Source organism: Lissotriton vulgaris, chromosome 11, assembly GCF_964263255.1.
Source record: "Lissotriton vulgaris chromosome 11, aLisVul1.2, whole genome shotgun sequence".
NCBI lineage: Eukaryota > Metazoa > Chordata > Amphibia > Caudata > Salamandridae > Lissotriton > Lissotriton vulgaris.
The window spans coordinates 852,931,727-853,003,815 of NC_141699.1; positions in this window are offsets into that span (position 1 = coordinate 852,931,727).

Consider the following 72,089-nt stretch of genomic DNA (forward strand, 5'->3'; position numbering starts at 1 on the left):
TCCTCAACTTGGATATCACGTTCAAGATATTCCGCCTGAGCGGGGTCCAGCGCCGGAAGGGGCACCGACTCTAGATATTCCGCGGTTTCCCGCGGCGAGGAGGGCTCCCCAGCGTACAGCGCCTCATAGAAACTGCAGAAGGTTTCCGCCACCTCCGCATCCCCGGAAACGGCCACCCCGTCCGTACCCAAGAGTTCCTTCACTACGTTACGCTGTTGCGCAACTCGGAGCCTATGAGCCAGGAGCTTGCCGCATCTGTCCCCCCCTGTATAAAAGGCATGCTTCAAACGTAACGCAGCGTATTCCGCCCTGTCCAGGTCCAGCGCCGACAGGAGCTTCCTTGCCGCCTTCAGCTGCCTCCAAACCCTCGGAGCACCCGTTCGGCGGTGGACCTGCTCGAGCTCCCGAACCTGAGTAGTCAGCTCATCCCTCTTCCGTTGCCGCTCCTTATTTTCCGCCGAGGAGATGGAGATGAACTCCCCCCTAAGAACCGCCTTCAATGCATCCCACTGTGTCGCTAGTGAAGTGTCTGAATTACTATTATGTGTCTGGTAGTCCTGTAAGACCTCCTCAATATGTTTCACCACAGTTTTCTTGTGCAGAAGGGTGTCCCTAAGGCGCCACATCCCCCGAGAGGGGGAGGCTGCCGGCCACGCAAACGCACCAATAACCAGCGCATGATCCGACAGAGTCAGGACCCCAACGTCCGCCGCCGTAGCAGCGGCACGCATCGGCCCACTAACCAAAAGATAGTCCAACCGTGCGTAGGTTCGGTGCGCATGCGAATAATAGGAGTAGTCCCTATCTGTAGGATGCATTGAGCGCCAAAGGTCGTGTAAATCCATGTCCGCGATCCGGGCCTTCGCAGCCTGGGAAAGTTCTCCAGTCTGCAGAAACCGCTGCGCCGACCTATCCAATGTTGAATCAAAGACAATATTAAGGTCACCCCCTAGAATAACATGTCGATCGGGAGAGGCAGTGACATCCACTAGTACTGAGTCCAGGAAGCGTTCCTGGTGGTCATTCGGGCTATAGACTGAACCAACCGTAAACGCTATGCCCCCCAGGCGGAGGCGGTATGCCAGAAGCCTCCCCTTCTGTTCAGCATATTTATACAGCACCTCCCCCCTGAAGGAGCTCGCTATGAGAATGGCCACTCCCGCGGTTTTGGTCGCCGCAGAGGAGAAAAACTGGGTGGGGAACTTAGCAGAGCGCAGTCTATGGCAGTCACGGGACAATAAGTGGGTCTCTTGCAAGAGGCAGATGTCAGCCTGCGTCCCCTCAAGCAGAGATAAAATCGCCCTGCGCTTAACAGGATCATTCAGGCCCTTAACATTAAGGGTCGCCACCTTCAGGGATGACATGACTCCCAGGGACCAGGAACGCTATGCTGCGGGTAGGGGACCAGAGGGGGGGGGGGCGCGGGGCAGCAGCGCGGGACAGGCCAGAGTAGGCCAAGCGTGGGCACGGACAACATCGGACGGGTCTTTCCCAACTCTAGAACAACACCCAACCCCACCCCAAACAAACCAATGGCAAACAGTCAAATGCCAACTAGAACAACCCATTGTCTCAGTCAAGCCCCAAAACGGACAAGTCTGTAGTAAGTAGTGAAAGTGGACATCCGGCCACTCACTCCCTCCCGCTCCCCCCCGACCCCCCCCAGCCCCAAACCTGTCATCAAAGAAGCTGTGTTCATCTCCCCCCGGAGTGAATTTAGGCCGTCAAGGCCACGCCGTTGGAGTCGGCTGAGTCCCTGGCCGCTTATCTCAAGGCACTGGCCATGTCCGCCCCGATGGTAGGTGAATCAGGACGCCCAGCGCTCGCCGCCGATCGTCTTCTCGCTGATCTCCGTCGGCTCCCTCTTTCCGAGCGCCTCCAGGTCGGCGTCGCTCCATCCTCCTCTGTAGCCGTGAGCCCCAGGACACCGCAGATGTCTTGCAAGGAGCGAAGCTGATGAAGCACCCCGTTCCAGCGAAAAATCAAGCGGAAGGGATGCCCCCAGGAGTACGGCATCTCATGATCGCGCAGGAAGTCGGTAGCAATCCTGAAGGACCTGCGCTTCTGCAGCGTGATGGCGGACAGGTCCTGGTAGAGTGCCACAGGCCTCTCTCGGAAAGTCAGTGGTTGTTTCCTACGGGCTTCGGACATGATGCGCTCCTTCAGCGGGAAGTCAGGCAGGAAAGCCAAGATGTCCGGCGGGGGCGCCGATGACTGGCGCTGTCGGCCAACTCTGTGGGCTCTATCAATGCGGATAGGAAAGTCCATGGCCTCCCCCAGGATCTCCCGGAACAAGTCCTGCAAATAGCCTACCAGGTCAGCCCCTTCGTCCGCAGACGGTACACCCCGTTCCCGAATGTTATTTCTCCTTGACCTGTTCTCTAGGTCCTCGGAGTGGGCCTGGAGTTCAACGCACTGCTCCCGGAGACGGAGAACGTCCTGTTGCAAGTGGACAATCTCGTCTTCCCGGCGTTGGGCCGCCGTCTCCACCGTCTCAACCCGTTCACCGAGGCCCTCCACCTCTCTGCGGACCTCACGGACTTCACTGGCCACCTCCCGCTTCAGCGTCTGGAAGTCCTCCTTAAGCGAGCTGAACAGCTCTTCCATGAAAGATCTCGTGACAGGGGGTTCTCCCCCGGGCGCGTCAGCCGAGGCCCGGGAAGACCCCGGCGATGGCTGTGCTCTGTCCCGCTGCTGCTGGGCCCTGCCAAGCATGTCCGGCAGGGTGCGGTCCCCCTTCCTCGAACCACCTCTTCCAGACATCCTGGGCGCTCTCAACTGAAGAATGGGCACGGGCTCGACCACTCCGGGGGGTGTCCAACAACTAGCAAGGACCTGCTATGAGGGGCTCCCGGCGAAACCGGGGACCTGCGTCACAGACGACAAAATGGCGGGTCAGTCCAGTCACAATAAGCCGTGGGCGCCCGATCGAGTAGCAGCCGGGACCTGTACTGGGGGGACCCCGGCCAGTGCGCTCCGCCGAAGGGGGGTAGCTGTACAGAGGTGGAGGGTGCAGGAAACTGCCTCCAAGAGACTCCGGAGGAGGCCCACGACACTGTCCCTTCGGAGACAAAATGGCGGTTGGGTGGGGCCAGGCAGATCGCCCGAGCCCGGCGATGCCACTGGGGCCACTCCAGAAGCCAGGCAATCGGGAGAGTTCTACAACCAGGGCCGCCCGGTCATTTAGAAGAGTTGGTAAATCCGGCTCCGGTCTCCAGTCGATCATCCTCCAGCCCCGGGACCGGGGTCCTCGCCATGGGGGAGGCCACCGCCTCAAGTCCAAGCACCACGGCACGCACTCGGGGGCCCCCCTGTAGTGGGCCACCTAGCCGATAGCTTCCCTTCGACCTCCGTCGAGCGCCGGGACAGTCCCCACACCAGGTCGCCAACTTTCAGCACTAGGCCCAGCCGAGGCATATGGACAGCACTCCGATCTGCTCCGCCTCCCGGGCGCTCCGTCGTCTCACGATCCACAATCGGTCTTTGGAGGTGCTTCCACCGGAGCGATCAGGGCCAAAGTAGCGTCAATGCGTGCACCAGGTTCTCCGCCACACTCCTCTCAGCCGCTAAGCATCAGCGGGGGGAGAGAAGCTGAAGAGAAAGGGCTCGAGCCTAGCCGGGCCGGAGGAGCTGCGGGAAGAAGCGTCCGCTCACCCCGCCATCTTGGCCACGCCCTCGAAAATTCCTAATTTTAAGACTTTAGGTATTCACAGAAGGCATTTAGGAGTCCTAAAGTTAGGAGTCCTAGCTTTACTACACCTAAACTGAGAAAAATCCAAACTTTAGGACTTTCGGTATTCACAGAAGGTATTTCGGAGTCCTAAAGTTAGGAGTCCTAACTTTACTACTACTAAATTGAGAAAAATCCTAATTTTAAGACTTTTGGTATTCACAGAAGGCATTTAGGAGTCCTAAAGTTAGGAGTCCTAACTTTACTACTCCTAAACTGAGAAAAATTCTAACTTTAGGACTTTCGGTATTCACAGAAGGCATTTAGGAGTCCTAAAGTTAGGACTCCTAACTTCTGTGAATACCGAAATGAGTAAGTGTCTTCTGTGAATACCAAAATGAGTAAGTGCCTTCTGTGAATACGAAAATGGTAGTAAGTTTAGGATTTTGTCTTAAGTTAGTTCTGTGAATCGGGCCCCTGGTACCTAAGGATATTCCAATGTAATTTATTTACTCTTATATTACAGCCAGTCATCAATTTCTGATAGTGCACAGTTGTAAACAGCTTCCAACGTCGTATTTTAAAAATGTTTATTCTGGTATATTTATATAGCGTAAACTCCACCCGAAGGCACACAAGTCCTTCATATGAGCACTAGCTGTATTATGCAATGATGTTTTTTTTTGGGGGGGGGGGTTGCACAGGGAGATTAAGAGATTTGCCGAGAATTACAGGATGGTGAGCCCTGACGCCGAGACTCACAGCTGATTCCCAGTTTGAAAGTTGGCACTATGATGTAATGCCAGATCCCTTTGGTCTGATTTTTTCATCAAACAGGGAATACGAAGGGATCAACACTCACTACAAAATTTAAAATAATCCACGGTATGACATAATTTCTGTCAGTAATAAGGTTAACACTACCTTCTTTGTTAGAGATCACGTCAGTTTTAATCCTGAATTTTTAAGTCAAAAATAACTCTATTTCAGCAAAGCCATAAAAGTTTGATGAAATACAAGAAATATATAGGTAAAAGAAAAGTGTGACACATTATTACATTTTTAATGTGGAAGTTGTCACAATGCCAAGTATCAATCAACATTGGGACCCACAAACTGTTAAAAATAACATAACATTCAAAAATTGATAACACCAATACCAGTGCATCGCTATCCTAAAATCAATATAAAAGACATAATCATTTTATGACAGTTCTGCTCTTCGCCCACATCCGCCCTAAAATTTTTGTGACTGCACAGGTATACATTAACTGAAGGGTCTGATTTAAATAGCCTCAAAGCAATGCAGTGGCTAGATGTGTTCAATTGTCGGCAAATGGGAGACAGCAGCGCAGAATGTGACTGGATATAAGCTGGGCATGCAAACAGCAAATGTGGCAAAGACTCTTTTTGATCAAGACAGAAAGGGTAATTCAGAGAGACAGATTCCAACCATCTTGCAGTGAATAATTTCAGATGGAGCGTCCCTACTTTACATTGATTGTGTCTAAAGCCCCCATAATTAAATCAGTGTATGGCCTAGAGGAGTACTAGGACTTAAACATAAAAAAATCCCCTGTCAGTGAAGTGCCTGCAACATTTTGCTCTTCCCTCTGCAGCATAAATGACCAATACTGTTTTTTTTGTGTCTCCTAGGAGGGTATTTGGAGTTCAGTAGGGGTTCAGTAGTGTCAAATATCCCTAAAGCCTAACAATACAGACAATGTTTTGGTTCCGGTCAACCAGAGAATGTTTTAAATTCTATCTAACCTAATGATGACTTGTAAGGCAGCAGCATATTGAGCAAGCTCTGGGGTAGCCCATCATCTTCATCAGAATAAAATAGACCAAAGGGAGACATTAAGGGCTACCTTTTTATCTCCCATTTCAAAAAAAGAAGGTACAATGGTGTACTTTGTGGAAGATAAATCAGTGATCTTAAAACAATTCTCCAATTGCTCCACAACCGAGACGTCACCAAAGACCCACAGCTCACCACCATATAGCGCTGAGCCAAGGGCCTTGGCCTCATACTCCTGTGAAGCTGGCACTATTGGCTTAGTGAAAGAAGCCTGGTGTTCTTTCAGGACGGCACCAATAGTCTGTCTGTGCTTCAAGCAAGCACTACTGATATGTGGACACCATGACATATTGGGTGACAATTTGATTGTTAGGTAATTAAACACATCAACCCTCTCTAAGACCCTATCGCCTGGCATCAGCTTTTCCTTACCTTTTTATGGTTGCTAAACAGCATAAATTTAGTTTTGTCTGCGTTGATTTCCAAGCCACAACTTGACAAAAGGCAGCAAATTTGAAGAATGTTCAGGTCACTCAGAGTTTTCAATATTAAAAGAGTGTCAAATACACAGATCTTGGTGTTAGCTATAACAGGGACATCCACTGGGCAGTCAAAAAGATAGTCGCCCAATCCATTTAGATACAAAGTGAAGAGAGTGGGAACTAGTACACACTCTTGCAGAATACCTTTCAGCACTGGGATCTTGTCGATCAGTTGGCCCTGTTACCCCCATCTGACACAGGCGAAGTTATTCTCATGTAGCTTAATCAGTATTGACGGAATATTGTGAGGTATACCCATCGCCTTCAAAACCTGCCACAGCCTCAAGCATAGAACCAGGTCAAAGACACATTTTAGATTGACAGAAGCAACAAATAAGTTGCCCTTGCTGATCAGATCAATCTTCCAAAACAATTAGGATAAACCTAAATTCCTGCTCAATCATAGAGGTTTTGGCTCTGAATCCCACTTGAAGTTGGCTTATAATATCCCAACCTGATATCCACATTTGATTTCATACCAGAACCAAACGAGAATAGACTTTTTTAACACAACAATAAGACTAAAGAACCTATAATTCATATATACTGGTATAACTTCGGCGCCCTGCCAAGATTCTGGAATAGATGTTCATATATAATGATATAATGTTGCCCTTCATATATATTGGTATAACTTAAGGCACCCAGCCAAGATTCCTGAATAGATGTTTCCCAGAGCAATCACATTTGATAAAGCTACTATATTGTCAGCCTAGGCATCAGCATTATGAGCAAACAAATAAAGAGGAATGGCAACTGGGCCTTTAGCCCTTTTCCTTGCAAATGTAGACAGTGAGTCTAGAACTTTCTCTCTAGTGAATGGGGAAGAGGTAACATTATGGAGGCTACTATACAACAGAGTAACTTTGGTGCCAGGAACTACCTTCTCATAGTACAGGGCAGCAAAATGATTAACCTATTCTGAGGGTGGAACATAGTTTTGCGGTTCTTCCCCTCCTGGGATTTGTACCACTGGTAACCAAGTGAAGTGCAAACAGCCTCTGGATTAACATGCTTCCGCTAACTCCTGCTATCCATTATTGTCACACTCCTTCTTTGCATTCAATATGCTAAGTTTGTATTACTTTCTGATGGCTGCAATCATGGATGGCCTTTTCAACTTGATCGCCCTAGCTAGAGTGGGCCTCAGGTGCCCACACTCCCTGTTAGACCATCCATTGTCTCTTATTTGGGGGGCTTCTTCTTAAATCCTAAAATAAAGTGCAATTCGCAAAAAGTATTCTTGCAACACACTAAAGTCTAGGTGGTCTTCTTCCTTTTCCATACTTTTTGCAATGGTACTCCGAGTTGCCTGAACATCTTTGTCGATGTTTGACAAGATTTCTGGCTTCCCATAACCTGATGCCATTTGAGGCGACATCTCTCATATATATGTACAACTATTGTATACTTATCAAAGAAAGCTAGCAGCCTAAGACATAGAGGGTCGTAGACTCTCTCCACTCTTTCCTACTACCTGTACTACCATGTCACCCACTCTGGACCACAATCTTAAGTCGATGAGGATGTAATCAATTCGGATTTTGGACAAATGGTTTTTAAAAGTGTATGCCTCCTTGATATCGGAATTAGTATGACCCCCAATTCAATGGAGAGTGCTATCATCTGAAAAATGGCTTGGGTCCATCTTTTGATTGAGTGAGGCTCCAGCTGGGGGATAGCCCAAGATTCTTACTCCTCAGCAGTGATTTCAATATTATCCATGACTAGGGACTCAAATGAAGAATTAAGTACCCTGCAATGATCAAATATAAACTTCAACAAGACTTAGCCAGATGAGACTCTAGGGCTTGAATTGTCACCGAAGTGTGTCTACCCTTAACCATATGTGCATATATATTGAAGATCATCACACTATGGTCCCTCGCCCTACTTACTTCAATGCCTAGTATGTCAGTACAATCAATTGTTAATCGGAAAATCTTACAATTTGGGAAGGAATTCACCCATATTGTTAGACCACCCATAGGTCTTACAAATTTATTAGGCTTAGCTGAAAAATTGAAAAGACACGTTGTGAGAAGTTGGCCTGGTATATGCTGTCCACTAATTAAAGTGGGCAACTTGCACAAGTCCAAATAACCTTTATGGTGATTTAAGAGGTCAAAGAGGACCTTAGAAAGCTTTCCAAGTAGTAGCTGTTGAGAGCGGCCTTCAGGCTTAGTCTTGAAGGAATGTTAAGTAGCTTATTTTACCAGAATTCAATCTTATAGTATTGGTTAAAGGAAAGGAGAACCACACAGTAGTTATACAAATATGTATTTATTAATCTAACACTATGTATTATGACACAGTATCTCCTACATGGATATAATCACAAAGCACACACTACTTAAGCACAGAAATGACAGTAAATAGCACTAATTCACAGTGGGCCCCAGTGGGGGACCAAACCATATACTAAGTGAGTGGTATAAGAACCACAACTCAAGTCAAGAAAGTGTTGAGAGAACGTAGAATCGCTGGGACCCCAAGGAACCACCCAAGGTGAGTACATAGGGACCCCACTGAGGACGGGTGCAGTGTGGGAACTCTGCACAATTGCACGGGAAAGTCGGGGTGGAAGTTTTAGAGTTTAGGACCCTTCCCACTGGACTTCAAAGAAGCCCAGTGGAAGACAGAAGGCTGTAGAGCCACCCCACCTGTGGATACTGAGATACCCAAGTTACCTATACCAGGGAAGCCGGGTGCATAGGTCTGAAGTGGTGTCGGAAACCGCAGTCAAACCCAATGGAGGACTTGGAAGAAGAGCTGCTGCTGGAAGGAAGAAAAGTGCCAGTTGGAATCCAAAGGTGGATTCTTGTTGAGAAGTACCTGAAAGCAGAGGGGACAGAGTCTGGGTCACTTGTGAGTGACCAGGGGCTTGGTAGATGCATGCTCACCGATGTCGGGTGCTTCAGGTGAGTGGCCTTGACTCTGTAGCTACAGGGATCAGGAGATGTCAAGGACAACCAGGAGCTGGATATGAGCTGTTCCATCAAAGATGTAGAGTGCCTGGGGGTCGGTGTCTGGTAGGAGAACCAACAAGCCTTGGCAACTGCAACCCACGCAGAAGGTCAAGAATGGGTACGGCTCAGACCAGGAGACTCATCACAGCTAGAGGAGTCCTGGCAGGCCTGGAGCAACCATGGGACCCCAAGAAAAGAAAAGTGGACCCTCAAGTGGACCCAAAGGCCCGAGGCACAGGAGTCGCGAGAGGACCTCAAGCGTTTCACCAAACAACAGCCCACAGAGCTTTCGGTGTGAGGAGGTCAAAGCTCTTGGTAGGAAATGGTGCCAGAGGTTGGGGCTACTCAGAGCCCAATATACTTGCAAATGAAGACAGTGCACAGAGGTTCGGGTATTGCAGCCCCCATGAGAGATACTAGCCTCAAAATTGGTAAGAGAGCAGCTTGGTTCTCCAGGGACATAGAAACCCACCTCCTGTATTGCTGGACCCTTCAGAGAACGTAGGAGCTTGGGATCAGCAGACTGGTCAACAGTGATGAGGTGCCTGGGAATGCTGGGGAGGGACTCCTTCACTCCGAGGTAGATATTTTTTGGTTGTCTTTGATGCTCCATGGGTCCTGCATGTGTCCTGTATGGTGCTCGTCATGAGCCACTGCACTCCGGTGCTCATGACAAGCTCAGCTCGTCATGAGCCATGGAACGCTTGCATGCAGGGATAATTCCCCTGCTGTGCTGAGCGTTCCACGGGAACGGGTGTGGCCGTGACGAGCTGAGCTCGTCATGAGCACAGGAGCGCCGTGTCTCATGACGAGCTCAACTCGTCATGAGCATGGGGGTGCCCCCCTCCCCCCCCCCCCAGTACAGCGGGGGATTAACCCCCACAGAAAAGGGGTTAAAATATTTATGATGCAATAAGTATTTATATTTATTCTTTTTGTACAATTTTTAGAGGCTAACTTCATGATGATTTTATTCAGTGTATTGAGGCAGCGAATGCCTATTTTTAAATCATTTTTTGTATTGATTTTTTTATAAATTCTCTTTACCTCCCATACAAGTGAATCACAAATTATGGCTCCTCTTAGTAACTTGTTTTTATCCAGTGGGGTAATAATAAATTATTGTGTGATCACAAGCTATATTTATATATATTTTTGTACATCGCATATTTTTGCACATAATGCATTTAAGCACCAATTTAGGCAAGGGCATTACCGTGTTTATTGCATCTCTGTGGTAGCTGTTCATAAATTGTTTAGCTTCATTATTGTTTAAAGCACAGGTTCAAGTTACTCCATTCTTTTTCTGCTTCAGCATTACTTATGGCTCAATGGCAGATTAAGTATTGATGTGCATCAGTGGTTCAGGGTGAAATATTAACAACTATGTTCTAATCTACATGTTCCCGCTTACTGATGTTTGCCAATTACATGAACAACTGCACTTTATATTTATTCAATGCATCTGTGCTGCCTACCCCACTATGGGGCTTATTATGTTTTGCACAAGCCTGCACTGATAATCATTTTTTTGCACTGTAATTGTTATTTGCACACCCTTGGAGATTAACTTGAAATATTGCTGTTATCAAATTCTATTTACCAATGTAACAAGGTAAATATTGCGACCCCAGTAGTATGTTTTCTATATCCTCAGATTCACTGGTCATGTGGCATTTAGCACTAGCACTTTAAAAGGGTGGCTTGCACTGTGAGCGTCATGTGATAAAGGCCTCTTGTGAGGCCAAAAAGCGTCAAGGCGGTGCATGGTGTCTATGGAAATGGTAAACAGACATAATATCGATTCCAAAATATCGATTGGACAAAATATCGAGTAAAAAATATAGACTGGACAAAATATAGACTAGACAAAATATAGACAACAAAAATATCGAGTAATATCGACTAGAATAGCCAAAATATCGAATCAAAAATATAGACTAGACATAATATAGACTAGATAAAATATAGACAACAAAAATATCGAAAATAAGGTAAGTTATTAATATTTAATAATATTTGTGTAATATAAATCTGTAGCGGGTTGTGGGTTTATAGGGGAATAGGGTGGGTAGTAATTTAATTATAAATAATTAATTATGTAAATTTAATCTAATTGTTGATTAAATAATTGGTAATTAATTAAAATATAATTGTTAATTAATTAAAAATGAATAATTGATAAAAAATTAATTTTTAGTAATTTATTTTCTGTTGCGGGCTGTGTGTTTACAGGGGAATAGGGTGGGAAGTAATTTAATTATAATTAATTAATTATGTAAATTTAATCTAATTGTTAATTAAATAATAATTGGTAATTAATTAAAATATAATTGGTAATTAATTAAAATATAATTGGTAATTAATTAAAAATAAATAATTGATAAATAATTAAATTTTAGTAATTTATATTCTGTAGCGGGTTGTGTGTTTATAGGGGAATAGGGTGGGAAGTAATTTAATTTTAATTAAATAATTATGTAAATTAATTATATTTTTAAATTAATTGGTAAATAATTAAAATATAATTGGTAATTAATTTAAAATAATTAATTGGGAATAGTAATTTTCACCCCTACGCTATCCAACGCTTTCCCTACTGTTGCACCCACTGGAGTTGGAATAGTAATTTTTACCCCTACGCTATCCAATGCTTTCCCTACTGTTGCACCCACTGGAGTGGGAATAGTAATTTTTACCCCTACGCTATCCAACGCTTTCCCTACTGTAGTACCCACTGGAGTGGGAATAGTAATTTTTACCCCTACGCTATCCAACGCTTTCCCTACTGTAGCACCCACTGGAGTGGGAATAGTAATTTTTACCCCTACGCTATCCAACGCTTTCCCTACTGTTGCACCCATTGGAGTGGGAATAGTAATTTTTACCTCTACGCTATCCAAAGCTTTCCCTACTGTAGCACCCACTGGAGTGGGAATAGTAATTTTTACCCCTACGCTATCCAACGCTTTCCCTACTGTTGCACCCACTGGAGTGGGAATAGTAATTTTTACCCCTACGCTATCCAACGCTTTCCATACTGTAGCACCCACTGGAGTGGAAATAGTAATTTTTACCCCTACGCTATCCAACGCTTTCCCTACTGTAGCACCCACTGGAGTGGGAATAGTAATTTTTACCCCTACGCTATCCAGCGCTTTCCCTACTGTTGCACTCTTTGGAGTGGGAATAGTAATTTTTACCCCTACGCTATCCAACGCTTTCCCTACTGTTGCACCCACTGGAGTGGGAATAGTAAATTTTACCCCTACGCTATCCAACGCTTTCCCTACTCTTGTACCCACTGAAGTGGGAATAGTAATTTTTACCCCTACGCTATCCAACGATCTCTTTAATGTAGCACCCACTGGAGTGGTTACATTAAATTTAAACCTTTTGCTATGCTACGGTAAATATATTCTATATGTTTTATTAATAACATGTATTTAAATATATATATGTATTATTATTATTAAATTATTATTATTTTTTTAATTTTTGGAAGACCTTTATTGATAGAAATTCGCAAATACAGCTCAGCAAAGAGCCCGAGGGCTCACAGATACAGTACATTTCAACATAATAAAGCGCAAAGGATCTGTTACAGAAATACTGAGGTCTAATTTTTAAAAGTTTTTTCTGAAGGATAGACAGGAGCAGGATATCACAGCACAATGAGTTAGTTCCGGCCTCGTAGGATCAGGATAGACAAATACACAATGTAATAAAATGCCAGAATCGCTGCGTATCGCCCAGAAGATAAACGTCTAAACCCAGAAAAGAAGGAAAAAGAAAAAGAATAGAAGGCCCATAGAACCAAAAAATAAAAACAAACCCCCCCCCATCCACCCCCCACCCTGCACCCCTGCAGCTGGCTACGGCCAACCCCCCTAGCAGTGTGCCTGTCGCCCAATAAAAGGAGTCCCGAAATAGAGAGAGTAAGAAAAGGGTCCTAATCTAAAACTCTCATTAAATAAAGAAAGGCGGGGAGGAGCCCACCACCCGTCCCCCGGCTCCACCCTCCCGTAAGGCCAGTAACAGCACAAAGTATGATGTCCGGTGATGGTAAGTATTACAATCAAAAGAAGTTGGAAGCACAAAAGCAGCACACAGCGTAGTCAAAGGTAGCAATACATAACCCACATGTCCAGGGCAGCAACAAGGAAACCGCCAAACCATGAGCACAAGCGCACACCCCTGACCCATTCTCTCTTCCCCACCACTGCGAACTATGGAAATCCAAAGGGAAGCCGTCCCTCGGCTGCACCCTCCCGCAAGTACAACATGAACACAAGGTAGGTAGTCCGGTGACAAGCAGTTCGTAGCAAAACAGTGTAAAGCACGAAGTCAACACACCGCACCATCAGAGATAACAGCACGCCACCCATTTGCCACGGTCAATAACGAGGAATCTGCCAGTCCGTAGGAAGAAGCGTTTATCCCTGTCCCGTTTTCTCCTTACCGCCGCTGCACACCAATGCAACCGAGGAAGACGTGTTCGGTAGTCCAAAAGTGTCACTGTGGTATAAACACCCAGACGTGTCAAGCACAAGTAAATCCAGTGATCCCAGGCAGGGTACAAAGTACACCATCTTCACTTTGTGGAGCATAACCGGGTCAGGGACAAAGGTCTCAATGTCTAGCTCCTTCTGAGGCGGATCTCGGGGAACAGCGAGCACGACGCAGGGAGAAAACTCCCGGCGCGATAAAAACCCTGGAGGCACACATCGTCCCGGGAGATCACCATCCGCAGCGGGAATCGTTACGAGGCTCGGGATTCCAAAGCCGCCACTGTCGCATAAGGCAGCCATCTTGTCACAGGCAGTCGTGGAGCGAGGAGAAACGCTGCGACCCTGCGAGTCAGCCATTTTCATGTGACCCGATACACTCAGTATGTCGTCTATCTTGCTGACCAGGGTGCAAACAGAGTGTACCATATCGTGGTGAAGGGAAAGAACAGCAGCCAGTAAAGCACCATAGCCCTGAGCATTATCACGTACCCTTCCAGACATGTCTCCCCGCTCATCACGTCCGTGAACACAAGTTGTACCCGACTCCTCAAGATGCATTATGTTGTGCCTTTCACAGTATCAGGCAGAGACACTCCGAATCGGATCGGGCTGCGCACCATAGGGCATCAGGTTTCCGCGTCGCAGGGAACGGCTGACAGAGCCAGGACGTGGCCATAAGCATAGTCCACCCAAGACATCGTCCTGTTAGATGTCGAATGCTCGGTAAATACGGGAGCTCCCCGCCGTTAGCGAGAAAGTGCGCGGGCAGAACTTTGGCAAACAACAGTCCGGGTTCCTACGGTCGCATAATTTCCGCAATCAGGTCGCCAGGCTCGCTTGTCTCTGTGTCAGTGATACAGTGGGGCATAGGTTGCAAGTTCGGCCGCCCCTCGGTAAAGTCCCGACCGATACCCCTCAGTCGCCAAAGCCCGATGTTGTGAGCCTGGCGGCCGGCCTCGACGTCCACTCGAGGTCCCGATCTCAGTGCTGCTGCGGGCCGTCAGCTGCGCTCGAGCGTTTCTCCCACTTGCAGGGAAGCGAAAGCCCCAGGATTTCGCAGCAAGTCGTCGGAGCACATCCGCTGTCACAATCTGCCGCTTCGGTGCAGGATCTCCGGCAGGATAGTCTCAGAGGAGGAGATGGTCCTCGGAGCCGAGGGACTACACGTCCGACCTGGACGCCATCTTGGCTCCTCCCCTATTATCAATTTTTAAAGTTACATTCATTATATAATAATGTTACATTTATTTAATAATTTTAACAATGTTTATATTAAATATATTTAATATTATAATAGTTTTAACTTATTTTAAAGACATAAAAAAAATCGATATTTTGACAGTCTATATTTTTAACACTCGATATTTTAAACTCAATATTTTTGTACTTACCTTAGTGAAGATAGAAAGTCGATATTATGTCCCTCGATATTTTTTCATCGATATTATGGGAACTCGATATTTTGGTAGTAGATATTATTTCAGTGATCCTATGGAAATAAATAATTTCATGCACTTAACTTCCTGGGTCCGTGTTTGACTTTGCCTCGAGATTTGGTGCTTTGAAGACGGAGTTCTGCTCATATATGTATGTGTGTGTGTGTGTGTGTGTGTGTGTGTGTGTCTGTGTGTGTGTGTCTGTGTGTGGAATACTAACCCCTGCTCCTCATATCTCTGCCACTTTTGACTAGCATTGCTGCCATGTTTCCCTGATCAATGCATGATGTGCTGTTCTAGCCAGGTTTTTCTTTTAATTCTCAGATTTGAAGTTCAGTTTTGTAATGGAATAAACAGGACTACAAGTCCCAGAATTTTAAAAACAAATCTGGACTGGGGACATGGGAAACTTGGCAGGGCTCCTCCAGTCCATTCATCTACCACGTCAGCCCCAATTTATAATATCCTTTAGCCATTTTTACGACATCCAACACCGGTTAAAAGAAAAGTCTTCAAGTGCCACAATGTGGATCTGTCCCTGTAGCATCTTTAACCCTTTCGCCGCGGGCGCGATTTTGCCGATGTGCGGTAAACAAAAGAACAGGGCGGGGCCCATCAGCACACGCCCACCGCAGGGCGTGACGGATGGGGGCCGTCACCAGCACACAGCGGGTTAAAGATTTGAATACGTTTTATTATTAAAAAGCCAAAATGTTCTCTTTCTCCTTTGTTTTACACGTAGTGCAGTTTAGTTCAAACAGTCAGAGGTCAAGGCAAGATAGACAAACATTTAAGCACTTTAATGGTACCCTTTCTTAGCGTCCCCGTAAACAGAGCGACTGGGGCAACAGCTTTGCTTGGAACGCTGCTGCTTCTGCCAGCTAAAGCCGAGGTTCGCCTCTCCTGAGGTGGGCAGGGCTGCTGTGCGCCAGCCCAAGATGTCCAATAGGCAGGACCTCGAAGTCTTCCGAAGAGCAGGGGATACACGATCCCAAGAGGAGATCAAATATTACACAGCACCTGTTTCTTTCTGCTGGTGCTCCGGTATCTCTGAGTCAGAGACTTGTTTGCTTTCAGTACATTGAGGTTCCAGTGTCATGTAGCAGGGTGATTGTGATCCTGCAGCGGTTCAATCACCAAAAGATGCATGAGCCATCAAACCCCTCCCCGTTCCCAAAAGAGATACCATTGAGTTTTTTCCATATCACAGTAGCCAGTGTGCCTGCCTCAAGCACAGATTGCGGCTGAGGTGATCACAGAGTCACCAGATACACTTGCAACACATGCAGTGTACTAAGAATCATCAGTGTGCTTACAACTGGCAGACTATCTGCAGGAGAGGTGACGGGCCTAGTCAGCATGCTTTCCTTCCGAGCAGGATATAGTACGCAAAAGAGTGCTGGAATGGTAGGACGACTCAGCATCTTATCCTTCCAACCTTGATGTAGTACGCATGGGAGTGATGGCACGAAGGGCCTAATCAGCATCTTACCGTTCCTAGCTCAATTGAGTGTGCATCAGAGTGCTGGCACGAGGAACCTAATTAGCATCTTCTTATCCTTCTAAACTCTACATAGTACGCATCAGAGTGCTGGCACGAGTAGCCTAGTCAGTATCTTAACCTTTGGAGCTGGATATAGTATACATTAGAGTGCTGGTACGTCGGTCCTAGTCAGCCCTCTGGCTTTCCAAGGTCGATACAGTGTGCTTCAGAGTTCTGACACGATGGGCATAGTCAGCAACTTATCCTTCCCTGCTGGATATAGTGTGCATCAGAATGCTAGCACAAGGGGCATGGTCGGCATCATATCCTTCCGACCTTGGTATAGTACGCATGAGAGTGATGGTTGGAGGGACCTAATCAGCATCCTATTCTCCCGAGCGTGATAGAGTGTACACCAGAGTGCTGGCACAAGGGGCCTAATCAGCATCCTATTCTCCCGAGCGTGATAGAGTGTACACCAGAGTGCTGGCACAAGGGGCCTAATCAGCATCTTATCCTTCCGAGCTCGATATAGTAAGCATCAGAGCGCTGGCGCGAGTGGCCTAGTCTGCATCTTATTCTTTGGAGCTGGATATAGTATACATCAGAGTGCTGGTACTACGAACCTTGTCAGCCCTCTGTCCTTCCAAGGTCGATAGTGTGCTTCAGATTGCTGGGACGAGGGTCCTAGTCAGCATATTATCCTTCTGAGCTTAATGTAGTATGCATCAAAGTGCTGACAAGAGGGGTCTAGTCATCATCTTGTCCTTCCGAGTTGGATATACTACACATCACAGTGCTAGCACGAGGGGCCTAGTCAGCATCTTGTCCTTCAGAGCTGGATATAGTATACAGCGGAGTGCTGGTACGATGGGTCCAGTAAGCCCTCCATCCTTCCAAGGTAGATGTGCTTCAGATTGCTGGGACAAGGGGCCTAGTCAGCATTTTATCCTTCCAAGCTTAATAGAGTATGCATCAGACTGCTGACACAAGGAGTTTGATCAGCATCCAAGGTCGATATAGTGCGCTTCAGATTGCTGGGACGACGGGGCCTAGTCAGCATATTATCCTTCTTCGCTGAATGTAGTATACATCAGAGTGCTGGCACGAGGCGCCTAGTCAGCATCTTATCCTTCCCAGCTGGATATTTTACGCATCAGATTGCTGGCACGAGGGAAATCCTCAGCATCTTATCCTTCCGAGCTTGCTATAGTATGCATGGGAGTGCTGGCACAAGGGGCCTAATCAGAATCTTATCATTCTGAGCTGGATATACTATGCATCAGAGTGATGGCACAATGGCCTAATCAGAATCTTAACCTTCCAAGCTGGATATAGTACACATCATCAGAGTGCTGGCACGAGGGGCCTAATCAGCAAATTATCCCTCCGAGTTGGATCTAGTACGGATCAAAGTGCTGGTACGAGGGGCCTAATTGGCATCTTATACTTCCGAGCTGTTTATAGTATGCATCAGAATGCTGGCACAAGGGCCTAATCAGCCTCTTATCCTTCTGAGCTGTATATAGTACGCATCAGAGTGCTGACCAGTCAGCTCTCCGTCCTTCCAGTGTGCTTCGGAATGCTGAGACGAGGGTCATAGTCAGGATCTTATCCTTCAGAGCTGAATGAAGTACGCATCAGGGTGCAGGCACAAGGGGCCTAGTCAGCATCTTATCCTTCCGAGTTGAATGTAGTACACATCTGAGTGCTGGCACGAGGGGCCTAGTTAGCATCTTATCCTTCCCAGCTGAATATAGTATGCATCGAAGAGCTGACATGAGGGGAATTTTCAGAATCCTATCTTTCTGAGCTCAATAGAGTGTGCATCGGAGTGCTGGCATGAGGGGCCTAGTCAAAATCTTATCCTTCCGAGTTGGATTAGGTATGCATCAGAGTGCTGGCACAAGGTGCCTAATCAGCATCTTATCCTTATGAGCTGGATATAGTACACATTAGAGTTCTGGTTCGAGGGCCTAATCAGCATCTTATCATTCTGAGCTGAATATAGTACGCATCAGAGTGCTGGCATGAAGGGCCTAGTGAGCATTTTATCATTCTGAGCGGAATTTAGTATGCCTCAGAGTGCGGGCACAAAGGGCCTGGTCAGCCCTCCGTCCTTCCAACAGTGTGTTTCAGAGTACTAGGATGAGGGGGCTAGTCAGCATCTTATCCTTCTGAGTTCGACAGAGTGTAGATCAGAGTGCTGGCATGAGGGGCCTAGTCAGCAACTTATCCTTCTGAGCTCAATAGAGTGTGCATCGGAGTGCTGGCATGAGGGGCCTAGTCAAAATCTTATCCTTCTGAGCTGGATTAGGTATGCATCAGAGTGCTGGCACGAGGTGCCTAATCAGCATCTTATCCTTCTGAGCTGGATATAGTACACATTAGAGTTCTGGTTCGAGGGCCTAATCAGCATCTTATCATTCTGAGCTGAATATAGTACGCATCAGAGTGCTGGCATGAAGGGCCTAGTGAGCATTTTATCATTCTGAGCGGAATTTAGTATGCCTAAGAGTGCGGGCACAAAGGGCCTAGTCAGCCCTCAGTCCTTCCAACAGTGTGTTTCAGAGTGCTAGGATGAGGGGCCTAGTCAGCATCTTATCCTTCTGAGCTGAATGTAGTATGCATCAGATTGCTAGTATGAGGGGCCTCGTCAGCATCTTATCCTTCTGAGTTCAATAGAGTGTAGATCAGAGTGCTGGCATGAAGGGCCTAGTCAGCAACGTATCCTTCTGAGCTCGATTGAGTGTGCATCAGAGTATTGGCATGAGGGGCCTAGTCAGCATCTTATCCTTCCGAGCTTGATATAGTATACATCAGAGTTCTGGCATGAGGAACCTAGTCAGCATCTTATCCTTTGGAGTTGGATATAGTATACATCAGAGTGCTGGTACGACAGGCCTAGTCAGCCCTCTGTCCTTTCAAGGTCAATAGTGTGCTTCAGATATGCTGAATAGGACCCTCTTCCCAGCAATTATCCTTCTGAGCTTAATGTAGTATGCATCAGAGTGCTGGCAAGAGGGGTCTAGTCATCATCTTGTCCTTCCGAGCTGGATATAGTACACATCACAGTTGCTGGCACAAGGGGCCTTGTCAGCATCTTATCCTTCGGAGCTGGATATAGTATACAGCGGAGTGCTGGTACGATGGGCCCAGTAAGCCCTCCATCCTTCCAAGGTCGATGTGCTTCAGTTATTTGGACGAGGGGCCTAGTCAACATTGTATCCTTCCAAGCTCAATAGGGTGTGCATAAGACTGCTGACACGAGGGGCTTGATCAGCATCGTATCCTTCTGAGCTGGATACAGTACACATCAGAGTGCTGACACAAGGGGCCTAGTCATCATCTTATCCTTCCAAGCTTGATAGAATATGGATTAGAGTGCTGTCATGAGGGGCCTAATCAGCATCTAATCCTTTGGAGCTGGATATAGTATGCATCAGAGGGCCTGCAACAGAGGCCGGACCAGCATCTTATGCTTCCAAGCTGGATATAGTATGCATCAGAGTGCAGGCACGAGGGGTCTTATTAGCATCTTAGCCTTCCGAGCTTGATATAATATATAGCAGAGTGCTGGCACGAGGTGCCTAGTCAGCATCTTATCCTTCTGATCTGGATATAGTACGCATCAGAGTGCTGTCACGATGGGCCTAGTCAGCCCTTTGTCCTTCCAAGGTTGATACAATTGGCATCAGTGTGCTGGCATGAGGGGCCTAGTCAGCATCTTAACCTTCTGAGCTCAATAGAGTGTGCATCAGAGTGCTGGCACGATGGGCATAGTCAGCCTTCCACCATTCCAAGGTTGATACAGTTTGCATCAGAGTGGTGGCACGAGGGTCCTAGTCAGAATCTTATCCTTCTCAGCTCAATAGAGTGTGCATCAGAGTGGTGGCACGAGGGGTTTGGTAAGCATTTTATCCTTCCAAGCTTGATATAGTACGCATTAGATTGCTGGTACAAGGGGCCTAGTCAATCAAATCAATCAATCAAATTAAGCTTTATTTCAATTTAAGTTGCAAATCATAAAAGCATACAATAAACAGTTATATGCAATAAAAAAGAAAATGTACATTGTGATAAAAAACAGAATATTTACAAGTTAAAAATATGAGACCAACCTCGTGGGTTTTAGACCAGTGATTTGATAACATTCAATTTAAAAACGAAGAATAAAACCTTTTCCATTGCAACTTATTATCGCTTAATTAAGACGATTTAACAGCATACAAAAGGAAATAAGTTAAAAACTTTCCATATTTATATTATTATAAGTAACAAACTGGCTTTTGTGCAATATTCAGTCTAGATTCATTCAATGACGGACAATAAACTTCAGAAGACTAACTATTATGAGGACCATCAGTTCTCCCTCCAACAGCTACAAAAAAAGTAATGCCGGGCGACATTGTCTATAGCCAATTAGCCGTAGTAGTGGAACAAGCCATTTTTTCCTACAGTCCTTGTAGAATTTACAGAAAAGAAAGGTGTGCAGAGTAGATTGCAAAGAGGTGTCGTCTCAAGGACAAAACGGAAGATCTTTAGCCCAGTTGTTTCGAGTAGGGAATGCAACCAGCCGGTGGAAAAGATTCATCCTAAACCTTACCAAAAGATAACGCTCATAACTCGTGATGTTATATGTAAGGTACGGCTGTATAGTGGCAACCGTTTGTATCATCAGGCTGTGCGTAACGGATGGTTTCATAGCATCATTCATCAGTCTCAGTTCTTCGAGATGAGCAAGACATTTCGCCTTTAGTGCCTTCCTCGGTACCTCACGAATTGAGGAGGGATTATAGTAATATTTGTCCCAACCCAAATCATGAAAGAACCTTCTAATATACCACAACCACCTAGATTTGTGAACGTTATCCATGGCCAGGCAATCGGAAAGAGTGGACTGTGCAAGAGTTGCTTTGTCCGATGTCCAAATTCTGCGCCATAATAAGAGGGGTTCTACTTTTGCTAAGTCCGTCCCATATGAAAGTCCCAGCTCTGTGTGACAGGCAAAGGTACTCGTACTCCTAGGAACCGCAAGAAGGTTCCCCAGAAAGAAGTTTTCCACCCTCTGTATGCTGTCCGTGGCCACAAAACCACAGAGACTCGCCCCGTACAGGGCCACAGAGAGGCATTTAGCTTTATAGATCATGATAATTTCAGGGGGAGCTCTCTTACCCAACTTCCTGGAAAAGTTAACAAGGGCTGTAGTAGTTCTTATAAAGAGGAGTTTTCTAGTTTCTACTACCGGTTTCCAGGATAATTTGTGATCTATCATTATGCCCAAATACTGGTATTTCTGTGTGGTCGCTAGTTTTTCCTGCTTCCGATAGATGACCCTCATTTTACATTTATGACCGGTACCTGCCCTCATGACAAAGGTTTTACTGATATTAATATTTAGGTCAAGGCCTGCCATAAATGTGGAATATCTATTCAAACTCTTTTGGAGTTCAAGGGGGGTACGGGCTAGTATAACGGTGTCGTCTGCGTAGAGTAACGCGGGTATCGGGCGGTTATTCACCACTGAAAGGTCCTGGCACCCTTTAATCATCTCTGTTTCCAGTCCATTAGTATATAATGTAAAGAGGAAGGGGGCCAGTACACAACCTTGCCTAACCCCTTTTTCTACTGCGAACTCCGCCGTTAACTCTCCTCCCACCCTGTAGCGGACCCTTGCTGTAGCATTTGAATAGAGTTCCCTCAGAAACTTGACCAGGTTCGATGGTGTCCCCATATCCACCAGTAGTGTCCAAAGTTTGGAATGGGAGACACAATCGAACGCAGATGATAAGTCCACATAAACCATATACAGGTCTCCTCTTTTGATGTGAACGTACTTATCTATCAAGAGTCACAGGTTTAAAGCATGATCAATGGTCCCCAATCCCTGTCGAAACCCGTACTGGAGATCTGAAATAATCCTACCGCCCAGTCTTGCAATTGCTCGAGAATGACTCGACCCGCCACCTTTCCAAGGGAGTCTAAAAGAAAGATTGGGCGATAGCAGGTTACCGACCCCGATCCCCTTTTTTAAAAATGGGAACTAGTACGGATTTGGACCATGATTTCATAAGGCCTATAGTACATTTTGCATTCAGGACTCTGGTTAAAAGAGGGGTCCTGAGGTCCACCTGGGCCTGAAAAAAATCAATGGAAATACCATCTGGACCCGGTGTCTTCCCGTTCTTACTTGCTCTCAGAGCCAGAGCAACTTTCTCCAGTGAAAACTCTAGGTCAATGGGGTAGGGGCTATCTGAGTTGTCTCGGGGATTGGGGTGCTGAGGGTTGGGGTCCTGAGGGTTGACAGCCTCTGGACCAAGCACAAAAATCCTGGAGAAGTGGTGGACCCAATCCTTTTCCTCTATTGCTACCTCTAGTTTTGGATGGTCAGTGTTATCAACTAGGAAGAGGGACTTGACCACTTGCCAGAAAGCGACAGAGTTTTTATGGGTACAGCTTTCATGGAGTTGGGCCCAGAGTTGATTCTTTCACTCTTCTTTCCTGCTCTTTAATGCGGAATTATATATTTTCCTAAGACTTGTTATCTTGTGTGGAATCCTGACTGATTTATTTAGAGCAGTTTTTAGTTTTGAATAAGCAGCCGTGCACTCATAAATCAAAGAAGAGGAAGGGATGGTTTAATCATGTTTAATGTTATAAACGAAGCTCAGTGGATAGAAATCAATGATCGTGTTAAAATTAGAAATAACTTCCATTTCTGTCGTATCTGGGGCAAGGCATTTCATAATGGAGGGGAAGGCCTTTACTATCACTGACTTTGTTGTTGCTATAGGATCTACTTTCCCCCATTTCAACGCATATCCATTTAGCCTGTTCAGTGTCATGTTATTTTGTGCCAAAATAGAGCCAAGACTACTTTTCGGGTTATAGAACAGTGGGAAAGAGATTCTGAGTGGATAGTGGTCACTTAAAGCAATTGTGTGTCTAGTAAATACTGTGTCTATAATCCTCTCCCCATTTGAGAACAGGATGTAATCAATGGTAATGGTAATGTAATGTAGTTTCTTATATAGCTCACGTATCACCACAAAGGGTATCTCGGCGCTTGCTTTGGGAACCCGTCCTGTTTTTTCCCTGTGGGATAGCCCAGCTGGGCACCCCCAAGGTGAAAGCCAGGCATCCCGCTGCCGGGGCCGTAGTGGAGATTGAGCAAGCTATTGCCCAGAGTTGCAGAGCGTGAACCCCTGATTCAAGTAGGCACCGAAGCGAGAATTATCAAGCCCGTGGACATTTGGGCTCCAAACCCTGCCGCGTCGGGAATTGAACCCTGGTCCCGGGCCGACCTCTGCTTCTGGGTTTGCCTCCTCTAACCGGTGAGCCACACTTCTCCAATAGTTGTTTGATGTCCTCTCCCATGAAATGTGGGAGCCATTGGTGACTCTTCATTATCCAGTTTGTTTGCTTGTACCAAAGCTAACTCAAACAAGGTTTCATTTAGGTGACTACCTAGGGTTGAATCTCTAAAATGTGAGATAGGGTTATCACTCTCATCTAGGATGCCACAGATGTTATAGTTACCAACTGGGCTTGGTCCCAGATTAAAATCACCCCCCCCAAATGATTACCACATCATAGGCTGTCTTCCATGTTTTGGATAATAATATAGAACGGATCAAGGATATCACATTCACTGCATCAACATCGGGGAGATTATTATAGAAATTTACTATGAGGAAATTATTCCTTTTATTTAAAGATAAACTAAGAATCTGAAAGTTAGGCTCCAGTTTTATTGGGACTACTTCCTTTGTATTGAGGAGGTTTGAGATGTAAATAGTTAAACCTCCTTTCGCTCTACCCGATGCCGATGGTTGAGCGGATGTAAAATAGGTTTTAAACCCTTCTATATGAATCGCATCAAGTGACCAAGTCTCCTGAAGCGCTATAATATCAAACTTGGGAATAAAGGCCTTCCATTTATCGTTTATCACCTTAGAACGTTGCCCCGCTATGTTCCAGAATAAGGCAGAAATACAAGGTTTATTTCCATTCCCATTGCAACCCGCGGTACCTATTGTCGTTTTGGTTGCAGGTTTAAGATTTAGGTCCTGTTCAGAGGCAAGAACAGAATAAACCTGGTTTGACCCGGTGGAATTAACCAACATGGCTATGGCTATAACCTGATTCTGTATGTGTTTTAGCTGGGGCTCAGGGGTATTGAAATAACTGTCTGGCTCAATTCTTATGGATAACACTCTTTGTGGACTGTCGACAATGTCCTTCTCTGTGCTCAGGAGATGAAGTCAGTCCACTCCTTCCATCCCCGGAAAGACCGCATAGCGGTTATAAACAGGTATAAAACGATCTTCCTGATATCAGGATGGGGCCCTGAGATTAGTTATGGATGCCATTAACGGTCTTGGATAAAAGTAGGTCACTTCACGAGCTGTAATGCCATTGCTACCATTTTCTGGAAACCGATTTGTAATATATCTAACTGCTCTATGGTCTCAAAAATTTATAACAATGATATCCCCCGATATATCTTTTGTTCTGTGGCCCAGCCAAGGGAGACGCCGCACATGTAAAATTTCGCCGTTTATGTTTGGGGGAAGTGGTCGGGTCTGTCGGAGCCAATATATAACTTTGTTTTTTAGCTGGAAGTAATCTTCTCTCTTCCCATCCTCTAGTGCTGGAACTCCCGTAAGAACCACCAGGTGGAACCGCTTCCAGTGGCAATTCTACTTGGTGCCTCTTTGGCTTCATTACCCCAGCTGGACATTCATGGCCATTTTGGTTTTGAACGTTTCCTAGAAGGTGAGATTTCCCTCCCATCTGAGCCTCTTTATCCCTATTTTTATCATTTTCATTTTGCCGTAGTAACTTGGGAGATGTTGGTCTAAGAGGTTTTGAATTCATTGGTTTATTAGTTTTTACTTCCTTTTGAGCAGTGGAATTTACGGATGATACAATAGTTGAGGGTGCAAGAGTAGGCTTTGGTAAGTCCTTAATTAGTCCTGTGTTTTTTTCGATTACTTGTTCCAAGGTCCCCAACTGGTGTGCCATTCTTTTTTGTCTCTCTATTAGAGGCAATAAGAGGGATCTAATAAAATGTTCGATACTTCCCATTAAATCGGTACTAGATGTTTCTTTTATTGGATAGTGTGGTGGAGTAACTAAATCAGGTGTCATAGGTCCATTAGGTAAAGGACCTTTAGAAGATTTGCCAAAACCAATTTGTTTAGTCTTACTTTTCTGCGGTCCGCTCCCCCTCTTCCTTCTTTTTTTTGGAGGTGGTCCTTGAACTCGAGTGTACTTAGGATTATTAATCTTTTTTTGGGCAATCTCTACTATTGGTGGATGTGTATCTGCTAAAACTTCTACCTCTGGTATCGAGTTACAAAAGGAAGCTGAGGCGGTTATGTTCAGTTCACTATTTATATCGAGTAAAGAAGTTCTATCTTGCAGGAGTAGTGGAATGCTGTCATTGCTAGATAGATTGAGCCCCTCACTTTCTGTGTGATTACTGGTGTGTGGCGGAGTGGCTAACAGTATCGGACCCAAGGATGAGCGCTTGTTTTTAAATAAGCTCAACAGAGCGGCGTCGCTCGGCCCGTCGCTCAGCGAGTGCGATCTCTCTTTCAATTTCTTAAGTGGCCCTGGTGACATAGTTATCTAACGTTCCTCTGTTTACCCCTCCTGACAATGAGGATTTTCCTTTGGAAACACGCGGAGTCATGGTGCGTGCTAAAGGTAATGGGGTACTAGTTAAACCACACTAAACCGCTAAATTAGTGTCAAACAATTAGGTGCTCAGACCGTATTTACTAAAAGCATTTGACAAAAGTTGGAAAATGGCAGCTTACTTAAATATTGATCGAGCAGTCCTGGCCGTGAAATAAGGGGATCGGCCCAGCCCGGCCTTGTTTGGCCCCGGACGGCCACAGACGGCCCGCCCTTTGCCCGGGCTTAGCCCGGCGTCGCCTGCGCGCGGTCCCGCGACGCTGGAGATGGTGCAGTAATTTATGCGCCGCTTGGCGAGATGCTCCCCAGGTGCGGCTCCGACTGCTAAGGCTGCCGGTAGTTGTGGTCTCCTTGCAGCAGGGGCCCCCCCCTCCACTCAGCGGCCACTCAGTGGTGTTAGTCGATTGTGGCTGCGGGAGGCGTGTAGCGGGCGTTCAGAGCAGGAAGGAAAAAATCCAATGATGACAGGAGCAGGCAGACTCAAGTACCGGGCACTACAAACAAAGGTGAAGAGATGTTCCCCGCTCCACCGAAGGTGGTGCGGTAATTTATGCGCCGCTTGGCGAGATGCTCCCCAGGTGCGGCTCCGGCCGCTAAGGCTGCCGGTAGTTGTGGTCTCCTTGCAGCAGGGCCACCCCTCCACTCGGCGGCCACTCAGTGGTGTTAGTCGATTGTGGCAGCGGGAGGGGGGAGGTGTGCAGTGGGCGTTCAGAGCAGGCAGGAAAAAATCCAATGATGACAGGAGCAAGCAGACTCAAGTAACGGGCACTACAAACAAAGGTGAAGATTTGTTCCCCGCTCCACCGAAGGTGGTGCGGTAATTTATGCGCCGCTTGGCGCGATGCTCTCCAGGTACGGCTCCGGCCGCTAAGGTTGCCGGTAGTTGTGGTCTCCTTGCAGCAGGGGCCCCCCTCCACTCTGCGGCCACTCAGTGGTGTTAGTCGATCGTGGCAGCGGGAGGCGGGAGGCGTGAAGCGGGCGTTCAGAGCAGGCAGGAAAAAATCCAATGATGACAGGAGCAGGCAGACTCAAGTACCGGGCACTACAAACAAAGGCGAAGAGATGTTCCCCACTCCACCAAAGGTGGTGCGGTAATGTATGCGCCGCTTGGCGCGATGCTCCCCAGGTGCGTCTCTGGCCGCTAAGGCTGCCGGTAGTTGTGGTCTCCTTGCAGCAGGGACCCCCCCTCCAATCAGCGGCCACTCAGTGGTGTTAGTCGATTGTGGCAGCGGGAGGCGTGAGGCGTGCAGCGGGCGTTCAGAGCAGGCAGGAAAAAATCCAATGATGGCAGGAGCAGGCAGACTCAAGTACCGGGCACCCCTTTCTCCGCCTGGTCTAAGATCTAAACATCCTAGTCAACATCTTACCTTACAAGCTGGATATAGTATGCATCAGAGTGCTGGCATGAGGTGCGTAATAAGCATCTTACCCTTCCAAGCTGGATATAGTATGCATCAGAGTGCTGGCAAGCAGGCCCGGACTGGCCATAGTGGGAACCGGGCAATCCTCCGGTATGCCGCACGGGTGGGGGCCGGTTTTGGGCCCCTAGGGGCCATTTTTGTTACAGGGCCGTTTTCGCAGCACAGCTGCAAAATCGGCCCAGTACCAAAATCGGCCTAAAACCGGCCCGGCAAAGAGCTCGGCGGGGAAAGGGGGGGCTGGCCGAGCACTTTGCCAGGGCTGGTTGTGGTTCCCAGTCTGGCCCTGCTGGCAAGAGGGACTTACTCAGCAACTTATCCTTTTGAGCTCAATAGAGTGTGCATCAGAGTGCTGGCACAATGGGCTTAATCAGCATCTTATACTTCTGAGCTCGATAGAGTGTGCATCAGAGTGCTGGCACAATGGGCTTAATCAGCATCTTATACTTCTGAGCTCGATAGAGTGTGCATCGGAGTGGTGGTACAAGGGGCCTAATCAGCATCTTATCATTCTGAGCTCGATAGAGTTTGCTTCAGAGTGCTGGCACGACAGGCCTAGTCAGCCCTCCGTCCTTCCAAGGTTGATAGAGTATGCATCAGAGTGCTGGTAAAAAGGGCCTAGTCAGCATCTTAACATTCTGAGCTCGATAGAGTGTGCATCAGTGTGCTGGCACAAGGGCTAGTCAGACCACCTTCATTCCAAGGTACAGTGTGCATGGGTGTTCTGGAAATCTTCTGCATGCTGACAACAGCCAGATTGTCTGCAGACTAGCTAGCCTCCCATCCTTCCGAGCTTTATACATTGTGCCTCTAAGTACCGGCACGATGGGCCTGGTGAGTCTCCTATCCTTCTGAGCTCGATACGGTGGTCTGTGCTGTGATGACTAGATAGTTAGACAAATAGATAGATAGATATATAGATAGATAGATAGATAGATAGATAGATAGATAGATAGATAGATAGATAGATAGATAGATAGATAGATAGATAGATAGATAGATAGATAGACAGATACACACTGCACACCTTAGACACACCACCCTAGTTTTTTAAAATCTTCACAACTTTGTAAAGGAACAATGGTTCTAAAGTACTGGCAGCATTTTGACTTGCTGTCTTCAAATAAACATCAGGGACGTGGTTCTTCATGGATTTGGAATGTTCTCTTCCTTGAGAATCCCTTACCCCATAGTCTACCTGCGTCTCATGAAAGAGCTCGACCTTTGGACTGCTTATTTTGTACATGCCAGGCGCGCAGTGCCCATAGGACTGAAAGGGCTTCAGCCCTTCCCGTCATGTGTCCCAGCCCGTGCTGCTGCAGCTCGAGCTGCTGTAGGCTAGGCAGTGTCTGGAGTGTCGGGCAAGCCTGAGTTTTTCATAGGTCTTTAAAGACCATTTGCATATATACATACCTTTGTCAACTGGTCACCGACGCTACGTTTATTTTCTGGTTTCACTACCCCCTGGGCCCCCTTACATTTGTATATTACATTTACTGTCGTAGTGTAAGAATGCATTTAATGAAAAGGAATGCAATGTAGGGTTGCCGAAAGAAAAATGCCAGCCATGTGTTGTTTAAAGAGCCTGCAAAGACATTGTCTTGACCCTAAATAGGGTTATAAATAAAAAAGTATGTATTCATTTGTACTGTTAAATCTATAACAAAGGAGGGAGGGAGAGGAAAAGTGGATTCGGTCTCCCCTAACAATATATATAAACAAAATGGAATCCACTCAGGTAGTGGTAGTGGTCCCCACTGCAGTGGGGAGCACACAGTGTTTTTTAGAATACCCCTCACACACCAACAGGCCCCTTGGTGTCATGCTTCATCATTGGGGTCTTCGCACCCCTCTACGGGATGCGGCGTGCTACGACTCACAACTATGTAGGAGCACTTGAAGTGCACTATGTGTTGGTGTGTGTGAGGGAAATAAATGTGAGTGGTGAGGTGGTGAAAGAGTGGGCTCATCCGGGGCGTCCAATAGACAGGACCTCCGGAGGTTGCAGAAGGCCAGGGATACCCGATCCCAAGGGGATACCTGATATTACACAACACCGGCAATTCTATAACAGGACCGGAGGCTTCGAATTATGCCTTTCTTTCTTTAATATGCTACACACAGCAGCCAATGAAATTTAAGTTGTACCAAAACAAACTACATTTCCCATGATGCTAAAGACACATCACTTCCTGCAATAGTCCATAAAATCTGGTCAATCCCGGATATCCTCCTCTTTGTTTGCTGCTCACACAGCCAGTTAAGTGCCTTACTCTATTTTCTAAATAGTGCTTCTAGTGCGATTATATTGTGATCATTGTTTCAGTGACTTTGTATCTCGGCACGATTGCCTCTAGGTTTACTTCCTGTGCTCGCGCTGCGGCGCGCTACATTGGTGCCTTTATTGTATTTCTCTGCACGCCCCAATTGTCAGCGTCTGCCGGGTGCGATCGCGACTTTCTTCCCTGCGGGGGGGGGGGGGGGGGGGGGTGGTCGCGCGTGCACCGGGACGCCACGTGTGTGTTTGTTGTGATCGTGCTTACTTGCCACTTGAGTTTCAGTATTTTATTTGAAGTCTGGGCACAGTACTGAGTCGCCGACAGTGAGGTTTTCTATTATTAAGAGCACGTGGCCCCCCTCATTGGCCTTAGACGCTCGGAGCCTTTAGGTAGTTTCGGTTTCGATAGTTTCGACGTGCGTAACCCAATTGGGCTTGTTTTTGGTAGGATTGGGCTACGCACGTCGCTACTGCCCGTTTTTTGGTTAGTTTTAGGGATTTTGGTGATGTCTTCCACCGGAGGAGCATCATTGACGCTTAGCTGGCTGAATTAACTGCTGGGCCTAGAGGGTGCACACCTCTTTGAACTTTATCACTCGGTCATAGAGACTTTGGCTCCATTTTACGCCTGTGGGCTGCAATAACTTCATACAGCCTTTGGCTGAGGAGCTAGGTACCTGGTTTGCCCACATATTTATATATATATATATAGTTTCTTGTGCTGTGGGTTGGCTCCCTCCTCTTTACTCCTCTGATATTGCTCTTGTTGGAACTATGAGCAAGTCCATGTACAAATTTGGTGCCACTATGGAGGACTGGGTGACTTTTGAAGAGGATGATGTCTATGGAGAGGAGATGGTTACCCCTTCTGTTGAGGAAAAGATTGTTGAGGCCCTGGATGCTTCTGTCCAGGATTCCGTCAACAAGGACCTGGAGAAGGCAGTTCCGGGAACTGTTCAGCAGGCTTTGGCTAGTGCTTTGAAGCCAATCACTAAACAACTGGAGAAGTTTGCGAAAAAGCATGGCTTTACTTCATCTGATAATACAAAGAAGGGCGCAGCTGCTTCTCAGGCGCCTTCAGAGGCTTGGCCTAACTCCTACACTATGTCCTCTCTGCCTGCTCCAGATTCTGATAAGAAACCAGTGCCGGACACCGATACCGACACGGATACTACTAATGATACTGATACTTCTGATGAATCACCCCCAAAAAAGCGGGTAAAAAAGTCCAAGAATGTGGAATCTACACAGTGTCTGTCCACACCCTTCACCTTCGACCCAGCAGAAATTGTCCATCCCCGGTCTTCTGACTGGTTCCCAGCGCTGGAGGTCACAGCCTATATTCACGACAATCTCCGCAAGAGCTTAGAAAAAGAGGTCAGGAATAGACTCCGCTCGGAATGTCCGCGCCCGGACATCACCGACAAGGTGGCGGAGACTCCCGACATTGATCCCAGCATGCTGACCTTCCTTAAGAAATTCGCGAAGGACCCCAAGAAGGGTACTGATCGCACATGGATGTGGTCGGCCCCTTGGCCAAAATTTTGGAGATGGCATTGGAGGCCCAGAAATCCAATTCGGCGATGGATCCACATGTTTTGGCGGGCTGGACCCAAAGGGCTATCTGCCTCTTGGGCAACGCAAACTGCGATTTCCACTGAACGACGTAAGTCCCTCCTCATGAGGATGGACGCCAACCGCACAGAGCTTGCCACCGCGGAGCCAGGCCCCCTGGCAGATGGCAACTTGTTTGGCCACCGTTTTGTCAAGAATGTAGCAAAATATGTGGGTACTTTCACCACTTTGGATAAGGCTCAAGCAGGTATCAAGCGTGCCCTGCAAGCTGGTGTTTTTCACAGGGCCGGACGAGGCCGGGGATGCTCGTTTGGCCGTCAGCAATTCCAAGGTCCCTATAGAGGCGATTTTGGACGTGGTAGAGGAGAGTGGGATTCCACCAGAGGGGGGAACATTCTACCCTACCAGGCAGCGATTCAATAAATGACGCTTCAACGAAGGATCTTACCGTGGTGGTTTCCAGGCCTCAGAATCAGGAGGTGAGTGCTCCGGATCTTTACCCATTACCTTTGGGGGGTTGTACTTGTCACTTCTTTCACAATTGGGTTCACTTGTCTCAGGACGCTTGTGTCCTGGAGACTGTTCAGGGTTTTCATCTGCATTTCTTTCAGGTTTCCGTGCAGGACAGGTATCCCAAACAGCTGTTTTTTTCCCAAACAGAGTGCGTTTTTATCGATTCAGAAATAGGAGAATTGCTGCGGAAACATGCGATAGCACGCTGCGACATGGGCCCTCGCGGTTTCTGCAGCAATATTTTTCTAGTACAGAAGAGAGGTGGAGGTTACAGGTTGGTCCTCAATTTAAAGACCTTCGAACAATACATGGTTTACAAGCATTTCAAGATGTAAGGAATCTATCTTTTGACGGATCTGTTGAAACAGGGAGACTGGATGGTCCGTTTGGACCTGAAGGACGCCTATCTGTCTATTCCGATTTTTCCACCACATCGGAGATTTCTACAGTTTCAGTGGAGAGACCAATGGTACAAATATTTGGTCCTTCCTTTTGGTCTCTCATTAGCTCCATGGTGCTTCACCAAGCTGTTGAAACCGGTGATTGCGTACCTCAGGGAGCAGGGGCTACGTATGATAGTGTACCTAGACGACATCCTGATCATGGCACAAGCGCAGGATGTGGCATCCCAACATCTGCGCTTGACCATTGCTACGCTACAAGATCTAGGCTTTGTCATCAATGAGACGAAATCAGTTCTACGTCCAACCCAGAGGATAGACTTTCTGGGGTTTGTCATAGACTCACAGAAGGCTCAGTTGAGCCTCCCGCGGTCAAAATTGCGCGACATTCAGAAGGAATTGCGTGTCCTGTTGTCTAGACAGAGTGTGACGTTAAGAGCTATTGCCAGGGTGGTGGGTCTCCTGGCATCCTCTATGCAGGCAATATTTCCGGGACCCCTTCATTATCGAGCCCTTCAGAGATTGAAGATCGGACATCTGCAGGAGGGTCTCTCGTACACAGATCTGGTTCCTCTGTCTTCGGAGGTTCGACAGGAACTCCAGTGGTGGTTAGGTCACGTGGAGGCTTGGAACGGTCGGGCCGTCTTCGGCTCTGCTCCGGAGGTCATAATAGAGTCTGACGCCAGCCGGTGGGGCTGGGGAGCGCGTTGTGGAAGTATCTCCACCGGAGGCAGGTGGTCTCTGCAGGAGCTAGAGCTGCACATAAATTGTCTCGAGCTACTCGCCGGTTCGTTCGCGGTCAGAACTCTGGCACCCAAGAAGATGTCCTGTTGCATCCTCCTCAGGATGGACATTGTCTCGGCGGTGCGCTATATTAAACTGGGGGGCACAAGATCCTCCATGTTAGTAGAGATAGCGAAGGACTTTTGTCATTACTACCTGACCCATCAAATTTCCGTCATGGCCGAGTATATCCCGGGTCAGTAGAATGTGGTGGCGGATTGGCATTCTCACCACCTGAAGGACTACAGCGATTGGCAACTCGACCCTCAGGTGGTTCAATGGTTGCAGAAGATTTGGGGGTATGCCAAATCGATCTGTTCGCATCCCGACTGAATCGTCAGATGCCTCTGTTCTTCAGTTGGAGGCGGGATCCGTTGGCTCTAGCGACGGATGCCTTTTCTCAGGACTGGTCACAGTCACTGAATTATGCGTTTTCCCCCTTCATCCTGATTTCCCGAGTGTATTCTCAGGTACTGCGTCAGAAGGCGGAGTTGATTTTAGTGACTCCCCTTTGGAAGTCGCAGCCGTGATTCCCGAGCCTCTTGGAACTGTGCTGCGACCTTCCCAGGAGGATCCCGGATTCTCCGACGATGCTCCAGGGCCCTCAGGGAGAGATGCGTCCAATGGTACTGTCAGGGCAACTAAGGCTGATGGCCTGGAGACTTTCTGGCAACGTTGGCAAAGGCCAGAGTTTTCTGAACTAGCTGCAGCCTTCATTGATCAGGCCTGGGCTCCCTCCACCAGGAAACGTTATTCTTCCGCCTGGAAGGGTTGGGTTCGTTGGTGCATGGAACAGCACATGGATCCTGTGGGGGCAGGACTACCCTGCATTATAAATTTCCTTTCTTCGAAAGCGTCAGAGGGGTTGGCTCATCGTTCTGTTAACAACTTCCGCTCCGCGATTTCGGCGGGTCATTCCCAGATCGATGGTAAGCCGGTAGGTATGCATCCTATGGTATGTAAACTCTTATAGGGGATTCGGGTTGCGTATCCACCTAAGCCAAAATATACATCCTTGTGGGATGTTTCTAAGGTACTCGATTTTCTCGCGAAGTGGCCAAGCAATGATCTGTTGTCCAGGAAACAACTTTCAGCCAAGCTCGCCATGTTACTGTGTCTGTCAGCTTGCCGACGCTCCTCGGACGTGAAGGCTCTGGATATTACGGGTAGAGTATTCACCCCTGAAGGGGTTTCCTTTAATATAACGGCCAGACCAAAAACTATGTCTGGATCTGTTGATTATTATGCATTTCCCAGCAATGCCAATCTTTGTGTGGTTCAATGTCTTAAAGCATATGAAGCGTGTACAAAGGAGGTCAGACCTCAGGGTGTTAAGCAATTATTGATTGCCTTACAGAAGCCATTCAGACCTGTTACTGCGGCTACTATAGCCAGATGGTTGAGATACATTATGCAGGAAGCGGGTATTGATACCCAGGTGTTTGGGGCACATTCTGTAAGGGGCACCATGGCGTCTAAAAGTTTTATGTTGGGGTGTACTATTAAAGATATAATGCATTCAGATGATTGGTCTTCTGTATCCACTTTCAAACAGTTTTACTATAAGCCGGTGGGTGATATTTCCTCTGTGGTGTTTCAAGAGCGTTAAACTAGCATAATACGAAGCCTCCGGTCCTGTAATAGAATAAAAAATTAGCTAGCTATCGCGCCAAGAATTTTCAATTCTATTAAGGACACGGAGGCGAGGATTATCCCACCTGGTTTTATTACATGCATTGTAATATTTGCCCACTCATGTTTATAGTCTGTTCATGCAGAGTTTACGGGCATTATTTGTCTCATTCTTCCAGGTTCTGAGAAGAAGATGGAATGAATACGTCTCTGGTTGAGGAATTCTTTCCTGTTGGCTGTTCTTCCATGTTGGAGGCTGTTATGTTGGACTTCAGTTATTTATGGACTTATGTTCAAAGCAAAGAAAGAGGAGGATATCCGGGAGTGACCAGGTCTTATGGACTATTGCAGGAAGTGATGTGTGTTTAGCATCATGGGAAATGTAGTTTGTTTTGGTACAACTTAAATTTCATTGGCTGCTGTGTGTAGCATATTAAAGAAAGAAAAGCATAATTCTCGCATCCGTGTCCTTAATAGAATTGAAAATTCTTGGCGCGATAGCTAGCAAATTTTTTACTCTGGCTTGAAGAGCTGAGGACCGGAACCTAATTAGGTTGAAACGCTGGGTGAGATCTCCAATTGAAGTAGGTGAATTCTACCGCACTGACACTCGGCGGCTCTCTTGCCGCAAGTAGGGTTTCCATCCGCCCATGGTCACCTTACTAGAGTCTCTTTTGTGCAAATCGCCAAAAAATAGATTATAACCTTTTCTTTATACACACCCCCAGGACCACCCACATTTTCATACCGGTCCTGTGTGAAAAGGTCAACTTCCCCGAATTGGGTAAAGTATCATTAAACAAGGCAGTGTGCATGAGATATATGAATGAATTACTGTTAACATCCACAATGGTTTTTATCGTTTGGAACAATAGTAGATGGTATTATGAGAATTGGTGCAATTGAGATCATTTTCACTTGATGCATGCTGTTTTTAACAAATCAGACTATCACGTAGAAAGTGTTAGGATGCGATTAAATTCGCCACGTGTACATAACGTCAGTCACATATCCAAAATGTTACAGTGGAATGAATCTGAGAGGCACAATGAGGGGAAGATAATCTCTACATAATGAAATGAAATGAAATGAAAATAAATGTGTTAAGCGCGGTTGCTGCCCAGGGGCGTCCAAGCGCTGAGGTGAGACAGAGACATGACAGAGCACAGGAGTTAGAGCTCGGAGGATTTGGCAAATAATAGTGTCTTCAGCTTTTTCCGGAATGAGAGCAGGTCTGGGTTGGAACGGAGTGAGAGGGGAAGGGTATTCCAAAGCTTAGCGGTGTTCAGCGAGAACAGCCTACCCCCAGACCTGGCTCTCTTCACTCTGGGAACAACTGCCAGGAAAGCCTCAGTGGAGCGAAGGTTCCTGTTTGGGTGGTAGGGGATGACAAGGTTGTTGTTGATTGCGGGTCCCGGCTTCCAGAAGGCCCGGTGCGCAATACACAGCACCTTAAATGCCACTCTGTGCTTCACTGGCAGCCAGTGAAGACTTTTCAGTCCCGTTCTAGCTGACTGGGTTCGTGGAATCTGCAGCAGGGTGCGTGCGGCGCAGTTTTGCACCACCTGCAGCTTCCGGAGAGTCATCTCAGGAGCCCCTACATATAGGGCATTATTTGAGTCCAGGCGGGACTGGATGAGGCCTTGTACTGCCACCTTCCTGGCTTCTAGAGGCAGAAGTGGGAGGACTTTCCTCACGGTTCTAAGTATGCCAAAGCATGTGGCGGACAGCTTGGTGGCCTGGGTGGAGAAGGAGAGCTTCTTGTCCAGCCACACTCCTAGGCTCTTTACACTTTCCTTGGGAGTGGGGGGAGCGCCCAGAACTCGGGGCCACAGGGAAGTGAAAGGTACTGGCGAGGCTGGGCCTAGAAGCATGAGCTCTGTTTTTTCTACGTTCAACTTGAGGGAGGAGTTGGTCATCCACTCCTTAACGTCCTCTAGGCATTTCAGCAGACCTCCCGGGGATTGCCTGATGTTCTCTTGGGCCAGTGAAACCACTAACTGAGTGTCGTCGGCGTACGACACGATTTTAATGCCGTACGGTTCGACGATCCCAGCCAGTGGTTTCATGTAGACATGAAATAGTACAGGGCTCAAAGAAGAGCCCTGTGGTACTCCGCAACTTAGAGGTTTGCTGGTTGACAGTGTGTCAGCGTCGAAGATCTGAAAAGATCTATCGGACAGGAAAGAGTTGAACCACCTTAAAGCGTCGCCTGAGACTCCGATGTCCTGGAGACGGTTCATAAAGGCATGCACTTCAGTTTAGGCATGCTCACCTACATGGTATTGGATTTAAACCACCTGGGTACTAGGAGCAGCGGCAACTCTGTTTGCGAGATTTATGTTACATGTTGTTTGTCCCTGTTTTTCTTTTCAGATGGAGTCTGGCAGATGACATACACCACATTTTACACTCCACGAGGAGCAGCTACTCTGACCTTGCTTCACTGATAGGATAGGGACCTCTCATCCTTCAATTTCCCTCACATAGGGCGCCAGTCTTGCCCTGAAAAAAGTCCTGGACCTTTATTTCAGCTTTGAACTGAAACATGTCGGTACTAGGGTCTTAGGACCATAATATTCCAAAAAAGACCAATTTTTAGATTTTTTTTAATTACCCAGACAGACCTAAGAATAAAGGGAAACCGGGGATATGCCTGAGGTATTTTATCTTTAAACCCCCTTCTCTCTTGTCTATCTAAAGAGCTCCCAACACTGTGGTTGAGCCCACCCCGACTTTTAGGGGTCAGGGTGACCCGATGATGAAGCATGACACCACTAGGTAGTGAGGTAGTGTGGCTCACTGGTTAGAGGCGGCAGACCCGAGAGCAGAGGACGGCCCGGGACCAGGGTTCGATTCCCGGCGTGGCAGGTTTCTGGACCAGGATCAGCAGACTCGATAATTCTCTCGCCTCGGTGCCCAATCTGATCAGCGATCACACTCGGCAACTCTGGGCATTAGCTTGCCTCATCTTCACTAACGGCCCCACCAGACCGCCGGGGATGCCTGGTCTCACCCTGGAGATACCCATTAAGGGACCATCTCTCAGGGAAGCCAGGAAGGGTTTCGCAGCGGTCGAAGCGTGGAGATACTCCCCCGGGAGTGATTCTAGCGCTATATAAACACGCAAATTAAATTAAATTAAATTAAACTAGGGTGTGTGAGGGTAATATAAACAAAATATTTTTTTTCCCTACATTCATGGTTGGGTTAGGTACAACCTTTTACTAGAGAGTTTTCTTTACCCCCTCTACCTCTGTCCTCTACCTTGGGCACAGTTTACTTACTAGCACAACTGACCACTGCGTGGTCAATTGGAGTATTTGTTTGGGATTAGAATACTACTTAGGGAGGATATACTCCGGTTATATTTGCCTCTCAAACCCTCTAGGCACCGGGATTCTTCCCAGCACCTGTACGTGTTAATATATAGAGGGTAGGACAGTCATGGATGGAGTGCCGAAGCACTTCGCATTGACCGTCGCAAATATCTTACCCCAGGTCTCACAATCAGGTACCTCAGGTATTAAGTCTTTCTACAAACTAATGGTCAGAATCCTGTGTTTTTCAACAGGAGTCCCGTTAGGAAACACTGCTTCCAGTTGGTCAAATTTCTCAGCAAGCCAAAAAGGCATATCATCCTTATCTTGGGGGTGCTTGCCCATGACCGAACTCAGCATGATGGGATTCATTTTCATCCTGGCCGGTCCAACTGGTTGCGCCGCAGCACTAGGTGCCCCCACCTGGATGTTGCTTGAAACATACTGCACTAAAGCCCGGTGCACACCAACTAAGGAGGTGTAGAGCACAAGTAACTCAGCTATGGTGACTTGCTGATAACGCGGATGCAGTGTGTAACTGGCAAAAACCGGGCACGTGGCCCCGGTAATAGACAAAGGGCCCAACCGAACCCCCATTAACGATTGGGGAAGAGCGCCATCAAACCAAACTCGATGCTGCCAGGCAGTGATAGGAATATCCAGTGTCCTATATGGATTGTAGGCTAAAGGCTCGGCCGTGGGACTATAAATGTGAAACGTATTAGTAGCCGCATTAACTGTTGGAAAGGTAACACATGAGTAGAAGAGCTCAAATGGGTATGCAGCTTTAGCACTTACAACAAAAACAACCGCCAGGCCTTCCAAGAGGACGCCATACATCTGCAAGTGATTGCGGCCGGCCACCCTACTATGAGTTGGGATATCAATGTCAGCCATAAGGGCACAGTAGAAAAAGAGTACAGCTAAATTATAATGTAGCACTAATAGGTAGTAACTCAAAGTACGAACCTTTTTAAATTTTCAAGCTTGAACAAACCTATGTATAAATAGGAAGGTTAATCTGTCACCACCATCAACTGGAAACAATAGTGAGGGCGTGGTGAACTGATATAAGCACTACTTAAGAGTCTCAAAATAAGACCACATCGTTAGGTGCGCCATGTTGCGGGAATTCTGCTCATACACAGAACTGAGCACGGAGACCCAGGACCTCAGTGAATTGTGGTGGACCAAAAAACTCACCTCAGTACCTAGAACCTCTAACCGACTAGCATCAGTGTCTCATTAGCTCTTCATCCTATAGCAAAGGTACTAATAATTAGACAACCCAGAACATGTGACTTAGGTTACTCTCAGGAATGGTGGGAATCAAGAACACTTTCATTTGTTATTCTCATACCAGTCCACAATGTGAGTAGATAGAGACACGAAACGATGTGCTCTAAGATGCAGTGTTTTTGCTAACATAAGATGGCATATGATTAATAATAATACGATCAGCATTGTTACAATTCCATAAAACACAAAGGGAGAAATCATATTATAATGATAGTGGAAACAGGTCCTATAGTGCCTCGTGTACCACCCTCCCTTGCTAAGGACTAGGATTTATAATAATAGAAGGTCTCTTAGGCTTGAATGGGGAGCCCCCATACCTCCAAGATCAGTAGAGATGAATCACATCAGGATCTGCAGAAGCTCTCTTTTTCTGGAAACAGATTTTCTCCAAGTGTCTTAATCATGCATGCAGTGCAATATTAAAGGCGCCAGAATTTCAGTTAGCTGCAGCTGCGTGATGTTGTGTCTAGAGCGTGGACCGATCAGCCCGAATAACATCTAACATTATTATGATAACCTTGGAAGCTTCTGCACTCACTGTGCAGACTAAGGTCGAGATGTAAGTCTAGGAATGTTGAAAACAAGCCATTCTCATGTGAAGACATTTACGCAGTCAAACTTACACAACAGTTACATGCAGTGTTGTGCGCAAAAGCGGCAAAAAGGTAAAATGGTGTTTAAACTTCTAATAAGCCTATGCTAAGAGCAATGTGCGCAAGCAGGGCCCTGCCCTCACCACAATGTGGATGGTAATGACTGTGTGGGGAAGGAGGTAGTAGCATCCATCCCCAACATATGGCCTGTCCCTGCCTGGTTCAGCCGTCTTCATCATGCCCTGGAAAACCTCCCAATCTCCTCAGAACGACTCTGCAACATTCACCTGAACCCCGACATTGACTGCCATATCTGCTGTGGTCACCAATGACACAGCAATCGGCTGCAGAATTAACTGTTCATTCCCTCAAGGACTCTGGTTGGCCCACCATGGGGCAACCATGTGATGTGGGCCCAGCATGGCCATGTACTGTTCCTGCTTCAACACCCCACAGAATGTGAATCAAACATACAAAATCACACAGTTGCGTCATGTCTATGTTCACTCAAGTATGACAGTATGGATGTATGTATGTAGGGACATTGATTGCAACAAAAGGTACACCCTGGTAAATTGCATCAAGGCACATGGCCAATTAGATGACGGTGAAGGTGTGAACTAGCTGTGGCCTCATTGCACATGAACAACAATATTGCACCCCCAACATAGCCCCACGTCGATGTATTAATTAATGCTGTGTGTAGAAATGTCAAATTCATCAGCAGGCCTGAAGTAGTGTCCCCAATCACAAGTGGCAACAGAACATCTCTTCACATTACCTACTCAAACACATCTGTGTGGACAAAGCCTGTTGTGAAGGATCACGTTGATCCACATGGCAAGAACTTGGGCACCATACTCACATTGCTGAAGACACATAAGAGCACAGGTGTACCAGCAACTATCCCAACCACAATGTCTGGCTCACAGTGGTGTAGCTGCCAATAGGGACTCACCCTCAATGTACATGCAGCAGTCTGTCCCTCCCTGTGTATGGACAATGCACATTGAGGCACACAATTTGCCATACTAATCGACACTCATCGCAGTTGTACACTGGTGCAGTTGCGTAGACTTTATTAGCATGTGCGTGTCAGGATGGGCAAGGGCCACAACATTTTGACAAATGCTTAAGTCACTTACAGGCAGCATGCGAACATGTTGAGGTGCAAGAAATGGGGAGGCAAAAATAAACACAAATCATTACAGATGGCAACCGACTCAGCCAACCTTGCCTTGCTGGATGAGTCATGTGATGTTTGGCGTCTGCTCATTGCCCAGTGTCAGGGGACACGACTCACAGCCCATGGGATCTGCATAGTGCTGTACCACCGGACTGCGCTGACTGTGCTCTGATGACAGTGAGAAGGTGAAAGGGTCCGACAAGGTCACATGTCGTGCTACATTGCCATGTGTATACTTTCCCTACAGCAGTATGTGTGATTTGGGAACGTTGCCATACAACTGTGTGCAGCTCTGCCCATGGGACTGCCTCACCTTGCACAGGTGTGTTACAACACGTGTAGGTGAACACACATGCTTTCTGAGGCCTGGCGAATGCATACATGTCCACTGTTGTGGTGGGATATGTGCCTATTCCTCCAAGATGCAACAAGGTGTTGGGACCTGTGCTCTGGGTGTCAATCAGTTAGGGCTGCAGGAACATAGTTACTCGTCCATGAATGTGAGCACAGCTTCATGGGCAATCAGTTCCAGAAGTATGTCGTTCTCAAGTTCAACGAACACGAGGGAGAGCCAATCCATCAACTGGTCCGGACACATGTGCTCCGTCCACGCAGTTTCACCAATCCGCAACACAGCCCAATAGGGGAGTGCCTCGATGTGGTCACTGCACACGATTACTTGTGCAATTTCCCATCCACTGCTGCCGGCACAGACACAACATATCAAGGCATCCCATGCCCGGGTATCCCGGTTGCACTCCTGTTCGTGGGCCAACAGGGGGCGCACAGACATGTCATTATCTAGTTCAGCTACAGTTGTGTTGGATAGGCAGACCTCCATGGGCCACTCGAATGTGCATGTTCGACAGTGGAACCAGGGTTGAATGCATGTGACGTACGCAAGCCGGAAACTCCGATGGTAACTGATTCGCAACACTGCCCGTGGAACTGATCCCAACAGATGCAGCATTTGTGCAAGGTACAGTTCCACGTAACAGGCATTGTTCATGTGCCTGGGGTGGCTTACCATTGCGTTTGTTGGTCTCGTAGCACCACCACTCCTTAGATCGGCAGCAGTTCTGTGGACGATATGCCACAGCTCGGAGCAATGAGTTGTATGTGTGTGCAATGTTTGGATGAATGGGTTTTTCTTTGCGAATGTGTCAGGCCAGGGAATCCAATGCAGGTGTATCTCAAGCAGGGACAAGTGAGTGTGGGTCTTTCATTAGTGCAGTTCGTGGTGTGGGAGTCGTCAGGGGCTGGCATGGTATCTCACTCAAAGGGTGCAGGTCGCATTGAAGACCAAGGTCGGAGGTTCTGCTGTCCTTCTGCCTTGTGTATTGAGACAAAGGAGCTTTCATACCTAATTTTAGTCTGACTACTGCATGCATTTCTGAGATGTGATGTGGCCTTCATGCAGAACTTGATGCCAGGCCTTAGATCTGGGTGCACCAATTGCGAAACACACGCAACTGTTGGCATGTATGAGCCAGGGGCCCGATTGACCTTGCGCTCCTTTTTGAGTCTCTCTCTCTCTTCCTCTCTCTTTCTTTCTCTCTCTCTCTCTCAGGCAGTACACTTTGAGGCCAAGATGAGGGCACTTGAGAAGCGTACTCCTTTCAAAGCATCTAGGGTCACATTCCGACGCTGGAATAAGGTAAAGGGTAAGGACTTAGAAGCTGCTATCAATCACTCTCCCCCAACATTAGACAGTGACAACGAGGTGACAACCTCCCAGTTTAATGATTGGATTCAGGGGGCAACCGACTGTGTTGCCCCTGAACAAACGGGCATGGCTAAAAGGCGCCCGTCGACAGCACCTTGGTATGACCCTGAACTTAAACTTTTACAGGTGGATTGTAGCGGTTTGAGCGCCTTTGGAGAGTAGATTATAGTAAAGAGAGCAAACATGCATACAACAGAGCTTTGCAACATTACATGGAGGCTATTCTTGAAACAAAACAGGCATATTTTACGGCAAAGATTCAAAAGGCAGGAAACTCAGCCAAAGAACATTTCAAATCAGACACATTTCTAGCTAAACCACAGCAGGCCAATATGTTTAAACCAGATCAGGCATTTTGTAATCAGCTTGCAATTTTTTTTTAGAATAAGGTAAAATTGATATACAACAATCTTGCCAACTCGTCAAACATTATGGTCAATTGCAACCAATCACCGTCTGAGGCAGAGATAGTGCAGTGCAGGTTAACATGTTTTAAACCACTCATGGCAGACAAAGTAATTAAACTTCTTCAATTGATAAAATCTGGGTCACCTAACGACCCATGCCCCCCGTTGTCATGCACCTGGCTGACGATAAGATCAGCGAGGTGCTTAACCCCCTGATCAATCAAGTTCTGGCATCCGGGATCTACCATGTGGCCTGGAAGAGAGCTTGTATTAGGCAAATCCTGAAGAAGTCAACGTTAGACCCCACTGAATGTAAAAACTATCGCCCAATTTTGTGCCTACCTTTTGCAGTCAAGATCCTAGAAAAATCGGTTAGTAAGACTCTGACCAATTATTTAGATACTAACAGGCTGCTGGACCCTACGCAGCATGGTTTTTGACCACGACATTCTACTGAGTCTGCTTTGATTGTTGCCACAGAGGGGATCCGGAGAGTGGTGGATGGGCGGGGGGGGGGCGGGAGGGGCAGGGCGTTCTCATTCTCCTGGACCTGCCTGCCGCATTTGACACCGTGAACCACACAGTGGTGGTGCGGCGGCTGCGGGATGTAGGAATTGGGGAGTCGCCCCTGGCCCTCCTCTTCTCTTTTCTAGAGAACAGGAAACAGAGCTTCAGCTGGGACGGTTTACAATCTCTACCTTCCCTGTGGAGTCCCAAAGGGATCGCCTCCGTCCCCGACATTATTCAACATCTATGTGACGCCAGTGGCTAGTCTCGTCAGGAAATATGGTTTCACGTTTGTATCTTATGCTGATGACTCGCAATTTGGAATATCTATGTCGGACAAGGCGGAGACCACAGCTGCTAGGTTTTACACCTGTCTAACGGATATTATGAATTGGATGAGCCTAACTTTCTTGAAGAACAACACAGAAAAAATCAAAGTGATTGAGTTTGGCAATGGGAAGTCCTTGTGGAACAATTCCTGGTGGCCGTCAGAGGCGGGTGAATGTCCCCGCCCTGTCTCGAAGGTCAGGAATCTTGGAGTCATATTTGATGACTAGCTTAATTTCTCAGCGCAGGAAAATAGTCGAACGTCTACCAGTTTCTTCCTACTAAAGACCTTACGGAAGATCTTTCTTTTTATTCCTCTCAAACTACAGAAGACGGTAATAGCTGCCCTCTTTTTGTCCAAATTGGACTATTGCAACGTGCTGTTCTTGGGTATCGAGAAAGTCTGGATAAAAAAACTGCAATCGCTACAGAATGCTCCAGCATGATCACTCTTGAACCTTCCCAAGGGCCATCCAATGTCGCAGGGTATAAGGCTGTTACACTGGCTCCCTATACACCAGCGAGTGGAATTTAAGGCTCTCTGCCTGGTGCACAAGGCACATTATGGAGGGGGCTCAGATGACATTCAGGAAATGTTCACACTTTACAACCCCTCCCGAAACCTCCGATCAGCCAGTCTTGGCTTGATCTGCACCCCCAAGACTCGAAGAGCAAGATGGGGTGGTAGGTGTGAGAAGTTGGCCTGGCATATGATGTCCACTATTCTAGTGGGCACATTGCAGCATTCCAAATGACCCTTATTGATGGTAGGTTTAGAAAAAATTTATAGAAAGCTATCCTAGTGGTAGCTGTGGAGAGCAACCTACAGGCTAATACTTGAAGGAATGTAAAGCAGCTTGTTTTACCAGTCTATAATCTTTGAATGATCAAATGAAAGAGCACCACACCAGGTATATATATAAAATATATGTATTTATTCTAAAACACCCCTCTAGTCTCTTTATGAGGCTAGAGGCAAAAGTACAATACAAGAAATTAAATAGCACACAGTAAATTAGCACAGTATACGTTTTGCCCTAGGAGCCTCACAATCATATACTAAGAAAGTGGTATAAGTACCACTGTAGAGATAGAGACAAGGTCTAGGGCTTGTAGAACCACTGGGGCAACCAGGAACCACCCATGGTAGGGACGCAGGAGACACACGGGGGACGCGTGCAGTGTCTAAACACAGCTGCGAATCCCCATTGACTTCTATGGAGAAAGTTTAGGTTATAGTTTTAAAGTTTAAGGACACTTAAGAGTTGACTACGGTAAAACTCTTTCAGTACTGGACACTTTGAGAGTCAAGACCCATGGGAGCACGAAGTACTCGTGTTACATCACCCAGGGAAGCCTGGTGCATAGGTGTCTTTTCGTGTCGGGTTTCGTCGTCGATTCCTTGGGAGAGCTGCAAAGAAGTGCTGCAGGCGACCGGTAGAAAAGTGTCCGGATGAATCCAAGTATGGATCGAGGATCTGAAGAACCTGAAAGCAGCAGGGACAGAGTATGGGTCACTAGCCAGTGACCAGGATGGTGTCAAGAAGATGCCAGCCGATGTCGGGTGCTTTCAGGTGATGCAGGTAAAGCTTGACTCTTCTGCCACAAGGTCCAGGAGGCATCAACGACAACCAGGAGCTGGATTCGAGCTGTCCCCCGTCAGATGTCGAGTGCTGCAGTGTCGGTATCTGGATTGGACCCAACAAGCCTAGGCAACAGCAACCCATGCAAGATGACAAGATTAGCTTCGGTGCAGACCAGCAAGGTCTGAGGGACACACCCTTTGTAGGGGAGTCAGGGCACGTCTGGAGCAACCAGGGAAGCCCTAGAAAGAAAGGATTGTCCTTCATGGGGACCCACCAGTCGATGGACTAGGGATCGTGAAGGCGCCTTGAGCTGGAATCCTGAAAGCGGGCCAACTGAACACTTGTGAAGTGTAGGCCCACAATCTCCGAGGCAAAAGGTGATCAGGGTTTGGACTACAAGTAGCCCAATGCACAACTTCGGGAAGGCTCGGGAAGTTGATGCAGTAGCAAATGTGCAGGATGTCCAGGAGTTCTGGTCCCCCATCTCGCGTGATAGCTACAGGTTTCAGCTTTGCTGGGGACTCGTGTCAGCCTCGGAGAGTCTAAAAGTCCGTGTCCTGTGTAGCAGATTCCTCCGGGTCCGTCGGAAGCCTGGAAACTGCAGACCGGCAAGATGCTCTTTTGGTACCTGTTTGAACAGGGGAGTCACTCCTTGACCCCAAGGGAGATTTCTTTCATCTTCCAGTCGATGTGGAATATCGAAGGTTCAAGATTTCTGTATCAGAGTTTCGTCCATGGTAATCTATGGGAGGACCTGGGGAGGGGGTGGTTACACTCCTTCCCCTTTGTCCAGTTTCACGCCAGAGCTGGGGCTGAGTGCCCCAGCAACCAGTTTGAACTGGGAAATGCATGGGACACCTTGTGTGCCCCAGGCATTGTCTGAAAAGCATTAAGTGAATACAACCCACCCTGCCCCAATACACTAAAGCCTGTCTTAGGAGGTGCTGGCACCTCCCTGTGATGTAAGCAAGCCTCAGCTAGGCCTGCCAGCGCAAGGGGTTCGCCCTTCTCTGCACAAAGTCCTCAGACCATAGGAAGAAGTTGGCACAGAAACTGGAAAATACAAAAACATAGTTTATTAAACCTTTAAAGGTGGTAGTACAGTCCACACAACACCCTTCAGTATTGCATAGAGTAGCACACCGAACTAAACCACATGGCCCCTTTTATACACAATGAGGGGCTCAAAAGAAGGCGGTACAAAATACAAGAGCAAGTTTTATGTGCATATAAGGACATATTGGAAGGCACAATCGATGAGTGGGCGGAGTTAACAGTTTTCAGAAACTAGTAAACACATTACTATCTGGAACTAATTAGTAACAGCTGCAGACCCTACTGGGCATGCCTCGGCATGCTAAAAGTGGGGGATGCTAAATATAGCCTGTTGGGCAGATTTCAGGCGCAGTTAACAAGGAGGTAGGACAAAGCACATGATGAGCACATAGCAACATGTGGCAGACAAAATGGCTGCCACAAATACAAAATGGAGTCTGCACGATGTTACAATAGTTGCTGAATACAGCCTATCTTCTGCTAATGCTTAATCTAGTCGCTGCCAAATTACAACAGACGACCCTTTCAGCATTAGCTGAAGACATTCGGCTTTCTGGGATAGTCTAAGTATTCATCCTGTATATTTATTTTCCTCATTTCAGCTACCTCTTTGTCTAGAATCTTTTGGACTTTCATCTCTGCAATATCTTTCTTGGCTGGTATACAAGCAGTAAGACACATAGAACATAACATTGGACCACAGTGAATACACACACAACATGTAAAGATTATTGCAATTATTATACATAGAATGGTCAGTACTTTCCAACCCCAGGCAGAAATTAGAGTCCAAAACCCTCCTGCAAGAGTCCAAGTGCCATTCTCTGTATGTAAGTCTGGAGCGATCTTATGAAGTTTAATAATCGCTTTATACACAGATGGAGTGTGGTCAGGAATGAACACACAACAACTACTTCCGATAATGCGACATGCACCAACTCTGTCTGCTAACATAACATCTAGAACCATTCGGTTCTGCAAAGCAACAATTCTAGCAATTTGCAATTCTTCTGTGAGGTTTCCCAGAGCTACAGCAGCTTGATTTGTGACAGCTTCCACAACCCTAGTTAATTGTCGCACCTTTCTACTATTTAATGCAGCACCTACAAAGAAGAACAATCCTAAATTGAAATCTACATATTGTTGCAGACTAGTATCTGTTTGATCTACATCATCGGTGGACAAATCCTCTTAAAACGATTTACAGTGACATTATTAAGCAATTTAAGATCTCGGTGATAGGATGCAGGTGCCAAGAATACAGGAGGCAACAAAAATGAGACATAAACTCCTGACCATCCAGCTGGTAGTCGGTAATATCCTCTATTCCCGCATATAAAATATGTATTATGGGAAGCTAAAAAGGTACTGTTGTTAAGTCCATCTATATTCAAAACAGTAATACGATCACTGACTCTGACAGGAATATGTCCAATACTCTGTACACATACATCTGCTTGTGCCTGAGCGACAGAGATTACAAAATGTTCACTTTCAATAGTGTCTCTTGTATTCGTAAAGATATAAGGCGTTGAAATATTGTCTGGTCGATATTCCTCCCACCCCCATTTAGTTCCATTCGATTGGGGATATCCATCTTTATCTTGGTGACATTCTATATTCAAATGGAAAAGCAGTCTGCCTACTGTAGGCTTCCTAGTTGCAAAAAGCAAAGTATTCCAAGCTCGACAAGAGCCATTATGCGAAAAAGGGAGAGGTATGAATGGTGTTCCCCCTTTCTTTTGATGAGCAGGCATCATCCCACATATCCAATATTCGTGGCATTTGTAGCAGTGTGGGTGTGATGTAGCATCTGAATGAAAGTGTTATTTAGGTAGGACTGCCGGTGCTTCAATTCCTGATAAGGAAGGGTGAAAAATGAATGGTCCTCAGGTACCGGCGTAGTAACAACAAACAACTCCCTAGCAGGAGTTGTCTCCTCAACATACCATGTGATTGTCGCCACAATCACCAAGGCAACAATGAACCCTAGAGCACAAAAAATCTTTGTAACAAGGAGGGCGAAGGGTTGCCGCCGCACCCTGGAGCCAGGGCGATGCTTTAAGCTGCAACCCCCCTCTTCTTTCCACAGCCACCGAGGCCCCCTGTTTGGAACATGTTTGAGGAACGGTACACTTGTGATGAAGAAGATGGTATCAGGCCCTTTAATTGGACCGGCGGGAGCATGGAGGAGGAGGGGTCAGGTCCCACCTTAAAAGACGTCAGAGAGAGAGCACAGCTGTGTCTTTACACCGGAGGAGTGGACATCGAGTGGAGAGGAGGAGCTGTGTGGAGCAGTAGAGAAGACGAGAGTGGAGTCGGGAGAACGGAGAAGGAGGAGACGCGAGGAACACTGGAGGAGAAAGTGACGCGTGGAACAATGGAGGCGGAGGAGCCGTGAAGAACAGCGGAAGCGGAGGACGGACGGGACCCGGTAGAGAAGCAGGAGCCAGGAGGCCAACGGCACTACGCTTCGCCCAGCCACACGCCAGGAGGGGTGTGGCTAACCGAGGTGCGTAACCGTATTGTGGGCTGGGTTGGAAGGAAGGGTAGAGGCATCCCTTGAGCATTCCCACGACCCCCGGCATCCACCACCCTCACATCCCGAATACCCCGAGCACTGTGGTTTCCTTCACTCCCCTCCCTCTGATTGAGCTTTGGAGTAGAGCGTATATACTGATACCTCCCTCTCTTGTGTTTCACCCACCTGCGGAGCCTGAGTCACAACGGAGCCCGAGGAAGGAAGAAGGAGGAGGAGCCCGACTTGCCGAAGGGAAGAAGGAATCCTGAGGAAGTCACGAAGGGAGAGGAGTAGATCCCCGAGGAGGGCCGTACCTCGAAAAACTTGCACTGATTTATTGTTCCACCAAATAAAGCCTACTCGCACAAAGACCCGTCTCCTGCCTTTCCCTACCCCGCAGGTTACAGTGGTGGAGAATGCGGGCATCTCTTCCATCTGCTTAATAAAGATGGACGACGTTGTGCAGCTTTTGGTGAAGGGCCAGGAAAGACTGGAATGGGTGGTGGAGCAGCAGATCCGGTCGGCAGATGCAGACAGGGAGATCATGAAGGCGGACATGACTGCCCGTGCCCTCGACCCTCCCGTAGTGAGTGGAACAGTGACTGTAGGAGGGACACCACAGAGCATCAGCGGGGTCTCCCTCCAGAAGTATCAGCCTGAGGAGGACCCCGATGCATTTTTACTGAATTTTGAGAGGGCCGCCAGGGAGTGCGGATGGCCCGTGTCCAAGTGGCAATTCTTCTTCGCCCCCTTGCTTATAGGTGAAGCCCAAGCCGCTTATCAGGTGGGGAACCCGACGGGTGACACCTCATACGCCGACATTAGGCGGATCATTTTGGATAATTTGGGACTTGATCAGGAGGCATACCGCCTCAGATTCTGAAAAGAAAGAGGAGTACCAGGAGAGACCCCCAAAACTCTATTTGTACGGCTGAAAATGGCGGCTGAAAAGTGGCTAGCCCCCAACACCTGTACAAAAGAGGAGATAATGGACCGGGTCTACCTAGAACAGTTCTTGGAGGCCCTTCCATTTGCGACCCAGAGGTGGTTAAAACAGCACCATAACCTCACCACCTCCCAGGCTGTAGAAATGGCAAACACGTTCTCCCGTGTCCGGCCAAGACCCCCCCTCTTTGGGAGACGGAGAGACAAATGGCCGCCAACAAAAATTAGAAGAGACCATTGAAAGTCCCAGAACCGGTAAAACCTAAGCCATGGAGACCCGAATCCCCATCCCACAACGGACCACAATGTTTTGAAAGCGGTACCTGGGGCCACATAGCCCGTATGTGCCCCCGAAGGAAACCGGCCGAAGAACCAATGGAGGTCGGCTACCTTCCAAAGACTGGGTTGTATTCAGTAGAGATGGGGCATACTTTCAGAGTGAGTATAGAGGTAAATGGTACCCCGTCCAAGCCCTCTTAGATTCAGGATGTCGACAATCGGTGGTACAAACCCAGCACGTGAGGCCCCACCAAGTTCTCCCCAGGAACGAGTGAATATCAGGTGTGTATATGGGGATGTGAGACAATACCAGGTGGCTGTACTTCCCATAGCCCCCTTGAAGGGAACCCCCCATACGATCAGGGTAGGCGTGCTGTCTTCTCTCCCTGAAGACCTCATAATAGGGACCGATAATCCGGCATTTCTAGAAATATTTAGCCAGAGTCTGGGGCCCCGCAAACCACTAACTAGGGATGCTATGAACAACCGACCTATACCAACTTTTGTGTCCCCTGAGCCGTGGGTACTGGACCGTAGTTTCCGCTTCGCACAGGCGAACGACGCTACTCTGTTCAACGCCTGGGAAAACGCACATCAGAATCAGGGACAAATACCCCTGGTATACCCCCGTTTTTAGTGAAAAATGACCTGCTTTATAGACAGGTACAGAAGGACGATCCTGAACAGCTTCTCGTCCCCGCGACGTTTCGGGAACAAGTGCTCTTCTACTCCCACGCCCACTTGGTAGCTGGCCACACTGGAGCAGAAAAAACAACCCAAAATATTCTGCTGCACTTTTACTGGCCAGGAATTTATAAAGATACAATGTCATTTTGTCAGGAATGCGAGGTATGCCAGAAGCGGAACATGACCAGCTAGGGAAGAGACCTGGCGTACACCAATCTGGAAAGGAGCCAAGTGAAGCAAAAATCCATATACGACAAAGGAAAGAAATGGAGAAGACTACAGAAGGACGATTGGGCGGTAGTTCTACTGCCCTCCTCTACTCAGAAATTCAAGGCTGAATGGGGAGGCCCCTATCGGATAGTATCAAGGATAGGTGATACCAGTTATAAATTGAAAATCAATCCCGAAAGACCCAAGTCTATCATATCAACATGTTAAAAAAGTGGCTGGGTCCTCTGCCCTTAGGAGTACATCTTGCAAATGCCAATCCCCCAGAGTCAACGAACACCATGGACCGACTTGTGATCAATGAGGACCTGAGGGAGGAGGAGAAACAAGAGCTGATGGAAACCCTACAGGGACACCCCACCGTGTTCTCGGACCAACCAGGAAGAACCACTCTCGCGGAACACCAGATACAGACACAACCGGGGAAGATAGTCAAAATATGACCGAATAGAATACCAGAATCCAGGCGTGGGGGAATCCGACAGGAAGTCAACGACATGCTGAAGCTCGGCGTCATACGACCCTCACGCAGCAACTGGTCAAGCCCCATAGTAATGATTCCGAAGCCTGATGGGACCCGCAGATTCTGCATGGATTTTCTGGCCCTCAATGAAATCTCATCATTTGACGCATACCCTATCCCCAGGATAGATGAACTGATCGAGAAACTAGGGGAAGCCAGATACATAAGCACAATAGACCTAACAAAAGGATATTGGCAAGTACCCCTCAGGGAAGAAGACCGACACAAGACCGCCTTTTCCACTGAAGACGGGCATTTTGAATTCACAGTGTTGCCGTTTGGGCTGCATGGGGCCCCGGCCACGTTTCAAAGACTTATGAACCACGTGCTGAAAGAGCTGACAACCTTCACGTCCGCATATTTGGACGATATCGTCGTCTTCAGCCCCGACTGGAAGACGCATATGACCCATCTTCATCAGGTCCTGGATACTCTTGAGAGGGCTGGTCTGAAAATCAAAGCAAAAAAATCCAGCATGGCATTTCAAAAGGTGAAATATTAGGGATATGTCCTCGGACATGGCCTTATCGAGCCACAAATCGAAAAGGTCCGAGCCATAGCTGAGACGCGGTTCCCCAGCACGAAAAAGGAGATGCAAGCGTTCTTAGGGCTCATTGGCTACTACAGATGCTTCATCCCACAGTTCACCCAGGTAGCAGCCCCCCTTACGGAGACCCTGAAAACCCGGGTCAAACAAACATACCTCTTGTCCCCTACCCCAGAGATGCAGGAAGCCTTCGCTGCCCTAAAACGCATGATTACTTCCACCCCCATTCTTTCCTCTCCTGACTTCTCACGTCCCTTCTCCCTTCACACGGATGCCTACAATTATGGAATAGGGGCGGTGTTATCCCAGACGGGTTAGATCATCTTATCCTCTACATCAGCAGGAAGCTGTTCCCCTGGGAGCTCAGGTACCCCACGGTTGAGAAAGAGTGTTTAGCAATAAGGTGGGCGGTGGATAAACTAGCGTACTATTTGGAGGGGCGACCATTTACCCTCTATACTGGCCATGCTCCCCTCCAATGGATGGCCCGCAACAGGTTGAACAATGCCAGGGTGATGCGCTGGTTCTTGGCTCTGCAGCCGTATGCGTTTACAGTCTGTCACAAGAAGGGAATTGACAATACTGGGGATGATTATCTCTCCAGAAATCCACTTCCCGAACGGAAGTGTCCAGGGGGGATGGTGTGTAACAAGGAGGGCAAAGGGTTGCCGCCGCACCCTGAACCCCGGGGCGAGCCTTTAACCTGTAACCCCCCTCTTGTTTCCACAGCCACCGATGCCCCCTGTCGGGAACATGTTTGAGGAACGGTACAGTTGTGATGAAGAAGATGGTATTGGGCCCTTTAATTGGACCGGCGGGAGCATGGAGGAGGAGGGGTCAGGTCCCACCTTAAAAGACGTCAGAGAGAGAGCACAGGTGTGTCGTTACACCTGAGGAGTGGACAGAGAGTGGAGAGGAGGAGCGGCGTGGAGCAGTAGAGAAGACGAGAGCGGAGTCGGGAGAACGGAGAAGGAGGAGACGCGAGGAACAACGGAGGAGAAAGTGACTAAGCATGGGCGAATTTTGCGAATTCGCAATTCGCGAATTTGCGAATTCGCGATCCGCAAAATCCGCAAATTTGTGGATTCAAGGATTTTGCGGATTGTGTGGGTTATGGCCGGGCGGGAAAATGGTGCACATCGCTAGTGTGAGGGGCAGGGCCAAACGGGCGAGGCTTATATGCGAGTTCACATGCCTCTTGTGTGCATAAAAGGACAGGCACGGATCAGAGAAGCTCGTGGTCAAAGTACCTGCACAGGGATTGAGCTTGTGAAAGTCAATATGCAAAGGCCTCCATCAAGCATCATAGCTATTTTTCGACGATAGATATGGGGAGAACGCACACCTGCCCAGCCTCGACAAAACTCAAATTTTGGGGGGGCTGATTAACTTTGCCATCACACCAAAGAGCGCCGGGGTCCCTCGAGTGAGCTGTCCATCAAGTGTGTAAAGGGCGCGAAGACGGTGCACACACCACTAGTGTGTGGGGAGGGGCCAAACGGACGGGGCTTATATGCGAGTTCACATGCCTCTTGTGTGTATAAAAGGACAGGCACGGATCAGAGAAGCTCGTGGTCACAGGAACTGCACAGGGATTGAGCTCGTGAAAGTCAATTATGCAAAGGCCTCCATCAAGCATCATAGCTAATTTTCGACGATAGATATGGGGAGAGCGCACACCTACCCAGCCTCGACAAAACACACATTTTTGGGGGGGGGCTGATTAACTTTGCCATCACACCAAAGAGTGCCGGGGTCCCTCGAGTAAGCTGTCCATCAAGTGGGTAAAGGGCGCGAAGACGGTGCACACACCACTAGTGTGTGGGGAGGGGCCAAACAGACGGGGCTTATATGCGAGTTCACATACCTCTTGTGTGTATAAAAGGACAGGCACGGATCAGAGAAGCTTGTGGTCACAGGAACTGCACAGGGATTGAGCTCGTGAAAGTCAATTATGCAAAGGCCTCCATCAAGCATCATAGCTAATTTTCGACAATAGATATGGGGAGAACGCACACCTACCCAGCCTCGACAAAACAAACATCATCCTGTAACCATTTTAGGATGGCGCCGGCAAGCTGCCAGCGCCATCCTAAAATAGTTACTAAATTAGCTTCATCAGGCCACTAATAGATAAAATAAAGCAGGTGCTTGAGCACCTGCTTTATTTTATCTATTAGTGCTTCCTGTTGAAGCTAACTTAGTAACTATTTTAGGATGGCGCTGGCAGCTTGCCGGCGCCATCCTAAAATAGTTAAAAGTTCAACAGGCTTGAACATTTGCCCCCAAATCCGCCGGTCGCGGATCTTGCGGATTTTCAGTAAATTTGCGGGAGTTCGCGGATCGCGGATTTACCGAAAATCTGCGAAATCCGCGAGCGGAACGGATTTTCCAGTCACACTTAAAAGTGACGCATGGAACAAAGGAGACGGAGGAGCCACGAAGAACAGCGGAAGCGGAGGTGGGACGGGACCCGGTACAGAAGCAGGAGCCAGGAGGCCAACAGCACTACGCTTCGCCCAGCCGCACACCAGGAGGGGTGTGGCTTACCGAGGTGCATAACCGTATCGTGGGCTGGGTTGGAAGGAAGGGTAGAGGCATCCCTTGAGCATTCCCATGACCCCCGGTATCCACCGCCCTCACAATGGAGCCCGAGGAAGGAAGAAGAAGGAGGAGGAGCTCGACTCGCTGAAGGGAAGAAGGAATCCTGAGGAAGTCACGAAGGGAGAGGAGTAAATCCCCGAGGAGGGCCGTACCTCGAAAGACTTGCACTGATTTATTGTTCCACCAAATAAAGCCTACTCGCACAAAGACCCATCTCCTGCCTTTCCCTACCCCGCAGGTTACAATCTTCTTCTCCATTTTAGCGAAAACACAGAACAATTCTTCCTGAAACTAAGGTAGTTGTCAGAGCTCTTCCCCCTGGGCAGCCGTTGATTTCTTCACCACGGGCCAAGACGGGTGTCACTACTCTAATGCAGGGCTGATCCCCCCCCCCCTTGCCACATCGGCTCTCCGTTTCACTAACCCAGGGGCTGCTCAGACAACTTTCACAAAACTGCAGGCTCTTTTCCTGGCCTCAAATTATATCTAGTCGCTCCAGAAATCGTTGGGTCCAGGAAGAACTCCTCAGATTCATCAGGTACCACAACACAGCCTTTCTCCGCAGTCACAATCTCTCGATGATCAGTCAACACAGCTGCCTCCACCAAAGCAGGATGCACTCTTCGGCAGTGCACACCATGGATCCAATTTTTCCGATTGGTAACTCGAACCGCTGTCCTCATAGCAAGGAGCACCTGCTCAGGTCTGCACCACCTCGGTTCCAGACTGCTTGACCTCTCAAAGGATTTCCGCAGGACGAAGTCCCCAGGTCGGAGATCATTGCCATCACCTGTAGATCTGTCAGGGAGTGCTTCTCGAACCTGTTGATGAATAGAAACCAAGTTATCAGTTAATTGTACCAAATAGTCATTCATTAAGACACAAGGTACATCATACAGAGAACTCGGTTTAGGAATTCCCCAGATATTCATGGGCCTCCCAAACAGGATCTCATAAGGGGTGAGACCTGTCCGAGAATGAGGCACTGACCTAATAGACAACAATGCCAATGACAAAGCATCTGGCCAAGTCAGTGAAGTAGAGGTCTGTATCTTAGCTAATCTCAGCTTCAGAGTAGCATTGTATCTCTCCACTAGTCCTGCTGATTGTGGGTGGAACACTGCATGGAACTTTTGTTTGATCCCTAATCCTTTCAGGACATACTTGATAACATTCCCTATGAAATGAGGTCCGATATCACTCCACAAAAGTCTGCAAACACCATAATGAGGAAAGAATTCCTTCAAAAGCACCTTTGCCGTAGTAATTGCAGTATTGTCCTTCGCAGGGTACGCCTCAATCCATTTACTGAAGGCACATACCACCACCAAGACACATTTCAGATTATTGCAGCGTTCAAGCTGAATATAATCCATCTGCAAAACTTCAAAAAGTGCAGTTGGTGTAGCAAACCCTCCTGCTGGAGTTCGTGTCCCTTTTCCAGGATTGAATTGCAGGCAAACCATGCAGGACTGTACTACTCTCTTAGCTGTGCTAGCAATTTCTGGATGCTCCCAAACTTGCGTAAGCAATTTCACTATTGCTGAAGCTCCAACATGTGCTAGCCCACGTGCCATCTGAATCATAGGTTGTACAAAGGCTATAGGTAACTTCCATTTGTCCATCTGTTTATTTCGCCAACAACCTTCATCATCCAACTCTCCATCCTTGGACCATTGCTCCCGTTCTTTGTCAGAAGAGGTCCTCTGTATCTCTCATACTTCTTTCCTATCATCATGCCACCGCTCAGCTTGTGACTTCACTACATACATAGAAGTAGTGTCAGGTTGCATCGCAGTCTCGCGTGCCACTCGATCTACAAAAGCATTTCCTTGTCCCACCTTATCAGTCACTTTCTTGTGCGCACTACATTTCAGTATAGCTATTTTCTTTGGATATGTTAATGCAGTCAAAAGATTATGCACTAGTTTTCTGTGCATTATCTGCATCCCGTGGGATGTCAGAAAACCTCTTTCCTTCCAGAGCAGGCCAAAATCATGCGCCACTCCAAAAGCATAGCGGTTATCTGTAAAAATGTTCACACGCAAACCTGTACTAAGCTCACATGCTAGTGTCAAAGCTATTAGTTCTGCTGCTTGAGCTGACTTCTGTGGTATGCAAGCTGTCTCCACTATTGTGTGAAGCGTAGTAATTGCATATGCGGCTGAAGTTGTACCATCCGGCAACTTCAGACAAGACCCATCAACCCACAATTCTCCATCTACATCTGGAAGGGGCGTATTTTGCAAATCAATACGACCCTTTGTCTGTTCCTCAGTCACGAAAATACAATCATGTGTTTCTTGCCCCTCAGGCTGAGTCGCCGGAAATGGCAACAACGTGGCTGGGTTTAGTGTTGCACATCTCTTCATTGTAATGTGAGGAGCTAACAGCGTCAACTCATATCCTGTCAGAAGAGCGCTAGTTAAATGCTTCGTCTTTGTTTGATTCAAAAGGGCATTAACAGCATGGGGTACCAGCACCAACAGCTTATGTGATAAGACTATCCCTTCACTCTGACGTATTGACACAGCTGTTGCTGCAACCAAGCGAAAACATCCAGTCAACGCTCGAGCAACAGGATCAAGTACTGCTGAAAAATATGCACAAGGGTGTTGCTTATCATCATGTGTCTGTACTAAAACTGACAATGCACATCCATCTCTCTCGTATACATACAATGTTAAGGGCTTCGTGTAATCTGGAGTACCTAACACTGGTGCTGAACAAAGGGCTTGTTGTAACTGTTGAAAAGCATTCTCACATTCATCTGTCCATGGAATGGGTATAGGAGTGCCTTTTGTCAAAAATGCTAACAAAGGCTTAACAATGTATGAAAACCCCAATATCCATTGGCTACAAAAGGAAGTAAGACCCAAAAATGCTCGAACATCTTTCTGTGTAGAAGGTACTGGTGTGTCTAAAATTGCCTGAATGCGATCTGATGTGAGTGCACGCCCCTCCTTAGACAAAAGGTGACCTAAGTAGGCCACCTTTGGTCTACAATATTGTAGTTTCTTCTTTGATACCTTGTGATTGTCTGAAGCAAGGAAAGAAAGCAAAGACAAGGTACCCTTTTCCCATTGTTCAGGGCTATCGGCTGCCAACAAAATATCATCGACATATTGTATGAGCTCCACACCTTCGGGTAGGACAAAAGAATCTAATTGTCTTTTTAGTGCTTGACTGTCAATACTAGGACTCTCTGTATAGCCTTGAGGAACTCTGCAAAATCTATATGATCGATTATTCAAAGTGAAAATGAACAAAACGAACAAATATCGGCTATCAGGATGAATAGGGATCAAAAAGAAAGCGTTTTTCAAGTCTATAACAGAAAACGTGGTTGCAGTTGGTGGAACTAAAGTAAGAAGTATCGTAATGTCTGAAACCACTGGGTATTGTGGCACCAATATCTGGTTTGCCTCCCGTAGGTCAATTATAAATCGATAAATCCTAGTGTCAGTGTCTTTTTTCAAAATTGGGAGAATCGGGCTGTTGCAGACATTAAATTGAACTTCTTCAACCCCCCCACTTCAATGAGATCCTGTACAATTCGAGTAAGTGCTTCCTCGCCTTCCTGCAAAATTCTAAATTGAGGCAAACGTGGCAGAACAGCTCCCTCCTTTACACTAATATGTACCGGAGGAATAACCATCTGTCCCACATCAGTATCTGAGGTAGCCCACAAGGTTTTGGGTATGGAGGCTAATGCAGCAACCTCATTAACATTTCAAACTCTGTCCGTTACTGGATAATTGTCATTTAAAATGACACGTACTCCTGCAGGGGAACATCTTATTGTAGCTTTGAAATACTTAAGCATATCAAGACCCACAATATTATCTGGTATATTTGCGGAGCAGCAAATTTATCAACATGAAATGCAAGTGGTTGTGAAAATGGGCTAAGGGAAGGTGTTCCATTGAACCCTATCGATGTAATCGTTAAGCCAGACAGGGGAGCCCTCGGAACCAATTGTTTAGACAGAGCGCTACGAGTAGCTCCTGTATCAACCAGAAACTGATCAGTAGAACCCAAAACATGTGCTGTAACATAAGGACCCCTCTGATCTACTGGAACTTCAACTGATTCCTTACCCCATCCTGCGCAATCCTATGCATAAGCAGAGCCATGTAAATCAGGCTGCACATAATGATATTGATTACGCCGATCAAAAGTGTTGTACCCATTTTGTGGTCGCGCATGAGAATCAAACCTTTGCACAATCGTTCGCATTTCCCCTGGGACCTGAATATATTGCGCGATTTCTCATTGATCCCCGGCCACGAGTATAACGTTGTGAGCGCAACAATGGACACTCATCAGCCCAATGGCCAAATTTTCTACTATACGCGCATTGATCAACAGCCAGATTCGAGCGGGTATAGGAAAAACCATAGAATCCTCGTACGCCACGATCATTACCTCTAGGAGGCGGCCCATAAACCTGAGATAACATAACCTTCGTTTTCAATTCTTTAGACCTTTTATCCTCACTACCCTTCGCTTCTAATTCCTGACGCTCGTAATATTGAGCCATCGTCAGGAGGGATGCTGGAGACGAGGTAGTCCAAGAGCTATCACTAGCTTATAAACGGCTAGCCACTCCTGGCAATAGATTCGTAACATATTTGTCTACAAACAGATGTCGGCCCGTATCGTCCGTTAGCGACTGGCCACTTAAATCATGAAAGGCTTCCTCGAAACGCATAAAGAAATCTGAAACTGATTCATCTGCCTTTTGCTTTCAAGATGCTAAAATAGTCCCGTCAATCTTTTTAGGGGGAATGATTGTTTTTAACTTAGTTAATATCGCAGAGGGAAAAATCTAAAATCAATATACATGCCTTTTGCGCTGGTTCCCTTTCCTCATCTTCTACCTCAATGTCTACCCATTTCGCCCCATAAGCGGCGTGATCATCAATTTTACGCACGGACCTCCACATATCGGGCAGTAATATTAGCCCGAAAAATAAATCAATATCAGCTAACGTCATAGTACAAGAATGTATAGCCCCTTCATCTTCCTCATAGAAGGCGGCAGGATTTCTCCGCGGATCAGGCAATGCAGCTTTTAGTGCCATGACATCCGCCCTATTCCAGGGAGTATACACCCAATTATAAATAAAATATCCCTTTGCATCCATAGAAGACTTATCATCCCTTGTTCCCGCTCCTGTAGCAGGAACATATAAAGGCGCTGCCTCTCGCATAGGTTTTGCATGCACCATTGCGGCCTTATCTGTTTCAAAGATAGATGATTGTTTCCCGTCGACCGAGCCCATCCGCCCATCCGTTTTAGCTTTCCGTTTCTCCTTCCGTAGATGAAGCGCCTCATTTCGTAGTTTAAACAGCCTCTTGATCGAATCAGTCACCTGGGGGAGAGTAAAAAGACCTTTACGCAATTGCTTACAATCGGCTGCTACATCATCAGGTTCGAGAATATCAGAAACTTTTCGGAACATGTCAACAACTTCTTCTGCAAAATGCTCAGTAAAATATATTTGCTCTCTATCTTGCCATCCCTTTAAACTATCCATGATACTGATACTGTTACTGTTTCTAGTATCTTAAAGTGCCTGACGGGCGATATTTCTAAATTCGGCCGCACGGTCGACCGAAATCATGGAGCGGGTATCAGGTTTCTTTTTATCTTCCCCGGAATCCTCATCTTCGCCGGACGGTACGCCATACGGAGGCGGAGGACGATCTAATAACAAAAAATCATCTTGTGGTTTATTAAAGACAGGATAAAGAGGTTGCCGAACAGCATATAGGCCAGATATCTGTAATCTGTGTTTCTTCTCCTGTCTCTCTTCCAATTCTTTCACTTCTTTCTTTCTCAACTCTTGCGCCTTTTCATGCACACTCTTCCGTTGTTCTTTCTCAATCAGCGCTTGCTCACGTCTCTCACGTTCACGTACTTCTTTCATCCACATATGCACGCACTCAAACATATCTTGTCTGGATCTCCGCTCAAACATATACTGCTCCTCATACTCAATCTTACGCATATCAAATGACCCATACATTGGCCAGCGTAACTAAAAGCAGGCATTCCAAAAATAATGCAAAATATGCAGTATTATAATCAAAGTAGCACTTAAGGTATATTTAAGATCCTTCTCCCAAGATCGATTATTCTCCTCAATAAGGAAATAAGTAAGCTAGTGTGGGAGCAATACTTGTGCAGATCAATTGAAAGACTCCACAAAATTGATCGCTTAAAAAGAAGGAGAAGTAGGATTAAGAAAAAGATAAAAAAAGAAAAAGGAGATTCCCTATGGATAAGACTACGGGAGGCAGTGGTTAATGGCAAAGTTAGACAGTTTTGGTCTCTTATTGGGGAGGGTTGCGGTGCAAGAGTTGGTCCCCTCCCAATTCCCATCCCTGAATCGTCATGGGTCAATTATATCTCCACCTTATACGCTTTGAATGGGCAGTCGGTTGAGCTTAGGGGCCTTAGTATTGAGCTTGATTCCGCAATAGAGCCCCCTTCTGAAAAAACTATTGAACAGGCGATTAAGGACATGCGTACTTCAGGAGCCATGGGACCTGATGAACTCCCGATATCTGTCTTGCAACAGGAGCCAGTTTTATGGAGAAAAATACTGTTTCCTGTTTTCAGTTTTTGCTTCATGAAGAAAATTGTCCCTTCCTCTTGGAAAGGGAGCATACTAGTGCCACTATTTAAGAAGGGCGATAGGGATATACCGAAGAACTATCGTCAAATAGCCCTCCTTGACGCAATTGGAAAAGTTTTTACCAAATGTTTGCTATCCTTAATTAATGATTGGGTTGATGCAAACCACATATTACCCCTAGAACAGACTGGCTTCTGCAAAGGGCACGGCACCTTAGATAATCTTACCGCATTACAGATCATTTCTGATGAATATGTAAAGGTCCGTGGTGGTTATGTGTATGCGGCATTTATAGACTTCTCCACAGCATTCGATAAGGTGGATCGCCCTCTGCTGTGGAGAAAGCTATCCGCAATGGGCATGCCTCCTCACTTGCTAGATCTGGTGCAGGTTTTATATACCGATACATGGTGTTGTGTCCTGCAAGGTGGAGTAAGTGGGTTATCACGAGTCATTCCATCAATTAATGGATTAAAACAGGGTTGTCTCCTTGCTCCACTGCTCTTTTCCCTGTATATTGCGGATCTCCCTGCATCTCTCTCCTCAAGTGATGGTATAGCCCCGGTTGTAGGGGGAACCTCTATTTCCTGCTTGTTATATGCAGATGACATTATAATATTAGATTTAACACCTAAAGGGTTGGCCAATCGCCTTCGTGCACTAGATCTTTTTTCCGAAGCCCACTTCTTGAGGATAATTGCAACAAAAAGCAAAATTATGTGTATTGCAGGGAGAAAAAAGTTAAAGTATAAGAACTTTGTTTGGTCAGTTGGTGGCCACAAATTGGAGGTGGTAAAGACATATGTCTTTCGAGGAAAAATCATTTCCAATAACTTGAGTGACAAACCCCACACCGATAACAACTCCCGTAAAGCTTTGTCTCAGGGAAAAGGCTTGAATGCTTTATATTCAGCCACGGGGAGAAGCCATTTCGATTGCCTACTGGAAGTCTTTAGGGCAAAAATTCCATCTTCCCTTTTGTATGGAATGGAACTGGTTGATTTAAGGCAATGGAATTTCTTACATTCTATGGAAGGGAAGTTGTTAAGATCTATATCTTCTCTCAACACTGCTTGCTCAGCAGCCGCCTGCAGACTTGAATATGGCCTTCGCAGTAGCTGGGTGCAGGGCCTAGCAGCGGTAGTACGGTGGGTGGCTAGTTTGGCTAGAGGAGAAAAGGTTTCATTAAGAAATCTTATGAAGATTGAACTGTTGGGCAGCTTAAAGGAGTACTCGCAAATTGTTAAGAATTTCAGAAAGCCTGTGGCCCTTCTTCAATTGGAAGAGAGCACTCTTTTTATTATTTCTGCTGCACAATTAAAGTCAATTCTGAAAGAGGCATCCTGGGATCTTAGCTTTAAAATGGACAAGGAGGCTATTTACTCTAAGAAGGGAGCTAACCATCTTACTGACTCGTATATGAGGAAAGCTATCCAACCCTATGTCGCCTGGAATTTACCACATGGCATTCGGCGATTCTGGTTTCTCCTAAGACAGGATTTGTTGCCATTAAACAATTTATTGGCAAAATGGTATGGTACTCCTGCAATTTGTAATTTTTGCAACTTGTCCACGCTTGCACGTTCTCTTCATATGCCCTATATTGCGCCCATTTCGGCGTAAGTGTTTAAGATATATATGTCTGCAATTGGGTATTTTAAATGCTAACTCCTTCTTACTTGCACTGTATAATCCCCCAAATTAAATCTTCTGTTTTAATATTTTTAACTTTTTTAAATGCTTTTTAGCTATTTATTGATGACTTTTGTAGTATGTGAAATTTGATTACTCTGTATTTTTGTAAACATTGTAGATGTCTATTTTGCATTGAATGGGTTTTGTATTGTTTATGGTTTTTATGTGGATCTCCTCGGAGTTCCAAAACATAATAAAGGAATTGAATTGAATTGAAATTAAAAAAAAAAAAAAGTATATTTAATACGATGTGCCGCTCAAATAAAAATCACAATTTTAGAGAAAAATCTCCTCATTACCTGTCTATATGTGTTGCAGCACATATCATTATGATTAGTCATATCAAACCAAAATTGCCACAGCAAGCGTATTCTAAAACTGCCTTGCCAATCCCAGGCTTCCAAAACCCACTGCAAGTACCGTACAACGGTTCTTACTAATCACAGGGCGTCCAGATACCAACTGCCAAGTTCTAAATTCGACCAACCGGCCACTGCACGGCAAGCCAACAGAAGAGATCACAGTCGAGGACCGGCACCACCCAGACGGTCAGATAGGAAAGAAAGGAAAAAACGCCTTTGAGGCCAGGACTCGGGTCGCTGCTGGCAGTGATCACGTCCCTGGCGAGATTCCAATCCTTCGTCACGACCACTCCTTCGGGCATTCGAGTCACCGATGAGCCCCACGTGTTGGGTGCCAATTGATGTAAGCAAGCCTCAGCTAGGCCTGCCAGTGCAAGGGGTTTGCCCTTCTCTGCACAAAGTCCTCAGACCATATGAAGAAATTGGCACACAAACTGGAAAATACAAAAGCATAGTTTATTAAACCTTTAAAGGTGGTACTACCGTCCACACAACACCCTTCAGTATTGCATAGAGCAGCACACCGAACTAAACCACATGGCCCCTTTTATACACAATACATCACTGTTGTTTGCATGTGAGAAAGTGTGAGTATGTATGCTGGGATGAATGTTTATACCTGTACATAAAAGAAAAACAAGGGGTTCTATTTAGAACATCAACTTTAGCAAATATGATGTACCTCAACAAACGCATGTCAATTGTTATTTAATTGTATTTATTATGTCTGTCATGTGAAAGAAAACTGCAGAAAACTCAAAAAAGTATATATTTTTGTATAATGAAGAATAAATGAAAAAAACAATAAATATGTGAGAAGTTTAATGTGTCATGAGATGCACCCTATGTATAAATAACTGACTTAACTGCCAAAATTGTTGAATATATTTAGGTCACAAAAAGAGGTTTTTCCCTGTGTTCATGTGCTACTTGCTACTCCCACCTCTTGACCGCAAACAAAATACGGAGTACCCTTGTTCTTATTGCTCAAAAGAAGGCGGTACAAAATACACGAGCAAGTTTTATGTACATATAAGGACATATTGGAAGGCACAATCGATGAGTGGGCGAAGTTAACAGTTTTCAGAAACTAGTAAACACATTCCTATCTGGAACTAATTAGTAACAGCTGCAGACCCTACTGGGCATGCCTGGGCATGCTAAAAGTGGGGGATGCTAAATATAGCCTGTTGTTGGGCAGATTTCAGGCGCAGTTAACAAGGAGGTAGGACAAAGCACATGATGAGCACATGGCAACATGTGGCAGACAAAATGGCTGCCACAAATACAAAATTAAGTCTGCACGATGTTACAATAGTTGCTGAATACAGCATGTCTTCTGCTAATGCTTAATCTAGTCGCTGCCAAATTACAACACCTGGACAGGAAACCTATTGTCCAAGCCTCCCCTGCTGGAGTTTCGTCCAGCAGCATGAGGTCAGGCTCGTGTCTGTGGCAGCAGCATCCATTTTGTAATGCTGAGGCTCTTTTAAACATTTACCCGGTAAGTAAGCGTGTCCATGTCTTCTCCCTCTAGAAGGGTGGAATTCTACCCCCACCACGAGAACTGGCGGGGGGGGGGGATTCCAAAGTGTTTGACACCAAACACAACATGTTTTGATAAAGCCAAACCAAAGTTAGCATCAACCGTGAGGATTATAATGCACTTAAGAGTCTATGGTATGGCTATATCATAGAACAGCTATATGGAAGGGATTCCAAAAGCTGCAGAGGGGCTTAGCTAATGCTAGGGCACCCACTCACACAAAACCGAGCACTCTGCCTTCAGGATTGTCAAGGCCTGCCATAGGAGAGACTTATAAGTTAATATATGTCTATATATATAGGTAGATATAGGTATTCTATATCTAAGTAAGGGATGCTTACACCACCTTACCCAGGCTGCAAGTGCAGACATTTGGTGCCATTTTGGAAGGCTTCCCAGGGGTGGCATGATACATGCTTCAGCCCCGGGTAGGCCTCTGGGGTACCTATGCCCTTGGTACCTAATGTACAATATACTAGGGGCTCACAAGGGTATCCCAGTAACCAATCTGGTATGTACCTATTGTACATGCAATAAATTTAGAGAGAGAACAGCTAGGCTTTGGTCCTGATTAGCAGGGCCACAGCCAGACTAAAGTCGAAAAACCAGTGAAACACAGCAAAAAGTGGGGGTAACCATATGAACCAGATCCTACTATCCTACACAACCCCCCAAATGCAGGGACATTAAACTAACCTTGACCAGTTGAGTCTTCATGTTCTTAGTGGAAATATCTGGAGAGTCCATCTGCATTGGCATGGTTACGCCCAGGTCTATGTTCCACTGTATAGTCCAGTACAGTGAAGTGAGTGCCAAACAAGTATGGCCTAAACCACCGCAAAGGCCTTCCTCTCAATAGCTGACCGACGTTTCTCTCTACGGGTCAGTCTTCTGCTAATAAAAGCTAGTGGCTGGTCCTGACACAGCCGTGAGGGAAACGGCGTCCAGGCAACCAGGGACCGCGGAGACACCAGAGCCACGAAACATTGCTGCAGGGTCCGCCACCGCGCCATGAGGGCAACGGCCAGCGGACTCCAACTCCCAGGTGCCCCGGCGTCGCACCTGTGACGCTAACAACAGCGCCCGGAGGCGCTGCAAAACAACGGAGCTTATCCCGCCACGCGGGACGCGCACGGGCGGCGCCGGGAGAAGCCCGGGACAAGGGCGGGTCAGTCTTCGTCAGTCATCGGCAGGAAGAGGCAGGGCGGGGCCACCCCCTTTGCATCCGACCAGAACATGGGTAAGCGCAAAAACACTACCTGTACTGATGCTGGGGGTAAAAAACCGAAGGTGGCTAGACATTCTGAAAATATTATTTCCTATTTGACATCTGCAGTGGGGGCCCTATCTAAAGAGATAGAAACCGCACAACAGGAACTGGGATTACAAGTGACTGTTCCATCATCCCCAGAAACTAATCCATATCAAGGCGCCTCCTTGGAACCTGAAATAATTATTTTAAAACCACCATTAACATCTGGGCAAAAAGATTCACAAGTTAGTAGTATACCAGCAAACCCACCTACTCCACCCACCCTGCCAACTAACCCGGCCACTCAAACTAAACCGACATCTAGAAAGAGGAAGAAAGGAGATGGGGTTCCCACCAATAAATATATTACAGAGGACACACTTAAAGAACACCTTGAAGCCCTCTTTGAGGAACGGATTGAACCCCTCTTAGTGGGGATTGCTAAGGACATTGTCGATACCATGAACATGAGAGTGTGGTACTGCCTCTGGGTATTAAGATCATCAGCTATGCTGATGATACTCAGCTGGTGGTAGGGCTTCCCCAGTCGGTTTACCATCCCGACCGGCTGCACACGTGTTTGGATAAGATCTTCACGTGGATGTGTAGCTCAGCACTCAAGCTTAACGGCTCCAAAACGGAATTGATGATGCTGGGGAACTCCCCTCCCTCTTTATCACCTAGCAGCTGGCCCAGCTGCCTGGGAGCGGCACCCACCCCCAAACAGGAGATCAAGAGCTTGGGGGTGTGGCTGGAGCAGGACCTTTCCTTCAAGACACACGCTAAAAAGACCGCAGGCGTGTGTTTCGGTCTGCTCCGGTCAGCCCGGAAGATCCTACCTCTCCTCCCAGTGGCCTCTAGGAGGTTACTCATTCAGGGGCTCATCATCTCTCGGCTGGACTTCAGTAATGCATTGTTTCTGGGGGCCCCAGAATCCACCCTTAACAAACTGCAGCAAGTGCAGAATGCGGCCGCCAGGCTCCTGATGGACCTTCCCAGGCGTCAGTCAGCTCGCCCTGCGCTGAAGGCGCTGCATTGGCTCCCTGTCAGAGAGAGGGTGAAATTCAAGGCACTCTGTATGGCCCACAAAATTCTGCAGGGGAAAGGCCCACCTATCCTTCGGGATATGGTTCAATCTTATAAGGCCTCCCGCTCTCTCCGCTCAAACCACCAACATTTGCTGCAGGTTATGAGGGTAAGGAAGGCAAGAACCGGTGGCAGAAGATTCTCCATAAACGTGGCCACCCTATGGAACTCTCCCTCTGCACTTGCGCTCGGAAACGAGTTTCTTACGTTTCCGTAAACTTTTAAAAACTCATCTGTTCCCTGCCTAATTCCTGTGTTTCGTGTTGTGGCGTCTCTCTCTGGACAAGCGCGGGGATGCCCAAGGGTAACCAGGCGCGATATAAAACTCATTATTAATAATAATAATAATAATAATGATAACATGTTTGGAAGGGTTGATAAAGAAATGCGTACTTATTGATAACCTAGTCAAGAAACTTGAGACACCTGCTCCCTCACAACTATCGACACCCATGGGACCCAGGGGTGGTATTCAATCTGCCCCTAAACCTCTGTTGACTATCCCTACAAATAGATCTATGACCGTACAGGTAACAGGGAGGAGTATGGGTGAAAAGAACTGCCCCGCACAACCTTCTTCAGTTATATCTAATAAAGTTGCAGAGCCAAAAACAATTGCATACTCTAAAGCACATTTACATCTCCCCCCCCGCTGTTGTACCTTTTGTAGCGGTTTTTGTAGGGGTACCACCACTATCTGAGGGGGAAATCGAATCCACCAATAGCTTAATTGAAAAGGCAAAAGAATGGTGCATAAGCTATAGCTGTGGGGGTATAAATATTTCAAACAGTGTCATCTTCGCAAGAAGGGTGGGATGGGTGGGCCGCCGACCAAAATCTGTGAGGGGTGACTGTGTGGTGGTAAATTTTGATAACATACAATGTGTAGATAGACTCCTTTGGGACGGATCAGAGATTCAAGAAGATGATATTATTAGACCAGTCCCACTAGGTTTCTTCTACCCACCCCACAAAGGCAATTTTCCTCTAAGTACACAGTTACAATCATTACCGAAGTCTGGTAAGGGTGGTACCTCATGGCAAACGATACCCCTTAGACGACAACAAGAAAGACATGTTACTGAAAGTCCGCATTCCAATCTGGTACTGGCAAATAGTTTTACCCCCTTAGTGGACTTAGACGAAAATGACTGACAACCAACACCTATTCAGCCACCGTCATTAGTTTCACTAGGGGAGGGGGAACTCACCCCATGTCAGTTCCTTAGTTGGAATGTGGCGGGCACCAGAGCCAAAAGACTAGACCCCACATGGATAGATTTTCTAACCGTTTCGTTTCAAAAATCTTTATTTCGATCACAGATCATAAAAGATACATAACAAAATATACACAGTTAAAAACGTATTAAACACAATGTGATCCAATCGTTAAAACATTAAAATACATTAAAAGGAGAACAGAGGGTACAGTGTACTGTGCTAAAGTCTATCAGGGGGTCTGTTATACAAGTCTTTTCAGCACACGACTACGAGTAAACCACAGGGAGGTTAAAAATTTTGAAAGTGCAAAGACAACAATAGGAGAAAGATCTGTTTTTAAGACTCTATAGGCAGGTTGGAAGGATCTGAAGCCCAGGTTCCTGAGTAACGGGACTAACCAACGTTTCCTGCAAGTCATTCAGGGGTGTCACAATGGATCCATACCCCTTGACAATTCTTCTATAGCACCCAGTTAGGCCCAGTAAAGCTCTGACCTGAGTCTGGGTGATAGGAGCAACCCAGTCCATTATGGTCTGGATTTTGCTCTGCAATGTTTGCACCTGGCCTCCACCTACAAGGTGGCCCAGGAACACAACCTGACTCTGCCCTATCTGGCACTTAGTAGCCTTGATAGTTAGGCCTGCCTTTTGCAGGGCCTCCAAAACATTTTTCAGGTGGATCAGGTGATCTTCCCAGGTGGAGCTAAAGACAGCAATATCATCAGGATAAGCTGCACTATAGTCTTCCAGGCCTGTTAAGACTTCATTCACCAACCGTTGACATGTGGCAGGTGCACTCGTCAGACCAAAGGACATTACCACAAACTGATAATGTCCACTAGGGGTTGAAAATTCAGTTGTTGGCTTGGCATGCTCAGCTAGTCTGATCTGCCAGTAGCCAGCTGTTAGATCAAATGTGCTCAGAAATTTGGCAGATGCCAACATATCTATGAGCTCATCTGCTCTGGGTATTGGGTGGGCATCAGTCCTAGTGACTGCATTGAGACCTCTGTAGTCTACACAAAACCTCATGTCTCTCTTACCACTCTAGGTGTGAGATTTGGATACTAGGACTACTGGACTAGTCCAGGGGCTATCTGAAGGTTCAGTCACTACCAGATCCAACCTTTTCTGGATTTCTGTCCTGATAGAGTCCCTGACTTGATCAGGTTGCCTGTACATCTTATTTTTAACAGGCAGACTGTCCCCAGTGTCCACTTCATGAGTGCACCAGGTAGTCTGACTTGGAGTCAATGAGTGCACCAGGTAGTCTGACTTGGAGTCAATGAAAACATATGTCTGAACTGTTGGAGAATTTGTCTGCAATCAGTTTGCTGCTGATCAGTGAGGCTGTCAAGGCTATTCCATCAACTGATCCATCATCAGGGTTCTGAGAGAGAAGGTATGGGAGAGGGTCACTCTCTTCCTCCTGTCCTTCATCAGTAGCCATGAACAAGCCCATGTCTGCCTTGATAACATATGGTTTCAATCTGTTGACATGAAGCACCCTAAGGGGGCTCCTGGAAGTTCCACGATCTACCAAATAGGTAACCTCTCCCTTCTGCTCAACAATAGTATGGGATCCACTCCACTTGTCTTGGAGAGCTGCTGGGGCCACAGGCTCCAACACCCACACTTTCTGTCCTGTCTGGTAAACAGTCAATACAGCCTTTTGGTCATGTCAGGCTTTCTGTAATTCCAGGTTTTTTGTTGCCTTTTTCATGTACTCAGCCATCCTGGAGCGGAGACCAAGTACATAGTCCACAATATCCTCTTTAGGGGGTTTGAGAGGTAACTCCCACCCCTCTTTCACCAGACAAGGTGGTCCTCTGACAGGGTGTCCTAACAGAAGTTCAAATGGGCTGCATCCAACCCCCTTCCGAGGAACCTCCCTGTATGCAAACAAAAGGCAGGGTAGCAGGATATCCCATCTCCGCCTGAGATTTTCTGGGAGACCCTTAATCATACCCTTTAAGGTTCTGTTGAATCTCTCAACTAAACCATTGCATTGTGGATGATAGGGTGTGGTGAACTTGTAGTTCACTCCACACTCCTTCCACATTGCAGTCAAGTAGCTGGACATAAAGTTTGCACCTCTGTCAGATACTACCTCCTTAGGAAACCCTACTCTTGAGAAACCTCCCAAGAGGTCTCTTGCCACAACAGGTGCTGTAGTGGTCCTAAGGGGAATTGCCTCTGGGTACCTAGTGGGATGATCCACTACCACTAGGATAAACCTGTGCCCAGAGGCAGTCTGCGAATCTATTGGTCCAACAATGTCAAACCCCACTCTTTCAAAGAGAACCCCCACCACAGGTAGTGGTATTAGGGGTGCCTTTGTAGTGCCACCTGCCGTACCACTGGTTTGACAGGTTACACAAGAGAGACAAAACTCCTTGATGTCTTCAGACATGTGGGGCCAGTGAAAGTGAGGGACAATTCTGTCCAAAGTCTTGTTCTGGCCTAGGTGTCCTGCTAAGGGAATATCATGGGCTAGTCTCAATAGGAAGACCCTGAATGCCAAAGGTATGACCAACCTCATAGCTGCACCAGTCTTGGGGTCTCTACTCTCTGAATACAGGAACCCATTATCCCAGTAAATCTTATGGGTGCCACTAGCATTCCCAGCAGCCTCAGCAGCAGCTTGCTGTCTGAGGGGTTCAAGAAAAGCACAGCTCAACTGCGCCTGACTCAGATTTGCCCTGGAAGGGCCCCCTGTCCCCAGACACTCAACCTTATCAGGCTCAAGCTCTTGTAGGACAGTCCTTTCTTCAGGCTCACAATCAGGTTCCTCAGAAGACTGATCCTCACTCTGACTCAGGGGGAAGGCACTGCCTTAACCCTACTGCTCCTTTTCTTGGAAGGCACCTGGTCCATTATTCCAGAATCCAGGGCCTGCCCAGTGTTAGACTTTCTGACCTGTGACCTAGTCACAGCAAACACATGTGCAGGGATCCCAAGCATTGCTGCATGGGTCCTCAACTCCACTTCAGACCAGGCTGAAGTCTCTAAGTCATTGCCAAGCAAGCATTCTACATGGAGGTCTGCACTGATCACAACATTCTTAATTCAGTTACCCCTCCCCAGGAGAAATCAACAACTGCCATGGCATGTGTAGTCCTGACATTGCTGGAGTTGATAGCTTAGTAAGTCTCGCCAAGTATGACTTGTCCAGGGTCCACAAAGTCTGGTGTCACCCCTGTGACACTTGCACCTGTGTCCC